Source organism: Gracilinanus agilis, chromosome 5 (genome assembly GCF_016433145.1).
Source record: "Gracilinanus agilis isolate LMUSP501 chromosome 5, AgileGrace, whole genome shotgun sequence".
Classification (NCBI taxonomy): Eukaryota; Metazoa; Chordata; class Mammalia; order Didelphimorphia; family Didelphidae; genus Gracilinanus; species Gracilinanus agilis.
In genome coordinates this window covers 218750163-218822251 of record NC_058134.1, presented here as the reverse complement: position 1 = coordinate 218822251, position 72089 = coordinate 218750163, and the positions used below count along the sequence as shown (strand labels likewise).

The 72089-nt window shown below is 43.5% G+C and overlaps 1 protein-coding gene and 1 pseudogene across 1 annotated transcript; one reads left to right on the top strand and one right to left on the bottom strand.

Moving 5' to 3' along the window:
• The first annotated feature begins 27798 nt into the window (after positions 1-27798).
• On the top strand, positions 27799-29692 carry LOC123250089 (annotated as a pseudogene).
• A 12454-nt stretch (positions 29693-42146) lies between these two features.
• Positions 42147-59974, bottom strand: TXN2 (thioredoxin 2). Its single transcript, XM_044678150.1, has 4 exons — positions 59112-59974; positions 53450-53706; positions 51556-51679; positions 42147-43292 (listed from the first exon to the last, which is right to left on the bottom strand). Exons 2-4 carry the CDS (start codon positions 53704-53706, stop codon positions 43176-43178), a joined length of 498 nt encoding a protein of 165 aa, XP_044534085.1. The 5' UTR covers positions 59112-59974; the 3' UTR covers positions 42147-43175.
• Positions 59975-72089: the final 12115 nt, after the last annotated feature.

Genomic DNA, 72089 nt, shown 5'->3' with positions numbered 1-72089 from the left:
CCAGGGCTAGCAACAGTTTGTGCCAACCACTAATGGAGTCTCTCCCAGAGCACAAGCAATTTCCTGCTCCTTCATTCCATCTTGGAATGCTCCAGCCCTTCCTGCTAGGTCCATATAACCTATATGTAACTAATACTAAATAATATTCCTCACAACACTACCTACCTATCTTCCTATTTCTTTCCCTTCCTATTTCCCTTCCTTTCTCCCATCCATCCTTCCTCCTTCTTCCCACATCACAACAACAACAACAACAACAACAACAGCTTCCTACCTTCAAGAAGCTTATACTCTCTATCTGGATGTGTTAAGCACAGATTCTTATTCATCTTCAGTTTTAGTCAGCTGAAAAAAACTTCAATGACTCCCTATGACCTTTAGAATAAAATACAGAATCCTCATCTTAGCACTTAAAACACTACCCAGAATGATTTCTAGAAACCTTTCCAGTCTTATTTCATATTATTTCCTTTCATGCATTCTCTGTCCCAGGCAATCTGGCCTGTCAGCTGTTAACTGTTCAGAACATTCCTTCTCTTACCTCCAATGGAGCCTGGGTTAATGTCCGTCTTCTCCTCCTCTCCCTCACCTTCTTTCAAAGGCAGACGTTACTGGGATAGTGCAATGGTTAGAGCATAAGGCATAGAGTCAAGAAGACCTGAGTTCAAATTCAGCCTCAGATACTTACTAGCTGTGTGACCCTGAGCAAGTCATTTAACCCTATTGGCCTCAGCTTTCTCATCAAATAGAATGAGCCAGAGAAGGAAATGGCAAATCGTTCCAGTATCTTTACCAAGAAAGTCCCAAATGGGGTCACAAAGAGTTGGACGAGACTGAACAACAACCACTTTTTGCAAGGAAAGGACTTTTCTGATCTCCCCAGTTGCTGCTACTGCCTCTTACACAGACTTCACATACCTTTGATTTGGACTTTGATTTGTACACAGGTAAAATATAAGCTCCTTGAGGGAAGGTGTTTTTTTTTTTTTTTTTTAAATCCTTCTTTCACCAATGCCAAGCCTAGCTCCTGGTACTTAGTAGATGCTTAATAAATGCTGGCAGGATTTTATTGTTCTTCTCACCCATTTATTTGTCTGTAACATCTGTCCGGTGTATAGTATATACTGTCCAGCTACATCAAATAATCTAGGCAATCAATGTATACTTTTCATTTATCTGCAGGCATATAGCAAATGCTTACTAAATGCTTGTTGACTGACTGACTTCATCATACATCAGAATTGTCAATTCAAATTGAATTCCAGAAATGGTGGCGGATCTGAAGGGGAAATGTTAAGCGGAAGGCAGAGTACAGTTTTAAATTGAACCTAGTCTATGGTTTTCTTCTCCTAAGCCCTGCCTGTCTGTTTGCCCAGTTTCACATTTCAGGAGACAGACACCCCCTCATTTCACAGGTGGGGAAACTGAGACAATGTCCTCTTTTTTCACATCTGAGCTGGGGGTGGCTTTGGAGGTTAACCATTTGGAAATAGCTGGGGTGGATTTGTCATGGCATTCTATCTCAGGACAAATAGCTGAGACTGTTGAGGGAGGGAGGGATTGGTACCTCAGAAATCATTCAGCTGGATCCCCTCCATTGCCAGAGAAGTTCACTGGCTGGCTAGTTTCCTTCATCTGCACATACCTGAGTTCTGAGTGTAATTGTTGAATGATTAAATGAATGAGTGAGTAGATAAATAAATGAAGGTAGCAGATTCTTAAGAATCAGATTGTCAGAACTGGAGGCAACCTTTGAACACAGAATGTCAGACCTGGGAGGAGCCTTAGAACTCAGAAGGGGCATGCTGGGAGAGGCCTTCAGAATGGAGAATTTCAGATCTGGGAGGAACCTCAAGAACTTCCCTTTTTAAAAGCTTGTTTAACTTTTAAAGCCCTCTATAACCTTCATTAATGACAGCATCTCCCGCCCACCAGTTCTGCTGCTAGTCCTTCAAGGCCACCTTCCTCAGAGGCAGCTGATATGAAAAAGAGGCTTGCCATTGCAGGACCCTGAGCCCAAGAGCCTTGGGAAAAACAGTGCTTCCAGCCCAGTGCCCTCAGCCATCATCTTGGAAAACAACCTCTGTGGAGATGCAGCTGGGCAACAGCTTCTGAAGATCCAGAAGAGAAAACTCTTGCTACCAAAGTCCTGGGTACTGTCCACTGTGGATGGTTCAGCATCAGAAACTAATGGGATTTTTTGCCAGTGGAAATGTCATGAAAGAAGGGGCCTGACCATTCTGTTTTGCTGCCATGCTCTGAGAACCTTCGGAACTTTTCCATCTGACTTACAGCTAAAATCTTCCAAACAATCTTTCAAATAACTTCAGTGAAATGCCTTGGCCAAGGTCACACACATAGGAAGCATCAGAGGTAGGGGCCTGAGCACAGACAACTCCAGTCAGAGCTCTTCCCACTGGCCCACACTGCCTTGATCATCTGAATAACATTTACCAGACTCTGGTGAAAAGCCTGCTGAGTGGGTGAAGGGGGGAGGGGAGGGCAACAGGGGGAGGGTGGAAGGGGAAGCAATTTAAGAAGGTAATTGGGTATGTGTTCAGTGGCCTGGAAATAACCTTTATTTATTGCACTGTTACCTGAGAGGTATGGGCAAAGTTGCCTGCAGCTTGTCCCATGGCCCAGCCTCCTGGGCCTCTGTCTGATTTGCCCTCCCGGTGGTGGTAGAGGGGCTTGACACACTATTTTGCCTAGATGCCCCACTCTTCCCAGTTTAGCCTGGGAGGAAAAGAGATAGAGAAAAGGAAACCAGTAGGCTGTCCCTTTTGTCTCTGCTCATTTGACTCATAAAGCAGGCTATGGTTGGCAGAACATGCCTCTCACTAGCCAACCAAGAGAGTCCACCTCCTGGCCTGGCTATGGGACTATGGATTGGCTGGGCCTGAACCTGAGCCTGAGCCTGGGCTGGGTGCCCCATGGGCAGCTGGATTTTGGCCAGGAAGGGAGGTACCCACCCCCCAGCTACAGGCTGAACTCACTGTGCCCTCCTTATCCCCATGATATCATTACTTGGCATTGTACCACCTTGCCAAGCAAGCCCCAGGTGGGCCTGCCCTTCCCATCAGCCTGCCTTTAGGGAGCTGACGTGGGTGGGGGAGGGCAGGCTGAGGCTCTAAGCTTCTCCCTGAACCCTATTCCCTCCTGCTCCAGGACGGGTTCACCCTGGGCCACACCTGGTCCCTGGAACAATCCTTATATAGTTTTTGCTCATAGTGGGGCATTTGCCTCAGAATCACAGAATGTCAGAGCAGGGAGGGACCTGAGAACAAGGAATATTAGGACTGGGAGGGACCTAGCATGGGATGTCAGAGCTGAGAAGGACCTTATTAGAGTATGGAATGTCAGAGCTGGGAGGGACCTTCCTTTACCACCATCACTCAGCAGCCTGCCCTCCTGTGAGGTTCTGGAGTTATCTACTGAGGCTGAGCATACTTTCCTTCCTTCCCCTTGAGCTCAGTGCCTGACTCACAGTCTTTGCACTCCAACTCCTGCCTTCAGACTGGGGAACTTCAGCTTCTTTCTTTCTTTTTTTTTTTTTTTAAACCCTTGTACTTCGGTGTATTGTCTCATAGGTGGAAGAGTGGTAAGGGTGGGCAATGGGGGTCAAGTGACTTGCCCAGGGTCACACAGCTGGGAAGTGGCTGAGGCCGGGTTTGAACCTAGAACCTCCTGTCTCTAGGCCTGACTCTCACTCCACTGCGCTACCCAGCTGCCCCCTTCAACTTATTTCTTGATGCTCTCAGAAATACCCCCAACTGCCCAACTGATTAATTTCCTCAGTTCCCAGGATCTCCTCCTCCACTGTACCTACACAGAGAGCCAGCTATGTACACAGATGATGGCCATACCCTTGGAGCTTGCCATCACCTACAAATGTTCCACTTCCCTATTCATTAGCTCCAAAATTAATTCCTTCATCTACTCATAATCTTTTATCATTTCTTCTTAGAGCCCTAACCCTATCACCCTCACTGTGACCCAGTTTCCATCTGTCTCTCCAGTTCTTTCCCAGGCTCTCACTCCTGCACAAGCTCTACCCTTTCTCCTTCTCTAACTTGCTTTCTCTCACTCTCTCTCTTTTTTAGAGCTATCTACATCTAATTTTTATTTTTAAAATATTTTTCCGTGTTTCCATGATTCATGTTCTCTCCCTCCCCTCTGTCCTCCCCACTCCCAGAGCCAACAAGCAGTTCCACTGGGTTATACGAATGTTATCACTTGATACCCCTTTCCATATTATTCATTTTTGCAATAGAGCAATCTTTTAAAGCCTAAGCCCCAAATCATACACCCATATAAACAAGTGATAAGTCATATGTTTTCTAACTTGATCTCTTAGTAAACCAGTGTAACTCTATATTACTCTCTACTCCTACGTCTTGTCCCTTGACTCTTGTCCTTTGCCTTGCCAAACTCCAACCCTGGATTATGCTCATCATTCTCCACCTTTGCTCTTATTTACATGTAGAATTAGGCTAGAAGAGATCATGACACTATGCTGACTGGGTCTAAGCTATCTAATCTTATGTGGGCCCTCACCCCGGCAAAGCAATTATTCTATTTCTGTCTTCTGGACTCAATATTCCACTCTCCATAGGGCTCTTTGAATAACTCCCATCTCTCCTCTAGCCCCAGAACACTGTCCACCCAACATCTCAGGCAAGTAGTTCCACTTAACACAGAAAAATGGAGGCCATTCCCAGAGAGTTCCCTCTTTCTCCCTCCTCTTTGTCTCACATCCCACATCTTCTCCTTTATTAATCTTCTCCCATGAAGAGACAACCCTTCTTCTTGGCAAGGCAAACTTGGCAAAACCCTCTGTGTTCACCAGCGATCCCATTCCATTCTGTCTTCTCCAGCAGATTTGCCCCCTCTATCATCTCTGCTGCCTCACTTATCCTACCTACTGGGTTCTTTCTTTCTGGATGTCTACAGACATACCAATGTCTCATCCATCCTTAAAAAACCCACAGTTGATTCTACCATGCCTGCTAGCTATTATCTATGTCTCTCCAGCTTCTTGGCTAACTTCCTTGAATAAGCTATCTCTGACTAGTGCCTCCACTTCCATATCTTGCTGTAAGCTTCCAACCCTCATCATTCAACTGAAACTACTCTCTCTAGAAAGACCAATGATCTCTCTCTGTTTTTGTGAGAGAGCATCCTGTCTTAGAATTGATGCTAAGTATTAGTTCCAAGGCAAATGAGTGGTATGAGCTGGACAATGAGGATTGAGAGATTTACCCAGAGGTCACACAGTGACACAGTGCTAAAGTATGAGGTAAAATTTAAACCCAGGACCTCCTTTCTCCATGTCTAACCAATAATCTCTTAATTGCCAAATTTAATGGCTATCTCTCAGACCTCACCCTTTGACCTCTCTGAAGCCTTTCTCCCTGATGTTCACTCTCTTCTACTTCATACCTTCTCTCTAAGTTTTTGTGATATTACTGTCTTCTGGTTCTCCTACTTGTGAGATGCTCCCACCTCCTTAGTTTTCTTGACTGGTTCTTTGTTCACTTCAAAGCCACTAATTCCACTGTGTCCTCTAAAGCTCTGTCGTGGGCCCCCTGCTATTTTTCTTCTTTATCCTCTCTCATCTGCTCCCACGGATTGAATGATTATTTTTGTGCTGATGACCAAATATCTATATATCCAGCCCTAGTCTCTCTCCTGAGGAACAGTTCAAATGCCTTCTGAACATCCAAAACTGAATGTCCCATAGGAATCTCCAGCTCAACATTCTGCCCAAAACAGATTTCATTATAAAAAGAGAATCATTCTTTCCTAAAGCAACTGCCTCTCCATGAGGACTAGAAGTATCCCTCCAATGCGAAGGATGCCCAGTTCCACCTCCCTTCTCCTCCCTTCTTTTTTCTTCCCTCTTCTCAATGTCTCCCACCTTCCACTAACCTCCAAAAGAAACCAGGAGCAAGGATAAGCCCTGTGGGAACTTGATTTCTAACAGGAATTGTTTTCTTCTCTGGGGCCTGGAAGAATGAGGAGCAAGTGCTCAGCTTTCTGTTTCCTCCTCCTTACAGATACTGGATATGGCCCTGAGCAGGGACCCGTGGCTCTGATGGCCCATGGCACTGGTTAACAAGACTGCTTAGCACCAGGCAGGTGGTTCCCTTTTCCTGTGTATATGACTTGGTACCTGTCTTTTTCTTTGATCCCCTTCCTTCCTTGGTCCCACTTGGTTCAATCAGCCCTGAAAGGCCTCATGGTGAGTTCACTGTTTTACTCAGAGGAAGGCTCAGGCAAACAAGATGAGACCAGGAATCAGGAAAAGCAGATTCTTTAAAAGCTTTGTCTCTAATAATTGTTCACATTTAAGTTCAAAGAAAATCATAGGTTCTGGAAAGGATTTTGGACATCATCTAGCCAAATACCCTTATTTTACAATTTAGGAAACTGAGGCCTTTAGAGGCGAAGTGGCCTAGTCCCCCAGACCTGGTAAATTGTCTGAGCTGGCATTTGAAGTCCAGTATGGCTCTGGACTCAGCATACCTGACCTCCTTTCTAGGCATCTTCTCATAAAGAAGTTGCTTGCCCAGTCACACTCCAAATTGGGTTCAAACCCTAGAACTTTTTTTTTAATTTACTAATTACTAATTGTGCTTGAACAAATTATTTCCACCTTCTAAGCACTTCAGTTTTCTTATCTGTAAAATGAGGGACTTAAACTAAATAGCCCCTAAGGACTCTTCCAGCAGCTTGGTAGCAAAGTGGATAGAGAGCCCTGGGCCTGGAGTCAGGAAGACCTAAGTTCAAATCTGGCTTAAGACACTAGCTGTATGACCCTGGGCAAGACACCCTGTTTGCCTCATTTTCTTATCTGTAAAATGAAGAACTTGGATTAAATGACCTCTAAGGTCCCTTCAGACCCTAAATTTATAGTCTTAAGTCTATTGGTCCTTCCACTCTGCCTCTAGCTAGAGGTAGCATTGCAAAATGCAGGCACTGGCCCTGGGGTCAGAGGACCTGGATTCGAATTCTGCTTCTGATAAATGGACAAATATTTTACTTATTAAATACTTACATTCTAAGTAAGTAAACATTCTAAGGATAAACAACACAGATGCCAGGTTTCAATTGCAAATCAGATGGAAAAGTCCCATGGCCCTTTGGGCACCATAGCAAAGCAGACAGTGAAGACTCTTCTTTTTTATTTATGTATTTTTAAACTTTCACCTTCCATCTTAAAATCAATATATTATATTGGTTCCAAGGCAAAAGAGTGATAAAGGCCAGGCAATGGGGGATAAGTGACTTGTGCCCTTGTGTTCACACAGCTAGAGAGTGTCTGAGGCTACATTGAACCCAGCACCTCCTGTCTCTAGGTCTGGCATTCAATACAGTAAGCTGCCTAGCTGTCCCCAAAGCTTCCTCTTTAATGTCATTTTCACTGGTAAAATATCATTTTCTATTGTTTAAACTGTCTGAAAGTACTAAGGACTTCAGAGGCAAGAACTTTCCTACCTGGTTTTTAGTAGTTAGGGCTGAACCAGGTGCAGGAGCAGTTGCAAGGCTGGATAACTGATGGGGCCACTGAGCTAGAAGCACTGCTGCTCCTAAGGCTGTTGGGTTCAAGGTCCATGGGTGTCTCCATCAAGGTCTGAGGGGAATGGAGGTCAAGGTTGTTGGGTTTTGATTGGTCTGGTACATGCTGCCTCCTGTCTCTCCCTCAGGACACTGCCTCTTCCCTTATCTGAAAAATGACTCAGATCCTATGATGAAGTCACTCACTCTTCCTTTCTGGGCCTGGGTAAGGTGACCTGATTAGGCTAAATAGCCTCTGGGGCAACTTCCAACCTCTAAGTCTATGAGTGGCTAGGTGGTACAGGGGATAGAACTGACTTGGAATCAGAAAGACTCATCTTTGTGAGTTCAAATCTGGCCTCAGACACTGGCTATGTGACCCCTGGCAAATCATTCCACCCTGCTTGCCTCTGTTTCCTCATCTGTAAATTGAGCTGGAGAAGGAAATGTCAAAATGCCTCAAAGATGAAAACCCCAAATAGGGTCCTGCAGAGCCAGGCAGGGCTAAAAAAATGACTGAAGAAGTCTGATCCTAGGATGTTGGCTAGGTTACTTCCCCATTCCTCCTGGGGCATCATTTTCCTCATCAGTAAGGTGACCTGGTTAGGCTAGCTGGCCTCTGGGGCACCTTCCCGTTCTAAGCCAATGATCTGATGACCCTGGTGAGGTGCCTGGCCTCTCCTCCCCTCCCCAGCCTCAGTTTCTCTTCCTTTTAGATGAAGTGGTTGGGTTTAGATGAAACCAGAGGGAACATTCCCTGCCCTGGTTACTTCCCCACAGACTTTGCTCTGGCGTTCAGGGATCCCTCTCATCTTCCTCTTTTTCCATCCATCTCTCTCCTCTCCTCCCTCCCCTAGCCTCCAGCAGCCGCCCGTGGCCTGGGAGGCAGCGGGAGAAGGTAGCCCGAGGCCGAGTGCCACCTGGGTGCCCACCCGCAGGTGTGCATGCTTGGGGCCATAGGCCAGTGCGGAATCACAGAGCGCCCTTGTGTGCCCGCGCTAATGTGTGTGTGTGCCAGTGTGCGCCCCGGGGCGTCTGCGGAATGTATGAGCTGAATTGGGCCATCGCCGGGTGGGCGGGCGTGGGCGGGGCCGAGGAATGTGGCGGGGTCTCGGGAGGCCGGAAGGGTGCCTCCTCCAAAGGGGCAGGTAATGACAGCAGCCCCATTTATGGGCCTTTGTGTCAACCATGGCCTTATAAGGGCAGAAGAGCCCCGCCGACTGGGCGGGAAGGAAGGAGGAGGAGGGGGAGGAGGAGATGGAGGCGGGGTCCCCGTGGGGCTGCCCTTCCTCCTCTGGCTACCACCTCGACATCCACCCCCACCCAACCCACGCCGCCGCCGCCGCCGCCGCTACTGCTGCTGGGAAAACTTTTCACTGCTCCCCGCCCCCCCAACCGCGGGACCCAGCTTTGGCCCGGGAGGGAAGAGCTCCAGTTCCCACCCCAACCGCACCTCCCCTCCCCCATTGCTGCCCCTGGGAGCCTCGATCTGGGCCCCTGCCCAACATCTCCTCCCCAGATCTCCCTCCCCCCCCCCCTACCCCGCGTCCGGTCCCGAGCCACTGGACCCACTAGGCAGGCAAGTATGCAGTGTGGTGCAATGGCTAGCACCGGCATGCAGATGGGGATTTGGAGTGCCTAGACGTCGGTGCGAATCCTGATTGCCACATTATGGTACCTCTCCACTAGCTCTAGGAGGTTTTTAGACCTGGGAGGCAAGTTTAAGACTCTTTCCACATTTTACAGAGTTGGAAATTGAGGTTCAGAGGCCTGGCCTGGCTTGTCCAAAGCCACATGGAGAGAAAGTGGCAAGAGCCAAGATCAGAATGTCTGGACAAATCCCTTGACCTCTTTGGAACCAGTTTCTCCCTGTAAAATGAGAGACTAGAACCTGAGACCTCTAGGGCCTAAAATCTTAGTATCCTATCCAGAATCAAAGGCCCCCCAGTGACCCAGAGGCACAAAGGACTTTGCCTCTTACTCCTCCTCTTCCTTCGGCCACCTAGAGGGCATCTAAGCATTCCATTACAGAGTAGAAGCTCCTGCCTCTATTCTCCATCTTCCCCCTCTTCCCACCTTTACTCTTAATCTGACATTCCATGGATCTATGATCTCACCCACATGGGAATTCCCCTCTTCTGGTGAGCTTGAACCCCATCCAGGCTTTCTCATCCTGTCTGGTTCTTGTTCATATGTTTCCACAATGTGTCTGGAGGCCTTCCTCTAGGTCATTCATGAGACCCCGCAGCCCCTCTAACATCTGCCCATCTGTTCTCACTACCCCCTAGATGGCCATCATTTGTCATTGACATCTTTGGCAAAGCTGAAAGAGACCTTAGGGGCCATCCCTGGTTCTGTATGGAAGGCTAGACTCTATTCCTTGTGACTCGACTCCCCAGACCAAAGGATACCCCGCTACTACCCAACATGCTCTCTCTTCCTGGTAGAATGGAAGCTCTTTGTAGACAGGGACTTCCTCATTTTTATGTTTGTGTTCCCATAGTGTAGTGCCAGTTATACTCCCACTCCTTTTCCTTTTCCTTTTTTTTTTTTTAAACAAAAGAGAAAGAAACTAAGGGAGACCCAGAACTGAAGGAGACCCAGCGAATGGTGCTATTCAGTGGAGCTCTGGAAAGATCCATGTACAAATCCAAGTCCTTCTACTTACTGACTGTACAGCCTTTAACAAGTCACTTCTCCCTCTTTGGGTTCCAGTTCCTTGTCTGTAAAATGAGGGGATTAACCTAGATGATCACTGCAGTCCTTGCCAACTCCCAAAGTCTATGATGCTAAGGGACTGTCACATGAGGAACAAATCACAGAGTGGTACAAGAACCTATGTATCTGGGATTCTTGGCCTCTACCACATCATGGCAAAGGGCAGCTAGGTGGCAAAATGAATAGAGTGCCAAGCCTAGAGTTTGAAAGACCTGAGTTCAATTATGACCTCACCTCAGTCACTTACTAGCTGTGTGACCATGGGTAAGTCACTTAACCCTGTTGCCTCAGTTTCCTCATATGTAAAATAAGCTAGAGAAAGAAATGGCAAACCCCTTCAGCATTTTTACCAAGAAACCCAAATCGGGTTACAACACAACTGAAACAATTGAACAGCCCTGACCACCACATCATATTGTGACTGTGGATAAATAATTTAATCTTCTCAGCCTCAGTTTCTTCAACTGAGAAATGAAGTGTTTGGACTGGGCAAACAGATTGATTCAGGGTAGGGAGGGCAGGAGTTTGGATCCTGGCTATGCCTTTTTCTACCTGAGTGACCTTGGACAGCTCAAGTGCCATCTCTTCTACAGGAGGCCTTTTTCAGCCCCCCCAAGTATTGATATTCGCTTTATGCTGACATTACTTTGTATATATTTGACTTATCTGCCTGTACATTTTTCCTTCCAATGGTGTCTGACATAGTAGATACTTAATAATTGCTTGCTGATTGACTGCATGAATGACTAAGAGATCACTGAAGGCAGTGTGAACTGGAGCAATGAGGAAAATCTTTCTGGAGAACTCAGAGCTTGAATGAACCCTACAGTCTACACGCAAAAGACCTCAGATCTGCAGCAGCACCTAGAGCCAGAGCCTGTTGCAGCTTTCTTTATTCTTCCCTAAAAGGATGTCATTGGTGGGTGTACCCCTGCTCTCTCCCTGCCACTGGCTATTACACGAAGAGAACTGATCCCAAGCAGGGATGGGTCCCCCAGTACAGGCTGTCCTGGGCTCTAGCTGGCCAGACTGTTAGAGGGAGAAGAGCTCATGCTAGCTGGGACTGGTTTCATAGTTTACTGTGACTGAGGTCTTTCCTGTCTGGCGGTGTTTTCTTTACAAAGAGGCAGCAGAGTGTGGAGGATTGGAATAAAGATGATGAATCTACACTTGGAAGGGACCTTAGAGGCCATGTAGTACAATACTTTCATTTTACAAAGAAAGAAACCGAGGCACAGAGCTGTTAAGTGGCTTTCCCCAGTTCACACAAGAAAATAGGTTGCAAATCTGGAATTCCAACCAAAACCCACTCACTTCAAATCCAGCACTCTTTCCACTATACCATGCTAACTGCCGGTGTCAAAGTCATTCTTTCCCCTACTCACAGTGTAATTATGAATACATCTTTTAACTAAACTCTCTGAGTCTCAGTCAAGTCAGTCAACAAACATTTATTAAGTATCTGCTGCTTAATTCTAGGCCCTGTGCCAAGCAGTAAGGATACTAAGAAAGTTAAAAAAACTGAGGCAGCAAGGTGGCTCAGTGGATAGAACACTGGTTCTGGAGTCAGCAAGATTTATCTTCCTGAGTTCAAATTGGACCTTAAACACTTACTTGCTGTGTGATGCTGGGTTAAGTCTCTTAACCCTGTTGGCCTCAGTTCCTCATCTGTAAAATGAGAAGGAAATGGCAAATCACTCTAGCATTTCTGCCAAGAAAACCCCCAAATGGGGTCCTGACTCTGACATAACTGAACATTAAAAAAAAAAAAAAGCTATCCTTCCCTGTCCTCAAGGAGCTTACATATCTTTTTTCTTTATTTTTTCTTTGTATTTTTGTTATTAAAACCCTTACCTTCTGTCTTGGAGTCAATACTGTATATTGGCTCCAAGGCAGAAGAGTGGTAAGGGTAGGCAATGGGGGTCAAGTGACTTGCCCAGGGTCACACAGCTGGGAAGGGTCTGAGGTCAGATTTGAACCCAGGACCTCCCATTTGAGCCTGGCTCTCAATCTACAGAGCTACCCAGCTGCCCCAAGGAGCATTCTAATAGAGGAAACAAACATATAAACATATAAGGCATTAGCAGCTAGGGGTAGGGAAAGAAAGGAACTAGGAAAAAGGAAAAATCCTACCTCTTCCTGAAGGTGGGTTTGAGCTGACCTGTACACCTTCAATCAGATCAAAGCCACTGTGAGAGATCCTGATTCATTCCCTAATTGGAAGGAAGGAAGAAAGGAAGAGAGGAAGAAAGGAAGGAAGGAAGGAAGGAAGGAAGGAAGGAAGGAAGGAAGGAAGTGATCCTTGAAACCCAGGAAGCTTTTCTGTGTCTTGGACAGAGGATCCACCATTTGAGAGATCAGTGAAATGACTCTTTCACCATGATGGAATTATCTTTATTGTCTTTTTTTCTGAGGAGGCCACATTACACTTGACTTGAGATTCCTTGCCTTCTATAGACATCTGAGTCAGGGTAGGGAAAGCAGTCTTGGCATATAGATTGCAGATTCAGCGCCACTCAAGCATATTTCTGCTCTGCTGTAATATTCTTTACAGGTAAAACCTCAAACCTTAATCTATTTTCAAACCCAAACCTCAATTTGTTTGTGCTAAGAAGTCAGTAATGCTGCAAGTTATAACTCTGAGGTACTTAACATTTGACCCCCACCCACAAGACTGAGAACTAACATTTCCAAGTATTGCACCCCAGTGGTGTCTGACTCAAATAGAACTGGTCGACTATGTATCTAAGGATCCCTGAAAGCCTCATATTGACTTAGTAAACCACCTATTAACATTATTGTGTTTTTATTTAATTAAAATTTTCCTATTTACATTTTAATTTGGTTTTGGTTACACTCAGTAACTGGTATTTTTTTTTTAATGCTTACCTTCCTTCTTAGAATCAATACTGTGTATTGGTTTCAAGGCAAAAGAGCAGTAAGGGCTGGGCAACGGGGATTAAGTGACTGTCACAGGGTCACAATGCTAAGAAGTGTCTGTTATCATATTTGAACCCAGGACCTCCTGACACTGGGTCTGACTCACTATCCACTGAGCCACACAGCTACCCCCAGCAACTAATATTTGACATCTCTATTGAATCCCTGTTTGGATTTTTTCCAGTAATTCTTTTTGTTTGTTTGTTTGTTTTTAAACTCTTACCTTCTGTCTTGGGGTTAATACTGAGTATTGACTCCAAGGCAGAAGAGTGGTAAGGGCTAGGCAATGGGGGTCAAGTGACTTGCCCAGAGTCACACAGTCTGAGGCCAGATTTGAACCCAGGACCTCCCATCTCTAGGCCTGGCTCTCCATCTACTGAGCCACCCAGCTACCCCATTTCCAGTAATTCTTGAATGTTGGAATGACCCTAGTAATTAATAGAGAATAACTCTTAGTGTGGATACTTCTGACTTCACTCTCCTGTATTCTTTTTTATAGTCCCCAGTTCTCTGCCTCTGATTGTTATGAAATCTATAGCAGCCTCCTCATCCATTATGATCCATTATAGTATGTTCTATTCTACATAACAGTAGTCTCTTATGACTATCAACCTCCATCAAGTGACAGAATTTTCCCCATCCATCCTTCTATTCTCACAATGCTGCTCCAAAATGTCAAGATTTACCCAATCCCCAAACTACTGGGTTCGAGCAATGCAAATTAGAAACTTGTAACAGTGCCAATCACAGTAGTCAGCAGATTTGGGCAATTATTAAACAGCTGGCACTCTCCTAGACCTAGGTCAGAACTAAGATTGTTACCATTAAAAGTGCTTAAAAAGAAAGAATTCTTAAAATATAATGTTCTAAACAATGAAAGAGGCAATCTTGTTTGGAAGTCAACCAAACTGAACAACAAAACACATTTTAAAATTTAGCACAGTATTTAAATTCCCAGAGGGAAAGAGAAAAGAAGAAAGGTATCCTGGACAAATCCCCCATTTTGGAACACCTTACTTACCATAACTAGCCTGTTTTAAGCCAATTTAGTGACTCTTAAGGCCAATTCAATTTCCTTTTCTGTGACTTTAGATAAAATTTGGAACAATTGAGATAATAAAAGCTTTGAAAATCATAAAGCACTATATAAATGATATATAAATCTACCTAATCACATATATTACACACTATAAAATGCTATATAAATCTAGATGGATTTATATATGTACATATAGAAAAATATGTCCTTATACACTACAAATACAAGTGATTATTGTTATGAAAAGTTCTGAATTCAGTAACAATTGCTGTGATCCCCAGTTAGCTGCTGTCACAAAAGGAGAGGTTGGGCTCTTACAGTTGATCTTGCCTCTTGTTAACCTGTGACCTCTTTGTGGTTGAGGCAAAATTCAGTCCATTAGAAATATTTGGGCAATGAAACAGCAGATTGTAGTACAATATCTGTATTTAAACAAATATCAGAAGGAGAAGCTGGGGAAAGAGCTGACCTTTTTAAGGGTCTTCCCTCAGTCTAGGCACCCACTTCTTGTGTCTGTGGAGCCAATGATTATTCTCAATATTTCCCTCTTTTCCCCTATTTCAGCCCTTCCTTTGCCCTTTAGATAGGATGAAAATGCCATCATTTCTCCACCCTGTCAGTGTCAGTTTCTCAGAATTTCTTCCTCTGGTTCTGACATAGCTATTTTGTATCAAGTTGAAACTACTCTCTTTCAGGATGACTTTGATTGATTCATGCCCTGTTCACATTTGGTATTGATCTCACAAAAAGGGTTTGTGCCTAGTTGAGTCACCAGAGCTCAGATGGGTTGGTTTGAATGCCAACTATCTATGGGAAGACTACAGTGAGGAGGGAGAGTATTCCAGCCAGGTCTGAAGGACAGCTAGTGAATTTGGGAGATGGAGCCCTGGGTTTGAGACCAGCTGGAGGGAGGTAAAGAGTGAGGAGAGATTGGAAATACAGGAAGGTATAAAGGACTTTCAATGACAGGATTTTCTATTTGATCCTGGAGGCAAAAGGGAATCAGTGGAACTTATTGTCAGGGCTTTCCTAAGACCTATGTCTAAGGAAAGGCATTTTGACAGCCAAGTGGAAGATGGATTGGGATGAGGAAAGACATAAATGAGGGAGAAGACCCTCTAGGGGAGAGGTGAGAAGAGCCTAAACCTAAATCTTGGCTGTGAGTGAGATGCAGAGTCAAAAAGTTAACATGGATTTGGTAACTCTGAGATGCTGGGAAGTGCTGGGAGATGAATCAGCAGTATAATATGGGAGAGAAGCTGGGAAGGTTGGGCAATAGGGTGGATTTGGGGGTGACTGAGAATGAGGAGTCAAGGATAAGACTGAGCTTTCACCCTTAGGTAAATGAGAAGATGGGGCAGCTAACTGGCATAGTAGATATAATGCCAGGCCTGAAATTAGGAAGACATCTTTACATCTTTCTGAGTTCAAATCCAACCTCAGGCACTTCCTTGGCTATGTGACCCTGGACAAATCATTTCACCTTCTTTCCCTCAGTTTCAACATCTGTAAAATGAGCTGGAGAAGGAAAGTGCAAACTATCTGTGTGACCTCAGGCAACTCATTTCACTCTGCCTCAGTTTCCTCATCTGTAAAATAAGCTGGAGAAGGAAATGGCAAACCACTCAAGTATCTGTGCCAAGAAAACTCCAAACTGAGCCATCAAGACCCTAAGCAAGGACGAAGCAACAACAAAAGCCTGGGAGGATGCTGCTGTCCTTCAGCCAGTGGGTAGGAAGAGAGAAGAAACAGTTTGGGAGGAGAGATGAACATGTTGAGTTTGAGATGCCTAGAGGATATGTAGATAAAGCTATCCAGAAGGCAGCTGGTGACACAAGCCTGGAGCTCAGAGAGTAGGGCTGGATTCTTGGAGGTGAGAATCATTTGCGTAGATACACCCTTTGAATTGGGGAGCTGATGAGATCACCAGGAGAGGGCATGGAAAATGAGGAGGAGAGAGCAAACAATTCTTGCCACTCTCCCTCTCTTCCTCCCTCCCTGGAAGGGTTTTTCACAAAGGCTCACCTTTAGCTCTTTGAAGTTTCCAAAGGCTCCCAACAATCCTGGGAGGGAGCTCCTTTAAGGAAGATGGGCACCATTTCATGGCGAATGACAATAATGAGAGCTGGCATTCATATAGCACTTGGAGATCTGCCAAATGCTAGATATAGAGGATAGAAAGCATATGAAGAAATTGGGGCTGGGACAGAGCAAGCCTGTACACTAGTGAGTGTCAGATGCAGGGTGCAAACATGGGCCTCCAGACTCTCTGCAGAGCTAGGACTCTGCTTCCCTTGCCTTCTCTCCCAACCACTCACTTTGTAGCCATATTAGCCCTGACCCCTCCTTTTCTTGCTCAATTGGGCCTCCTCATGAGGGGCAGCCAGAGCTGAGGGTCATAAAGATGGAGTATCCATCGCTTCTCCAAGGTGTGCACTTATTCCATCCATCCCTAAGGCCAGTCCCTGACGGATTTGCCAGAACAGAGCTTCCAAAGGAGAGAGTTCCCTCCACCTAGAGATTTTTCTTGTTGTTTAATGTGTCATGATACCATTGGAGGTTTTCTTGTCAAAGATACTGGAGTAGTTTGCCATTTCCTTCTCCAGTTCATTTGATAGATGAGGAAACTGAGGCAAATAGGGTGAAGTAACTTTTCCAGGATCTGATAACTAGGAAGTATCTGAGGCTGGATTTGAACCCAGGTCTTCCTGACTCCAGGATTTGTGCTCTAACTACTTCATCCCCAGGAATCCACTGACTCCCAGGAAGGTGCCTTTTAGGATCAGTGAACGGGAGCAGAAGTGTCTCTGGAAGGGCAGGGAGAATTTGGACCCCAGGGCAGCAGCAGCATGGGGTGGAGGGTGGAGAGAACAGAGCCAGATTTCATCAAACTGTTAAGTGTGTTTGGTCCTTCCCCTTGGAGTCTTCTTTCTTTACCCTCACCCCAATTCCGCCCCAGCCCGGGTGTTTCCTGGTTTCTTCTCTTAGAAAAGAATGCTTCTTCTCTCCGTTTACTATTGGGAAAAAACTCTGGCTGGCGTCTTTTCCTGTTCTTCTCTGTACATGGAAATGCTGACAGTGGTTGGTGCTTGTCAAATTCTGAATAACAACATCTTTGAGAAGTGAAGAAAGTTCCAGATGTGAAATTAGGGGACCTGGATTTGAATCCCATACCTTTTATGTGATTTTGAGCAAATCATTTCCTCTAAATGGAAATAATAAAGGAAGCAGCTAGCTAGGTGGCTCAGTGGTTTGAGAGCCAAGCCTAGAGATGGGAGATCCTGGGTTCAACTGTGACCCTAGACACTTCCTAGCTGAGTGACCCTGGGCAAGTCACCTAACCCCACTGCCTGGCCCTTATTGTTCCTCTGCCTTGGAACCAATACACAGAACTGATTCTAAGATGGAAGGTGAGGGTTTTTTGAAAAGGGGAAATGGGGATAATATTGCTTGCACTACAGACTTGAAAGAGTTATTTTATAGAAGCAAAAGTCCTATGGAAATATGCATTGTCGCTGAGATGGATCCTCCTGATCTGGACCAAACTGGGTGACTCAGTCTGGGTAGGGAGATCAGGGTCTTCTCTTCCTAAGAAGATGCCTGCCAGTTGTATACCTCAGTGTGTTCTCCAGTAGCCTGGGACATCAAGAAGTTGATGATTGGCCAATCTGGCCTCACTTTCTCCACTGCCTCCTCCCAACCTTCCCCCGGCTGATGTCAGCTGTCACCTTACTCAGCCAGGTAGCTTCTCCATACCAAATATGCTATTGGATTGAATAAGTTTTTGCTTTAAGGAGATTTTCACTTAAACAAATCAATTCAACAAACTTATTTATTAACAACTCCTGATAATGAGAGTTAAATAGCCCAGTGAATAGGGTGTGGGAACTGGAACCAGTAGGATCTGAGTTCAAATCTTGCCCAGCTGTATGACTCCTGGCATCACTTATCTTCCTTGTGCTTCAGTTATTTCATCTGTCAAATGGGAATAATTGCTCCTACCTACTAGGGTTGTTGTAAGGATAAAACATAGATAACATACATAAAGTATGTAGCAATCCTTAAAAGCACTGTTAAACCAGATATTATTATTATTATTATCTACTGCTTAGCAAGGTGGCCCAGTGGCTAGAGTATTGGACTCGACTCAGGAAGACCTGAATTCAAATTCTGCTTCAGATACCTAGCTCTGTGACTTTGGGCATCATTTTTTTTTGAAATTATTTTTTGAATATTTTCTCCTAGTTACATATTTCATGTTCTTTCCCTCTCCCCAAACCCTCCTAATCCCCCTTAGATGACGCACAATTCCACTGGGTTTTACATGTATCATTGATCAAGACCTAATTCCATATTATTGATAGTTGGACTGGAGTTATCCTTTAGTGTCTTCATCCCCAATAATATCCCCATCAGCCCATGTGTTCAAGCAGTTGTTTTTCTTCTGTGTTTCACCTCCCACAGTTCTTCCTCTGAATGTGGCTGGTTTTCTTTCTTATAAGTCCCTCAGCCTTGCTCTGGATCCTTGCATTGCTGCTAGTAGAGAAGTCCTTTATGTTCGATTGTGCCACAGTGTATCCATCTCTGTATACAACGTTCTCCTGGATCTGCTCCTTTCACTCTGCATCAGTTCCTGGAGATCATTCCAATTCACATGGAATTCCTCCAGTTCTTTATTCATTTGAGCACAATAGTATTCCATCACCTGCATATACCACAATTTGTTCAGCCATTCCTCAACTGAAGGGCATCCCCTCATTTTCCAATTTTTTGCCATCACAAAGAACGTGGCTATAAATATTTTTGTACAAGTCTTTTTCCTTATTATTTCTTTGGGGTATAATCCAAGCAGTGCTATGGCTGGATCAAAGGGCAGGCAGTCTTTTAAAGCCCTTTGAGCATAGTTCCAAATTGCCCTCCAGAATGGTTGGATCAGTTCACAACTCCACCAGCAAAACATTAGTGTCCCAATTTTGCCACATCCCCTCCAGCATTCATTACTCTCCTTTGCTGTCATTTTAGCCAATCTGCTAGGTGTGAGGTGATACCTCAGAGTTGTTTTGATTTGCATTTCTCTAATTATTAGAGATTTAGAACACTTTCTCATGTGCTTATTGATAGTTTTGATTTCTTTATCTGAGAATTGCCTATTCATGTCTCTTGTTTGGGCATCATTTAACTTCTGCTTACCTCAGTTTTCTTGTCTGTAAAATGGGGATAGTAATATCAGTACCTCACAAAGGTGATGTGAGGACAAAATAAGATTACATATAATATATGTATATATATTTTAAACCCTTACCTTCTGTCTTAGAATTAACACTGTGTATTGATTCTGAGGCAGAAAAGTGGTACAGGCTAGGCAGTGGGGGTTAAGGGACTTGCCCAGGGTCACACAGCTAGAAGGTATCTGAGAATGGATTTGAACCCAGGCCCACCTGTCTCTCGGTCTTGCTTTCTATCCACTGAGCCACCTGGCTTCTCCCTAAGATAAAATAATATTTGTAAGGTGCTTTGCAAAGTTTAAGTGTCTGTAGCAATCATCTGGGTAACAGAGGCATTGTCCTTTAGCAACTATTCGGAAAATGTGACACTGGCATTGACAATTCAGCTGTGGAAGGTCAACCGACCTTAGCCTCTTGTTATCGAGAATAACTAATAGAATGATTAAAATGCCGCTATCAAAGCATATGTTAACTAAATTAATGTAAGTACCAGTATGCAAATATCAAAATATTAAGGGTTATATTACTTGGTAAACAAATTATTAATGTGCTGATATTTATGGTTACATAAAACAAATGTGGTCATGTTAATACTGATCACATTTATGATGTAGTCATATACATGATAAACGTTCTTAATGTAATAATGATGCTGGACACTACCAGTTGGAGCTCTGGTGGGTTGGCAGACGCCCCCCCCCCCCAAGGGAACTCTTCTCTTGCCCACTTCTTCCTGCCTAACTCCTGGTTGCCTCTCAAAGTCGAGGTTTTTTATATGCTGCTTTTCTTCCCAGGAATGGTTTATGCTTCTCCTCCCAGGTACAAAGCAGAGCCAATACAAAGGAGGCAGCAAAATACAGAGGAAGGAGCCCTGATTCTAGATTCACAGAGCCTGGGTTCGAATCCTAGGTCTCTGTTCAGTCCTGGGTTCAAATCAAAGCTTCTGAGGCTTACCACCTGGAACACCTGCATAATGAATAATCTTTTGTACTTTCTTTTATGAATTTCTAATGGTTTTGGTTTTTTTTTAGAATGCCTTCTGAGATCCCTTTTAAGTCCAGATTTTGAATCTAAAGCATTGAGACAGATACTTTGGAAGGAGACAGAGTGCTGTGGAAGGATCCCCTCAAAGTGAGAGAAGTGGGAAGCAAACTTGATGGAAGAGGTGGCATTGGGACAAGGCCTTGAAGGATGAATAGAGTTTCAAGAGGCTGAAGTTCAGGGAGTATTGTTGATTTACCCTAAGTTAGGGGGGCAATGCGGACATAAAGGGAGGAGAGGGGTCAAAACCACCTCATTTTCACTGGTGCCTTGACTAGGTGAAAAACACTTTTTGCTTGAATCAAACAATCAGAACTGAATGTAGGGGCAGTTAGGTGGTACAGTGGGTAGAGCCTCAGGCCTGGAGTTAGAAAGATCTGGGTTCAAATGTGACCTCAGTTACTTTCTTGCTGTGTAACCCTGGGCAAGTCACTTAACTATTTGCCTAGCTTTTGCACTCTAGACAGAAGGTAAGGGATTAAAAAACGTAACAAGCAAAAAACCAAAACTGAATATGAACAGGACCTGTATACATCAATCAAAGCCATCTGTTAGAAACTGCCATGCCCCAAGCATAAAAGAAATATATAATCTCATAAAAGGAAGAAGCTGTCTCAGAATTGGGTGAGATGGTGGGGAAGAGATTGTGAGTACTTCAGTCTAGAGGATGAAGAAGCAGGAAAAACAAGAAAAATGGAGCTGGAAGAAAAGGGAGAAATGGAGGAGAGTCTTTAACTCTACTCTATCTTAGAATGAAGAACACCGGCTGAGAGAGGGTCAGATTCTCCTTTTCCCTCTTTCCCTCACAGACATGATAATAGAGGCTGCTGTTCCATTACCCAGATATCTCTAGTAAACTTGATTTTGTCTCAACTGCCAAGAATATGGGCTTATCTAGAGATAGATCTAAATCGAAGGTTAAGAAGAGAACTTAACTCCTCCCTGGGTCTTAGGAATTTTCCTAACTTGGGGCTCAGGGTAATCGTAACTGAACTCAGAATCTGATTTTCTAAAACCCTAGAGGAAGGAACCAAATGAACTTTAGGGGATGTTATATTGCTCCCTGGCCTTAAAATGAGCCGTTATTTTAACATAGTGTGTCAATTGGATTCCAGACTTAGTGGCCATCCCGTCAACCCCCTCATTTGACAGATGAGGAAATGGAGGCCCAGCAGATAAAATGATTTGCTTAGGGTCACATAGCTAGTTAAGTGTTAGAGATAGAGTTTGAACTCAAGTATTCCTGACCTCAAATCTAATGTTCTATACTACCTCCCTTCCTGTAATGCTTTACTAAAAGAATGATTCCCTAAAACAGGAATTTTTTTGTTAACTGCCTGGGCATCAGTTCATTTTTTTTTTCCTATTTTTTAAACCCTTACCTTCCATCTTAGAATCAATACTGTGTATTGGTTCTAAGGCAGAAGACTGGTTAGGGCTGGGCAATGGGGTCAAGTGACTTGCCCAGGGTCACACAGCTAAGAAGTGTCTGAGGTCAGATTTGAACCCAGGACCTCCTGTCTCTAGGTCTGGCTCTCAATCCACTGAGCCACCCAGCTGCCCCCCAGTTCATTTTTTTAAACCCTTACTTTCAGTCTTAAAATCAATAATGTGTATTGGTTCCAAGGCACAAGAGTGGTAAGGGTTAGGCAGTGGGGGGTTAAGTGACTTCCCCAGGTTTCCACAGCTAGAAAGTATCTGAAACCAGATTTGAACCTGGGATCTCCAATCTCTGGGCCTGGCTCTCAATTTACTGAGCCACCAAGCTGCCTCCAAAACAGTAATTCTTCACCCAGGCTCCATTACTTGTTTTTTTTTTTTTATTAATATCTTGATAAATTTATTTCAAAGTATTGTTTCTTTTGTAATGCTATATATTTTCTTTTCTGCATTTGAAAATGTTTCTGAGAAGGGGACCATGGTACAGAATAGAATCCCTGCTTTAAAGGAAGAATTTCAGGCTCCTTAAGGGAAAAGAGAGAAGGGCCAAATCTCAAGGAGGCCACCAAGTCTTTCTTTTTCCTGTAAGTTTCTCTGTGGGAGAAAATGCCACCCCACCTGGGAGGAAAGTCAGACAAAGAGCCCTTTCCTCCTCCCTTCCTTAGACCCAGATTTCTATAGAGATTGGGGAGAGAAAGGGGATGGGGCTGAGGGGGAAGAGAAGAGCTGATCTCTTGCTTATTCTGGGAAAGGCAACCCCAAGAGAGGGACCAACAGGTTAATGGGTCTTACATGGGGTGTGTCTGATTGTGAGAGAGAATGTGTGTGCCAGGGAGTGTGTAGCTTATGAAAATAAACAATCCCAGGCTTCTCGGGCTGTCCAGTGGGCCCAGCAAATACAGCTCCCTCTCCAATTCTTTGCAGCCCAGCAGGGGAGGGGGAAGTGGGTTCTGGGCGGGCTGCAGCCCCTGTCCCTCTACAATCACCCCAGGGATCTGAGGGCTATCTCTAGACTCCCCAAGGCCTGAGAGAAGGGTTAACCCTCCAATCCTAGGATGTGGAGGAAAGGGAGAATGTAAGGATTGAGAGGACCACCTGGAGGGGCCAGCTGAGGATCACTGGACAGAGAATGTGAGAGCTGAGAGGGACCTCAGAACCAGGAATGGGAGAGCTGGCCTGGGAGGGGCCTAAGAACAGGAAGGACCTCAGGCCATGGAATGTCAGGGGTGTAGGGCCTTAGACTAGAAAATCTCCAGATGGGAGGGACCTTGGAACAGGCAACAACAGAGGTGGGAAGGGTAAGCTTAAAGAGAGCTAAATCCTCCAGTCTACCTGCCTCGTCTCACTGGGGAGGAAAGCCTGCAAGGGAATGACTTTCTGAAGGGCACACACCTAGAGGCAGATCCCAGATTAGAATCTCCTAACTTCTAAGTCCTAGTTCTCTGCTTCTCCCACTTCCTTTCACTGGCTCTATTCCTCCCTTCCCCTTTCAGAAAAGTCTGGGAGGTAGATCTGGCTTTTTCTCCTGATAACTGAGTTTGGGGAGGTCTCACTGCGGTGGGTAGACAAGTGTTGAACAAACACAGGGCCTTCTGCTTGCCAGGCCATCGGATGTGCCACTCAGAAGGCTAATTGCTGTCACTTTAAGAGGGCCTTCTGGCCTGGCCAGCTCCAGTGACCCTGCCTCCCTTTCCCAGAGCCTTCAGCGAGTGAGCCAGCCAGAACTACTTGTACAGAGAAGAACCAATGGGATGTGGAGGGGCCTAGGGAGCCCATTTGACTAAGGAACAAGGGTCACCCCTCCTGGGAGAGGCCTGGTCAGTCCCCAACCACCCCCACTCCCTTCCAAAGGCAAAAAGGTTAACCAAACATCTGGAAAGTATTTCCCTAGAGCATCTGGAGGAAAGGCAACTCCCTGCTTGGCAAAGGCTGTGCTATGCTGGGAACAGAAGGCTGCCTTCTTGTCTCCCCTCCGCTGCTGCTTTGCTGGGGTCCTTAGGCAAATTCTTGCCCTCTTGGGGGGGCTTCAAAAATATGCTTAATGAATTGTCTGGCTCACAGTCTTAGGAATAGGTGGAGAGAAGGGGTCTGCCCAAGGGCTCTGAGGGTAAGATTAATGCCATGGGTGAGAGGGCAACTGGGATGGATTTTGAGGAAGCAACAAAAACTTGGGGGCTTGGAACCCTAAGAACTCATGGAATGTTAGAATAGGAAAGGGCCTTAGAACAGAGAATATCAGAGCTGGGAATGGCTTTATTTATTTTATTTTTAATTTAATTAATTAAGTAATTAATTTAGAATAGTTTTCTATGGTTACATGAATCATGTTCTTTCCCATCCCTCTTCCCTCCCCACTCTCTGAGCTAACGAGCAGTTCCACTGGGTTTTACATTTATCATTGTTCAAAACCTATTTCTATATTATTAATATTTGCAATAGAGTGATCATTTAAAGTCAAACCCCCAATCAGAGCCCCATTATACTACATGAGCAATCATATATTTTTCTTCTGCATTTCTACTCTGGGAGTGGCTTTAAAACAGGAAAAAGTCGGGGCTGGGAGTGGCCTTAGAACAAGGGATGGCAGGGCTGGGAGGGTCTCAGCATGTGGAGGGTCAGAGTTGGGAAGCACCTTGGGGATGCTCCATAGTTCAACCTCCTCATTTTACAGAGGAGGAAACTGAGACTCAGAGAAATCCATTTGCTGGAGACTACATAGCTGATCATTAAGACAGTTTGAACTACAGCCCAACCTCTCAGGCCTCTGTCTAGAACTATACCAAGCTGTCCGCCCCCCACTCCTGGGGGGACCTTAAGCTTTGGGGGTGACTAGAAAGAAGGCAGATAGATGAAGGGCTGACCTAGGGCTGCCAATAGAAAAAGATTCCTGGAACTGCTTTTTCTTCCTCCCATCCTCCTACAAAAACAAACTGGGATGTTGCTGATGGGGGAGACAGCAGGAACTTCTCCAGTTTCTGGACAGATGGGATGAAGAGCAGAGATCACTGAAGGCTACTTCTACTTCCATTCTGGGCTGGGGAGGTGAGATTCAGAAAGGCCCCTAAGAGCAGATGCTTTGGCTCCTGGAAAGCATTCAGGGGTCCTGAGTCCTCCTCCCAGCTTCTCAAGAGCTAGATACAGGTTTTTAGGTACCAGAACTTAGGACAGCCTCTGGGTTGGGCCCAGCCTCCTCATGGGTAGCTGTAGTTAGGGTGGGAAGTTGGTTGGCCTAGAGAAGGACTAATCTAGGATCTCAGACACAATTCCTAATGAACCAACATGCTTATCTGAGCTGAGTATTTTGAATGGAACTGAAGGGGTATAATAACCAGGATAACTGGCTCCCTCTACACGCCCCCCTTTTTTTTTTCTTAAACTCTTACCTTCTTTCTTAGAATGGATACTAAGTATTGGTTCCAAGGAGTGGTAAGAGCTAGATAAACAGAGTTATTTGATTTGTCCAGAGTCATATCTACGTAGTGTCTGAGGTCATATTTGAAATGAGGTCCGGCATTACCTCGCTGCCCCCTCTCTGTCTCCCTTTTCAAAAGCACTGTTCCTTTGCTCTCCCTGCCTGAGGCCTTTCCTAGTCTCTTCCTCCACCCCCAAATTACTTTGTATTTGCCCTTTCTAGATTTTGTACCCACTTCTCTAGGTATGGAATTGGTTTTCTCCAGGAGACCATAAACTTCTCCAAGTCTTTGTATCTTTATTACCAGTATGTAGGAGGTTCTCATGAAGGGCTCTGCCTTGCCTTGTTGTTGAGTAGGGTCCTTGTCTGGGAGTCAGGCCTCTAGGGTCCACTTCCAGACCCCCTTTCTAATTTGCCCACTTTGCCACATGGCTTTGCAGGAAGCCAGGCCTTTTTGATGTCTCTCATTAGCCTCTACTAGGAAAAGAGGGGAGCCTTCTCTACCCTCTCTTTTATCCCTGCAAAGAACTTGGGACCATTTTTTTAAAACTTAAAATTTAAAAATTATAAATTGAACCACCATCAACAGAAAAAGAGTCACTTGAAAATACAAAACCAGATGTAAAATCTTACCTCAAACCCTCAGTTTTCACTGAGACAGAAAACTAATTAATTAATGGATAACAAAGGAGCAAAGAAAATGCTTTTGTTCTGTGTCCCTGCCAGGCCCACCTTTACCACCCTTGGCCCTGTTTTCCTTCCTTTTCTTTTTTTGCTCTAGTTATAGTCAGCAAGTACAAAGTCCTGGTTTCACATGGTATCCCCTCTTATGGGTCTTCCATATTTCCTTGTGTGTTTTGCAATTGCCATTTTTTTATGGCACCATAACATTCCATTTTATGAATAGACCATAATCTAGCCAGTAGTCCTCTAGTTATTGGACATGTAGGTTATTTCCAGTTTTTTGCCAGTACAAATAGAGAAGTGATGAATTTTTTTTTATACAGCTAAGTTCCCTCCCCAGCCCACTTTTTTATTTTTATATTAATGTTTTGATAGAATTAATATTATTTTCTAGATCATAATTCTAGAGCTGGGAGACCTTTGAAGTCATCTGGTCCCTGCATTCCCCTACCTCCCTTTTACATAGGAGGATACTGATACAATTACTAGATCAGAATAAACGATTCATTCTTTGTAACATTGCATGTTGCCATATTATTTTCTAAAAGAGAAAAGAGGCCCTGGAATGGTGCAAAATAATGGATTTTGAGAGAGAGAGAACCAGACTTCAAACCACTCTGCCATTTTCTACCTATGTGACTTGGGTCAAGTCATTTCACCCCCATTTGTAGAGTTACACACTAAATTTATAGTTCCACGCTTGCACCAGATTGCAATCCCACTAAAAATGTATGTGTGTCTATTTCCCCATAGCCCAGTCAAGGTCAGAATTTTTTTCAGTTTTTGCCACTACATTCTAGTGGATGTAAGGTTGTATCCAGATTCATATTTGAGCCATGAGTCTAATTTGCCACAAGTCAAATTTGCTTCACTAAATGGGAATGTCTAGGTCAGCTTCCTGTTTGTTTTTTTTTAGCTTGCTTACTGACTTGCTTGATGAACTGAACTAATTAACTGTGGTTAATGAATTAATGAATGAAAAAAGTATCTACTCTATGCCAGACTTTGTACCTTAATGCTGGGCATAAAAAAGTAAGCAAGCAAGATAGGGCTTGCCCTCAAAAGGCTTCGGTTTAAATAGAGGAACACGACCCATTTAGGAGAGCTACAAGTGAAAAAAAGGGAGTTATTATGGAGTACAGACAGGTACTTCCATGGCAGCATGACTTGGGGATGACCTGGAAGTGCCAACACTGCACAGTGGGCTGGAACTGAGTGAGATGAGGTGAAAAATCACCCATCAGAGCCCACCGCATTAGGGGTAGGAGTTTGAGTTCTAATGGGAGGAGGAGAAGACCAGAGCATAGGTGACATGGCATGGCAATGATTGGGAAGTATGACATGGTGGAAAGTCACCCAGAGACAGGATGGTGGCTATTCAACTATTCACCTTCTTTCTCCACTAGGAGAAAGCTATCCTTGGTAGTAGTACCAGTAGTGGTTCTGTAGTAGTAGCAGCAGTAATAGCAGTAGCAGCAGCAGTAGTAATATAGTAGTAGTAGTAGTAGTAGTAGTAGTAGTAGTAGTAGTAGTAGTAGTAGTAGTAGTAGTAGTAGTAGTAGTAGTAGTAGTGATAACATACCTGGATAGTACCCCAGTTTGCAAAACTCTTCACATGAATTATACTGCTCCTAATCTTCCTCTTTCTCCATAAGTCATTATAGGAAGGAAGAAGATCTAAAGATCTTGGAAGTACTCTGCTGCCATCATGTCAACCTTGCTGATCTATCAGCCCCAGTATGCCAGTTGAAAGAGCTGGGACTCAAAGAATTGAAAACAAAGGAAACTTGGTATCTTTGGAGATGGGAAAAATCTTGACGGAAGGCATTGGAGAAATTCAGGAGTATGTGGATGTCTATGATTATGCTTTTGGTTTATCTCAAATGATTGGAGGGACTCCTTTTGCCTTCTGAAAGACCAGGCCATGCCTTCAGTGAACAATGGGATCTGGGTCTAGTTGGCATTACCAATGCATTCACTTTCTCAGTGGCTATGTTAGGCGGGAACAACACCATTGCTCTGATCTGTGGGAATGTTGTTGGCCTATGGAAGGGGGCACCAACAACTTCTCTCATTAGCATAGCTGTCACCAAGATGGTAGGCAAAGTTTTGGAAGACAATAATATCTACCTGGTACAATCCGTTCCATGATACATGGAGGGGCAGATATTGGCATGGCAATGGCCAAAGATGAGCGAGCAGATCTGTCTGTTGTCCTTTACAGGAAGTATCCAAGTGGGGAAATTGGTGGCAGTCATGGTACAGGAAAGGTGTGAGAGAAGTTTGTTAGAGCTTGGTGGAAACAATTGTGTAAATAGAATTAGCTCAAGCCCATTCATAGTTTAAACTCTAGCCACCAGAGATAATGTCATCTCCACTTCCCTTAGTGGGGAGGGGAGATGAGTTACCCACACATGACAATAAGTAACAAATCAAGAACAAGGGACTGCCCTTTGGGCAGTCCAAATCAGTGTAGAGGCTGCCATTTGTCCACTCGAATTAGAGGTGGATCCCCAGGAAGTGAGGAAAGATGCTATCTTTTAAATATGATGGTAACTTCCTGTTGAGGCAGTTCGCACTTTGAACTTGGTGCTGAAGGATCTCAGCTGAGACCTCAGGCAGCTTCCCCTCTGAATTGTCAGGTGGGTAAGTTAGGCTGACTTCTTTTGGCCTACCTTGGTGTTTCGAGAGTCTCTGCCTCAAGGAGGCTTCTTTGCCTCTCTAATTGCTAAGGCCTTGTGGCCAGTAGCCTAATTTAATGAATCTTTTAATTTTCACTCAGTCTGGACCTCCGCTGGTCCTGACTTGGGTCTGTTTTAATTATGGAATCAATCTAGATCCGACTGATTCCTGGTGACCACACCTTAATATATATCTATATAATATCTAATTTTTCCCTACTACACAATGCTATTATTGCTTTCAGGGATGCAGACTTGATCTAGTTATTCTTCCATCTCTTTGTAGTTGTGGGGACAGGAGGCCATCGATGTACAATTGCTAGGTGACTTTTTGCATGAAAGCATCCGCGAAGAGGTTGCGGGTAAACTTCTAAAGGTATATGCACAACTTCACGTTGGAAATCTATGGAACTTGAATATTCTCTATGGACCTCTCTACACCAAACAGGCAGTAAACATATTCCTTCAAGGAATGGAATGAGCCAAAAAGCAAGGTAGTTTAGAGGTCTGTGATGGAAAGACTATAGTTGCTAGGGAAATTGGGTAGAACTAACAATCATGACCAGTCTTGGCCATGATGCACCTATTGTGCATAAAGAGAAATTTATTTATCTCTTGTCTTAAAATTCAAGAATGAAAAATAGTTCTATATATGGAATAATGAAGTAAAACAAAATCTTTCAAGCAGTATCTTTGCAAAGGATTTGAGCAGTCTTTTGATGGCTTGGACCCAAACAAAGGATCAGACTGTGGTACTGTAAATGTCAATATTCCAATGAGTGGTGAAGAGTTTAGAGGTGTTTTCAGAGAGGAAAAGCATTCTGGTGGTGGCAGAGAATCAGTCAGCCAGGCATGGAAGCACTATATGAGACTATCCATATGACCGATGAGCTGCAGTAAGGACCTTCCTTTAGCTCAGGGAATCAAGTTTCAGTGTTTTAGGTTGATATGACCCCTGCAATTGGGGGCATTTTAAAATGGGCAACAATAACTATTCTCTTTTACTTCCTTGAGTTTTGAATAAATTGTGGGACCTTTTTTGGGTCAAGGGTTGGAAGAAGAGCACAATGACATTTATTTAGTGAAAGATGGATTGAATCACTTCTCATCTCCATTTTCTTTTTTAAGTCAACTCTTGAAATTAGTTCATCTGTTTGCTCAAGAAAAGTAGAAATTGACCATCCAATCTTTTTTTAAGGTCCTTACTTCTGTGTTAGAATCAATAGTGTGTTATATATTGGTTCTAAGGCAGAAGAGTGATAAGGGCTAGGCAGTGGGAGTTAAGTGACTTGCCCAGAGTCACATAGCTAGGAAGTGTCTGAGACTGGATCTGAACCCAGGACTTCCCATCTCTCAATCCACTCTTTAAATGGACAACAAGGGTTAATGAATTTGAACTCTGCCTGCCAGAGTATGGAAAATATTCACTGCAAGATGAACCTAGCTTTATATAAAACTAGTTTTAAAAACTGTCTAATCCTATGCTCATCCCTATCATTTCAAAGGAAAACATGACTTAAGTTTAATTGATGGTGAAAGAAAATCTCCTAGACTGTACTGATCACTGGTAAGCTAGAGTAGCTTTTTTTTTTTTTTTAAACCTTTCCCTTCTGTTTTAGAATTGATACTTTAGTATTGGTTCCAAGGGCTAGGCATTTGGAGTTAAGTGACTTGCCCAGGGTCATACAGCTAGGAAGTATGGACTGCTTTTTCCTCCTCCTCTTTTTAGTTTATTTTATAAAGGTCAAGTAGAAGATGAGAAAAGGACATACCTAGAAATGAAAGTGATATAAAAAATATAGTAGTACATTTTTTTTAAACCCTTAACTTCTATGTATTGGCTCCTAGGTGGAAGAGTGGTAAGGGTGGGCAATGGGGGTCATGTGACTTGTCCAGAGTCACACAGTTGGGAAGTGTCAGAGGCCAAATTTGAATCTAGGACCTCCTGTCTCTAGGCCTGACTCTCAATCCACTGGGCTACCCAGCTGCCCCTAGTAGTACATTTTAAATGACTTAAATTCAAGAAGACTTAGGTTGGAAAGTCATCACAGGGGCAGCTAGGTGGCTCAATGGATAGAGAACCAGGCCTAGAGATGGGAGGTTCTGGGTTCAAATATGACCCTAGGTATTTCCTAGTTGTGTGATCCTGGGCAAGTCACTTAACCCCAATTGCCTAGCATTGACCACTCTTCTGCCTTGGAGTCAATACTTTGGATTGATTCTATGACAGAAGGTAAGGGTTTTTTGTTTTTGTTTTTTTAAAGAGAAATCCATCATAGAGACTTATAAATTGTATGACCCTGAGCAAGTCATTTAATCTCATTGCCTCAGTTTCCCCATTTATAAAACAGAAATAATCAGACTCTACTAAGAATCAAAAATGATCCTGTCTTTAAAGAGCTGGGTGATAGGACCCCTATTAAGTATATGACTTCTTGTAAGTCTTTCCATCTCTGGGTGGGGTAGGGTTTTTTTCATCTGTAAAATGTGAACTATTATTATTAGGAATAACATTACTATGACCAGTTCTCGCATTCCTGTTGCTCCATCTGAGGCCACTGAACTTGGATCCCCTCTTTCCCTTTCCTCAGGGCTGGTCCTCTTGTCTTTTCTCTTCTCCCTCCATGACCTTCCCTCTCCCATGGGAGGTTTGAATGCTTTTTATCTTTCAACACAACTGAGATTCTTCCTTTTATTCGTTGTTTTTCTCTTTAAATTAATTAAAACTTAATTTATTATCAATTTGGCAAACATCAACACATAAATCTTTCCACATATAAAGAAGAGGGGGGCCAAGGATTATATGTAAAGCTATCATTCTTCTCTTTCCTCTCATCCCAAAGTATGTCCTGTGACACTGGTCTCTTTACTGTTCCTTCCCCAAGACTTGCCATCTCCTCACTCTCTACCTTATGCCCCCTTCCTGGAATTCTCTTCCTCCTCATTCTTGCTTCCTGGCTTCTCTGACTTCCTTCAAGTCCTAGCCAAAAATCTACAAGGAGTCTTTTCCTAATCCTCTTTAATTTTAGTTGGTTCTGTCCAGTTTATCCTGTCTATATTTTGCTTCTTCATGGTTGTTTGCATGTTGTCTTCTCCATTAGATTGGGAGCTCCTTGAGGGCAAGCACTGTCTTTTGCCTTTCTTTGCATCCCCACCCTCTAACACAGGGCCTGGCAGGAGAAGGTAGATACTTCATCCATGCTTGCTAACTGGCTGACTGATAGCACCGACATTGCCCTTCTTGTCTTCGTCCCCAAATGAACTTTCTTCTGCTCTTTTCATTGTACTTTTTAAATGTTTCATTCGTGTATTTCTCATTCTTTCCTGGACATCTCTATCACTGTGTCCTCCTTCCTTCTCATAACTCCCCAAAGCCCTCCCTTGTAATTAATTAAGAAAAGGAAATCTACATGTTGGCCTTGTCTGAGAATATGGCTCATCCCACCCTCCTAGCCCTCCACCTCTCTGCCAAGAGGAAGGAAGCCCATTTGGTCACCTGAAGTTGTGCAATCAATCGCTGCATTGGTCAAGGTTCTGAAGTCTTTTCTCCTTTTGGTTTCTCAACAGTGAGTGATGTCTTAGGGTTGGGGGAGGTCTTGCTTTCTTATTTCTTCCAGGATTTGTTCGGATTCTCTGAGTCCATCATCACTCCATGTGGTAGAAGAGGTTTCAATGAGTTCCCAAGATCCCACAATGCATCGCTTAGTGGCCAGCTTCTAGGGAGGAGCTTCTCTGCCCTGTTCCAGGTAGATTCATAATGAAAGACAGATCTGACCCATTCTCAGAGCCCCTCCAGCTTGATAGGAAGGCCAACCTGAACTTGTGTTCCCCTGAGGAGCCTTCAAGAATCCCATCACCAAGGGACATCCCATGTTACTGTGAGGCATCAGAGGAATATGGCCATTGAGGGCTAAGGATTACATTTCAGTCTAATTAAGAATTGGATTCTGAGCAAAGCAGACTTTTCTGTCCCCTTCCAGCCTCCAAATCTCAAGGTGGGCCTTAGATCCATGAAGGTTCACCCTATCTTATCCAGACACAATCCCACCATGATACTAGCTGTTTTCATGACACGAGTAACCTTCACCCCTACGGCAATTCTCTTTCTGACTCAACTCTGAGAATAGCAGTCAAGCCAACACCACTATTCTTGGAAAGGACATGTCAGTCACTTGCCCTGTGACTCCTTTTGCCATCTGCTCTGACTTCATTTTCTAAAATACTAGTCTTCCCCAGCCACTACTCCCCTCTGTGTGTTTTCTTCCCCTGTCAGAACATAAGCTTCTTGAAGGTAGGGACTGTCGGGCTTGTTTGTATTTTTATTCTCACCATTTAGCACAGGGCCTGACCTGTGATAAATGGTTTTTCATTCATTTCTTCATAGAGGCTTCTATGATTGCTATGGATTGAGTCAAATTTGCATTCCTTAAAATGGAGGGCCCTGAGTGAAAGCACTAATCACCCTCCTCATTTCATCTGACTCTAAACACACATCATGCTTCCAGAATTATCCTCATCAGATCCCTGAGGAACAGCAGCAGCAGTCTGCTAACAAGCAGTACAATATGATAGAGCTAGCTTGAGTCTTATGGGGCAGCTAGGTGGCTTCAGTGGATAGGGTACCAGGCCTGGAGATAGGAGATCCTCGGTTCAAACCTGGCCTCAGACACTTCCTAGATGTGTGACTCTAGGCAAGATACTTAACCCAATTGCCTAGTTCTTGCCCTTCTGTTTTAGAGATGTTACTAGAAAAGAAGATAAAGGTTTTTTTTTAAAAAAAGGTTCATGACCTATTTTTTACACATACTAGCTGTGTGACCTTGGGCAGGTCACCTAATCTTTTCAGTGCCCCAACCCCAATCAATTCTCTATGACTAGCACTGTTGATCTGCATTTGGAAAGGGAGTTTCCATACCAAATGTTCTAAACACTTATGAAATCAAAAGTCTGGAACAGAAATAGATTGACTCCATCATCTTGGAGCAGAGAATGGGCAACTCAAACCCAACTCCAAGTTATCTTTAAGAAGCATAGGAAAGAAGGGGCCCTTCAGTGGCTGTGTTGCTTTGCCACGCTATGTTCCTGGGGAGGGGGTTATGTGTGGTTGAAGGAGTATGACCTCTGATCCAGGCTGTAGCATTCCTGCTCCTCAGAGGGTCCTCACCCTGGGGAGATACCGACAGGCTCTTGACTTCAGCTTTCCTCCATACTCCTGAAAGAATGCCTCACTGACACCTGGCTGCTTTCTGAGCCACGATTTCCTGAGTGGAGGGACAGCAAGGCACTGAAGAAGCCTTCCATGCCTGAGAAGCAGGACTTAAGGTTGTTTGTATTTATTATAAACTTGGTAACCATCAGTAACAAATATCCAAACACACAGATGAGAATAAAACAAGTTATTGTGTATCGAAACCCTAAACTTCCCTAACTTGTTTACAGTTTTTCAAATGTGTATATTCAGAGAATGTAGAGAGCCAGGAGAACAAGATATACAATGCCTCTGATGATGATGGAAATGGAAACAAGCCTGTGAGCCTGCTGGCCTCAGATTTATTGCAGGGACCAACATGATTTCTAGAGGACAGACAATGCAATAGAATGAATTCCCTCTGCTCAGTAGAGACGTGGGGGATCTCCAGGGCCAGATGGAGTCAGAGAGTCTGGATGTGAATCCTGATTCTGCCACTTACTGCTCTGGGGTTTCATATCATAGGCAGATAGGTGGAAGAATAAATGGGGTGCTGGACTTTGACTCAGGAAGATCTGAGTTCAGATTCTTCCTTAGATACTTACTCCATTGGTAGTTCTGGGCAAAGACCTTAACCTCTCAATCTCAATTTTCTCATCTGTGAAATGGGGATAATTGCACCTACTTCCTAGTGTTGTTGTGAAGATCAAATGAGATAACCTATGTAACTTTAAAGTGACATATAAATACTATTATAATTACAACAATATTTAAATGATACACATTATTACTATATAGAAAACAAGGGGATTGGACTAGGTGTTCCTTCAGTTTCCTTCCAGCTCTGATTCATTCTTTATATTAACTTCCTGAAAAATGATACCAAGTCATGAGGCAGCTAAGTGGCTCAGTCGATAGAGAGCCAGGCCTAGAAATGGGAGGTCCAGGGTTCAAATCTGACCTGAGGAAGGTACTTTTCACCCAAAGAAGAGAATTTTAGGGGGAGATGCAGTATCGAAAAGGGAATTCATTCTGGACTGAGTGAGTTTGAAGTGAGGCACTTCAGACTCTGCATGGCAGGCTGTCATTAAAGACTTGGTAGAATGAGTGAATGAATGATTTGCTTGGGCGACTCCTAGCCTGGGGATCTGATAGTGAAGATAACCAAAAGTGGACTGGTCAGGCCAGTCCAAGACAGACTGGTGAATTCCAATAGGAATTCCCCTACAGTGAGATCATTCCCAACGACTCCCAAGGAACAGAGGCCACTGGTTCCCTAGAACTAGGTTGGGCTCCAGAACCAAGGACTGAAGGCTGAGAGAAGTTATGACTTCTGGGAATTGGAACCAGAATTTGGACAAATAAGTAGACAGGGACACCTTCCTTGTCTCAATCAAGGAACCTGGTATTTCCTAATTAGGGAGAGGTTTGGGATAGGAGAAAAGCTTGACTATGTGAATGGGGCCCACTAACCCATCATCATACTCTTGGTGCCAAGGATATAACATAGTAGGTGCTACATAAATGCTTGTTGATCAATTATTTAATTAATGGAAGGCCCAGGAGATTGGAAGGAGATGAATACATTAAAATGCCCACCCAAATAAAAGAAGGAAACAGCTCCCATACCTCATTCCTTGGACGCAGGCTTGAGCCCCTAATGTTTCTCCTTTCTACTCCACCTTCTTTTCCCATATTTTTGATCAGTCAAGGCCAGCACCTCTGGCTGGAGAGCTCAATGCTCTGCTCTATTTCATCAATGCATAAGGCACAGTGACCTCCCCCTCCTCCCTACAGATCATGCCACTATGACTAGTTGTGGACCCCCAGGCTCCCATGGTAGCTAGGACGATGATGCTTCTGAAGCAGGGGGCTGGGACAGGATGGGCCAGGGGGATTGACTGGGTTTCCTGTGTGACTGGAGAGATCACAGCCATTTTTCAGAGTTTGGGGTTCCAATAAACAGAAAGGAACCAGTCAAAACACTGCCTGGAATCCCTGCTGGTCTAGCAGCATCCGGTCATGCCAGCAACACCAGCAGATGGACCAAAACAATATTCTTTGGGTCAGATCCAGCCCAATCTATTCACATCAGGAGCTTCCTGTTGCTTGATGATCATGGAGGACTTTGAAGGTTCATTGGGAAGCTATGGGGTAGGCATTGGGCCTCCCTCTTTAGCAGAAGAGTTTGCAGGGGAGTCCCCCTTTCCCCAAGGAAGAGAAAGATTGGAGAGAGGGAGAAAGCAAGAGGTAATGAGAAAGTGAAAGAGACAGAGGGAGAGAGAGATGCACACTGAATGAGGCAGAGACACACACATAGAGAGATTTGCAGGATGGGTGTGCTTAGATCATTTACAACAGGTCCTGAGCCTCGCCTCTGCCACCTTCAGAGACGAGTGAAAGAGTCTCTTAATAACTAGGATTCACATTTCTTAGGTGCTTTAAGATTTACAAAGTACTTTCCTCATAGCTTCCCTGAGAAGGAAGTAGTGCAAGGATGATTGTATCCATTTTACAAAGGAAGAAACTAAGAGTTGGAGAGGTTTCATATTTGAACAGCTAGTACAAACTTAGGTCTCTGTATTCCCATGTCTGAGCTCTTCCTATCTGAAAGCTCTTCCCTTCCAGTAAGTGGGCATACCTTTGGCTAAAGCCTGACAAGAGAGGGAAGACAGAGCATAAGTCTTGAATTTAGGAATCACTTGAGACTCTCTCAGGAAGGGACTCTGCCTTAGTGTCCCTGAAAATGCATGTTTCCAGCTTCCTTTAAGACTCAGCTCAAGAGTTACTTTGGCTCCACAGCCTTTCCTGACTCCCTGGGCTATCTCTGTTCAGGCACTCCTACTCTAGGATGGAGATGTTCCCATTAGTCCCCATCCAGGAACCCTGGGTACCACATATAGAAGATATTCCTTGAGTATTTTGTCCTTTCATCAAACATTCCCCCAACCTTCCTGCTTGGCTGAACAGCCCATTTCCTTTTTTTTTTTTTTTAAACCCTCACCTTCTGTCTTAGAATCAATACTATGCATTGGTTCCAAGGCAGAAGAGTGGTAAGGGCTAAGCAATGAGGGTTAAGTGACTTACCCAGGGTCACACAGCTATGGAGTGTCTGAGGTCACATTTGAACCCAAGACCTCCCCAACTCTAAGCTTGGCTCTTAATTCACTGAGCTGCTTAACTGCTCCCCAAACAGTCCTCTCTGAATGAGATTTGGAATTCAATGCACCAAAATAGGCTCAGTTCCTTATGGGACCCTGGACCAGTCATTTCCCATCTCTGGGCATTTCCTTTTCTAGCAAATGAAGAGGTTGGACTAATTGCCCTTTGAGGTCCTTTCCTGTTTTAAATCTTATGTTCTCTTCCCCTGTGGCCACAGACATCCTCACATTCAAAGACTAAAACTCAGTAACTTTTGGAAATGGTTTGATGGTGGCTGGTCATTCAAAACCTGAGGTCTTGCCAGAGTAAACAGATCGTAGATTTAGAACTGGAAGGAATCTGGTCCACCCCCTCCATCAAAACAACCTCATTAGCTTCTTTTCACCAGAACAATTTAAAAGCCAAATAACTGCCTTTTGTCCCCACAGAGGCAGGGGCTGAACAGAGAAAACAAATGTCTCCTCTAGGGTGTCCTCCCATCTGGACTCTAAAATGAGCCATAAAGGGACAGCTGGTTTCCATGATATCTTTAGGCATCATTCAGTCTAAGCCTCTCCACATGCCAGGACAGGGGCAGCTTTAGGGTGACCCAGCTCCAAATAGCTTGTCCTCTAGATGCATAGTCCTTACTGACCAGCATCTGTGACTCTACTGTGCCCACAGCATTGATCTGTGACTATGGGAATCATTAACTGCCCTTGACCTTGAGTTTCCAATCTAGATGGAAGGGAGGCTGTTTTCTTGGTCGTTGTCTAATTGATAAAACTCTTTTTATTCCTTTACTCTGATTCAATGTGTGCCCAAAGGGAGGTTACTTACTTACTTACCAGGAACAGTAAAGTGTGGAGGAAAGAGTATTGGGTATGGGTAGGGCAGGAGACCTGGATTTGAATGCTGGGGATGCAGTTTACTAGCTGTGTGGCCCTAGGCCAGTCTCTTGGAGCCTCAGTTTCCTCATCTGTTAGGAAGGACTAACCCTTGCACTATCCAAATTGTAGGATGTCTCTTGAGTTGTCACAGAGAAAAAGGGAGTTGTTTTATAATAAAATTTGTTTGTTGTTGTTACCAAGGGGTCCCACTCCCTGAGTCAGGCTCAGACTATGTAGATTGCACATCTGGGGACTGACCCCAACCCTCTTCTCCTTTTCCTCTCCTGGGTAGACACAGCATCCTAATAAGCTGAGCATAACATCATAATCTAGTGCAATTCTGGCAGCCAATGCATAGGTGAGGTGGACAGAATAGGATGGTCTGAACAGAACCCTGGGGTTCTCTATTTCATGAGAAACTTAACAGCCAGAGACTCTCCTTTCTGCACCCTTTTATTACACAGGTGGTAGTTTGGACCATGGGAGTCAGTTGTCAGCAACACTCTGTTCTACATTCCCTCTGCCCTCTTTTTACCCCCTCCCTTATTTTTCTTTCTTTCTTTCTTTTTTTTTCTAAACTCTTTACTTTTTGTCTTAGAATCAATACTGTAAATTGGTTCCAAGGCAGAAAACTGCTAAGGGCTAGGCAGTGGGGGGGAAAGTGACTTGCCCAGGTTCACACAGTCAGGAATGGTCTGAGGTCACATTTGAACCCAGGATCTCCCATCTCCAGATCTGCCTGGATCTCAATCCACTGCCCCTCTCTTCTCTAATTTCTCAGGCCTACCTTAGCAACTCTTTAACCTCACCTATGGTCCTAAAGGTCAAAAGGTTTTCTGACCCCATCCCAGTCCATTCCCTCCTGAATCTCTATTTTTCCTAATTTTTTTCAATCAGCAAAAAATCTGTCTTCTCTCCACTCTCCAACCCCCTCTGAGAAAGAAGGAAAAACAAAATCCCTGTTAACAAACATGTGTAGTCTAGCAAAATGAATTCTGCCCTATGTCCAAATAAAATGTCTCAATCTGCAATCTCAGTCCCTGTCCTCTGTATGTAGAGATGGGGAGCCGCTTCCATCAGCAGACCTCTGGAGCCGAGGTTGGTTATTGGACTGGTCAGAGATCCTAAGTCTTGCAAAGTTGTTGTTACAAGGTTGTCATCATTGTATATATTGTTCTCCTGCTTCTGCTCACTTCACTCCCCATTACTTCCTCAAAGGATTCCCAGGTTTCTTTGAAACTAGCCTGTTGTCATTTCTTATAGCACAATAGCATTCCATCACAATCTTATACGACAACCTGTTTAGTAATTCCCCAATTTGGGGGCACCCTCGTTTTTAATTCTTTGCCAGTGAAGAGCTGCTATTAATGTTTGCATGTCATTTGTTTTGCTTAGGACTAACCTTCTCTTTATCTCCCCTCTCTGTTGAGTGAAATGTATTTCTGTACCCCACTGTGAATATTCTTCCCTCCTCTGACCAGTTCAGATGAGAATGAGGTTCAGGCGTCTCCTATAGCTCACACTCCTTCCTTTTTGAATAATTTCCTCTATCCTTTCCCCAGTGGATTCCTCTTCTCCTTTTCCATTTTCACTGAGATGGCTAGGTGGCACTGTGTATAGAAAGCTGGGCCTGGGCCTGGAGTCTGGAAGGTCCAAACTCAAATTCTGCCCCAAACACTTCCTGGGCAAATCACTTCACCTGGGTCTCAGTTTCCTCACAACTCTGAAATGAGGAATAAGAGCCCCTTCCTCTCAGGGTTGTTGTGAGGACTGAATGGTATTTGTAAAGTACTTAGCACAATGCCTGACTCGTTACCTTCCCTTTCATTTAAGATCAAGACAACGACAACACTGTCAAATCTTATAGCTAGTCTTCCATTTCCACGTGTGTGAAAGTTCTGAGGGGATAAATGTATCATCTCTGTTTAATGTATCCTTTTTCAATACTGATTGTTCAATCATGTTTTTTATGTTTCTCTTGATTGCAGGGGCTCTTTTCCACCTCATCCCATCATGCTACCTGTTCCCCTGCCAGATTATGCTGTTTTGCTAGTTCTGCTTGCAAACCTATATTCTTCCACTTCTAGAATATCACATTCAAAGCTCATTGCTCCTTCACAGTGCTGTTTGCTAAACAGTAATCCTAACTGTAGGTTCTCAGGACTCTCAATTCTGTCTAGTTGCTTGCAGTATTTTTCTCTGACCTGGAAATTCTGGATTTTGGCTATAATGTTTTTAGTTCTTTCATGAAATGTCTAGTGGATTCTGTATCTATTTTACCCTATGATTCTAACAGATCTGGGCAGTTTTCTTTCATGAATGGTTTCTTGGCTTTTTTAAAAAAATCATAATTTTTAATAATCTCTCCTCAATAGTTTCCAAGTCAGTGTTTCTGCCACAAGATATCTTGTTTTCTTCTATTTTCCCCCCTCAGATTTTGGACTGATATTTGTTACTTTATGCAGACTTTAGCTATTTGGTCCATTCTAATTTTCGAGGAATTTGTTACTTGGGCAAGGTTTTGCACCTCTTATGCCAAGCTGTTAATTCTTTTTCTAACTCTTTCTTCCATAACTCTTCCCTGCCTTCCCCCAATACTCTCATTTCATATAGAAAAACTTAAAAAACTTATTTGATTCTTATCTTCAAAGAATTCTAATTGAACTTAGGCCCAAGCTATTTTGGTGTCATTCTCTTCTTAGTCTGTTTCTTGAGCACCTCTGGTCACCAAAAATAAAGCTTTTTATGCAGATTTTTTCGGTGTGCTCATTCTTTTAGCCTATTTCCTGACTTGACCTCTGGAATGAGGGTCTGACTTGACCTTCTGCTTTCTTGGAATCCTAAATGTTCCACGTCAGGATCTAAGGGACAGCCAAGTTTTTAGATGTATAAGCTTTCAGTAATCTCAAAGTAGTTTGACTTCTGCCCTCTTGGTCTGAGCACTACAAGTTCCTGATCTGGGTTTAGGTCTGACCAATATACCTATGGACTTGGCCCATGTGGAGTTTCAGTCGTCTACTGTTGGACTCAGCCACCTGGAAAGCTCTGCTGGTTCAGAGGGACAGAACTACGGGCTCCTTTTTGAACTGGGATCAGTTGTGCCTCATGCTGATTACTCTATAGACTTCAGACTAGATGCTAGAGCAGAGATCCGGCCCCTCCTTCATTATCTGTATAATACAGTTCCTGCTGGCTTCTCTACTTGCCAAACTTTCCACACTGTAGTTCTCTAGCAGGTCCTGACTGCCCTAGAACCTTAGAGCTAAGATTTTGCAAGCAATTTAGGGCAGCCCTCCCTGTTCTAAGGTGTCCCTAACTTAGGCATATATTAGATCTGAGTGCACAATTTAGTTGTATTTGTGGCACTGCAGATAAAAGAAGTTTATAGGATCACAGATCTAGATCAGAGAAGGACCTTAGAGATTGAGGCCAATCCCCTCACTTTGCAGATGAGGAAACTGAGGCAGGCAGAGGTTAAGTGGCCTACAGGTAGCATCTAAGGCAGGATTCAAACTCCTTCAAAGTCCAATACCTTACCTACTATGAACTGCTGTAGACCCCACCATAGGCCACTAAAATAAAAACCACATGTAAATCAACCGAGGGTCAACATTACCTAGGCTGATGGTGGTGAACCTATGGCACATGAGCCAGAGTGGACACTCAGAGCCATCGGCCCAGCACAGTTTGCTGGAGTTCCTTACTAGAAAGTCAGGGGGAGTCGGAGTGGGGCATTTCTCACATCACCTGCCCCTCTAAAAGGTTCGACATCACTGAGATAGGCAGTGGGAAGCACCTAGCCCTAGGAATATCACTCACTACTTGGATGACCTTGGGCAAGTCAGTGATTCTGAAATGAAAGGGTGGCTCCTTTGCTTTGTAAATAAGCACTCATATTTCCATTAATTATTAGAAGCTAGCAGCACAAGAGGGCACTGGAGCCACCAGCCAATGGATACACAGCTCAGGGTCCCAGCCCTGGGAGAGAAGTCTCTAAACAACCTTGGGGGAAGCCTTTCTGAGAGCAAAAGCAGGACTTTCAGAGACGAGGATCTGAAAAAGTCCATTCTTCCTGGAAGAACTAGGTGGGGTTCCTAATGAATCTCACTGGAAGGGTGGATGGGGCTCATTTGAGAACTTCCCAAGGTGGGGTGGGGAGAAGGGATGGCAATCAACAAACTGAGAGGCCATCAGTAAGTCTACTTTAATGTCCAGCTTTAATGCGAAGACTGGGGTAGGGAAGGCAGAAAGAAGAGGTGGGTGTGTGCACTTGTTTGTAAACACAGTAAGGAACCAACCTGATAAGGAAATGAGACTAGAGGCCAGCCCAAGAGAGAATTAGTGACTGTCTCTGGAAAGATGGAAGGTATCTCTGCTGCTTGGCCCTGGGGTTTTATTTGTTTGATTTGTCCACAGTTAAACCTCCTGCTCATAAAACAGGAGGACTCCCATGCTAAGGTAAGGCAGGGCTTCAGGGCTCTTCCATTTAAAGAGTTTTCCAGAATTCCTCCCTTTCTCCCCAGGGCCAGTTCCTGCTCTCATATCCTTGAGATTGGAAAGAAAAGGAGGAGGAGGAGGGAAGTCTTTTGTAAATGGGGACTGTTACTGCAAGGGAATTTCAGGGTGCACCATGGGGTCTGTTCTTCAGAGTAGGAGGTAGAAGTGATTGGTAAAGTTCTCTTTATTACAGACCTACAAAAAATGAGAGAACCACATATATATGTCTATATATTACTTGCTCTCTCTTTTCTTTTACAAAACAGCATCAGAGGAGAAAAATGTGGCAAGTAGGTCAGGCACAGGGTCACAGAACCTTTGTGGTAAAGTAAAGGGGCCAGAGGACAAGGACAAAGCTTTCACAGTCAAAACTGGGTGAGCCCACAGGTCTCTCTCCAAACTCCTCACAGTTGGGGGCTTAGATTAGGCTGGGCTTGAAGATGATGATGGGAAGAGAGGGGGGAGGGATCAAGCATGTGAAGAAGAAAAGCACTCCAGCCCCTCTTACCCCCAGCAGCAGCTCCACTTCCCTAGGTACCAGTCCTCTGTAGTCAAGACAACTGGGAAATGCTTCAGGTTCTCAAGTTTGGAGATGAAGAACCTTTCCCCAGAAAGACACAGGCTGGGCCAATGTGGGCTAGATGAGGGATGAGGAAGTATGGAAAGGACTAGAGTTCTTCTAGGAGGAGGGCCCGAGGGGAAATAAAGGCAGGTGTAGCTCAGCAACCAATTAGCTTCTTGAGGAAAGCCTCCAGCTGGTCTTCATCCTTGATGCCCACAAACTTGTCCACCACGTCCCCATTCTTGATGGCCAGCACAGTTGGCACAGCAGAAACCTGGAAGGGGGAGGGGCAAGGGGGATAAGGGAGATGATATTATTTCTAAGCCAGAGAATGTCTGCTGATTCCTATTCTGGGGGACAGGGAGTTCTATGGGGCATTGAGTCTGGGGTTCTCTAAGACAAAGATGTTCATGGGCACCACTTCAAAAGTTGGAGCAAAGTAAGGTCCCTTCCTTTAACTCTTTTTGAGGTGGCAAAGAATTGGAAACTAAAGGCATGCCCCTCAACCAGGGAATGGCTGAAGAAACTGTGGCCTATGATGGTGATGGAATATGTTAATTGGAATTTGGGAAATGCCATCTAAAAGTATATATATATTTTCTATGGACACGTGGGGACCTTAAAAACTACATTTGCCGTGGTCCAAAAGGTTTCCTGTTTTGGATTACATATTCAAGGTGAGGGACTGTTTTAAATAGGGGGAAGTGACTTTGAACTTCCTCTTTGGCTAGCAGGCGTGGGAAGAGACGTGAGGTAACAATAATGGCTGGGGTAGCAGTTTTGAATTCTTACAAGTGCGTGGTCTAATGATTTTATCTCTATCAGCATGGCTTTAATTAAAATACTAATTTCTATATTTATATATCAGTCTTTATTATTTTTAATCGTAACAAATACTATTATCCTTATAAAGGAATGATGAATAGGAGGATTTCAGAAAGAGTGGAAAGACCTCCATGAACTGAGGCAGAGTGAAACAAGCAGAACCAGGAGAACATCATACACAGTAACTGCAATACTGTGAGATGATCAATTGTGATGGACTTTTGCTACTTTCAGCAATACAACGATCCAGGACAATCTGAGGGTCTTATGAAAAAGAATGCTATCTATCTCCAGAGAAAGAACTGTGGGAGTAGAAATGCAAATAAAAACATATGATTTATCATTTGTTTATTGGGGTACATGTTTTGGGGTCTTGGTTTTTATAAGATTATTCACTTACAAAAATGAATAATATGGAAATACATTTTGCACGATAATGCCCCAGAATGAATTGTTTGTCAGCTCCGAAGGGGAGAAGGGAGATAATATGGATCATATGACTTTGGAAAACTTATGTGGAAATCTATTAAAATTTAAAAATTTTAAAAAGGACCACTGGGGTAAGAACATCCCAGAGTCCTAGGGTTCCCCCAATGGAAAAATACTTTTCATTCAAGCTCCCAGTATTTACCCTTCCTCCAGAAAAACCACTTACTGACTCATCACTCAGTGGTTTGGCTGGAGTAATAGAAGAGATTAAAATAGCCACAGGAAGAAGGGAATAAAACGAGAGAATGCAGACAGGGGGCTGAAGGACCTTGGTACAGTGCTTGACTGAGTTTTCTTGTTGTTCTAGAGGCAGAAAGAGAAAAAGGCAATATGATGTGGGGTCAGATTTACAAGCACGTTCAGCTCATCACTGTGAACTAAAATAGAGACACCAAAATTTGAAGTTGATTGAGGAATCCGTGTAAAAGTCTTCCTCACTTCTGAGTGTTATAGGATAGAGGAAAAGGAAGGTTCAGTCATGCTCCTTTGGAATGGGGAGGAAAGACAATATATAGATTATTTGGAAAAAGAGGCCCAGATTGCATTGGCAAGGTTTTAATGAAGATGATCCCCTTTATGACATACAGCAGCCTCTGTGGTATTGTGATCCAAAGCACTCCAACAAAAGGATGGAACCCAAGTCTGCAGACTGACTTGGCCACTCCCTGCTCCATGACCCTGTGTAAGTCCCTGCACTTTTCTGAAACTCAGTTGAATCATCTGTAAAATGAGGATAATTTTATCATTCCTTACCACACAAGGTGGTTATGAAGATCCAGTGAAATAATGCCTATAAAGCTCGTTGTTAACAGTGAAGTGATATACATTCATAAGTTATTATTATTCACGGAGCCATAAACTAGTCATGAGAGAGATAAACACTGCCTTCTGAGAGCCTGTATGCTAATGGCACCAAAGGCACAACATAAACACCAATTTTTACCCCATATAGTGGGTTCAAAGTAAGCCACTTAGTTTGGTCTTTTCACAGAAACTTCTTGGAAGTTCTACATTCAATGGAACACTGACCTTTGAAAACCAGCTGCCAGACCAATGTGCCCCTTGGGTAATCAGGCTGGCAAAGAAGCCCATGGACTCTGGTTTTCAGTCCTGGTCTTAGGTAGAGTACAAAGGAAAGCAGTGATTACGAACTCCAGTTATCAAAATCTTTTAAAAACAGGTCATGACCAATCTCTGAGCTGCTTGAGGACAGGGACTTGTGGATTTTATCTTTTTTTTTTTAAAAAACCCCATTTTCCATCTCAGAATCAACACTGTATATTGGTTCTAAGGCATAAGAATGGTAAGGGCTAGTCAATAGGAATTAAATGACTTGCTCAGAACCACATAGCTAGGAAATGTCTGAGGCTAGATTTGAACCCAAGACTTCTCTCTCTGTCTCTAGGCCTGGATCTCAATCCACTGAGCCATCCAGCTGTCTCCTGGATTTTATCTTTGTATACTCAGAGTCTGGCCTTTCATACAGCAGGCATTTTAACATTTGCTGAATGAATGAAAAACAGTCAACTGTGGAGAGGCTCCGTGATCACTTCATTAAGGCTGCCATAACTCAAGAGCTCCTGAACTCCTCCATGGCAGTTAAAATCAAAATCAGTCTCATTTCAGTCACCTCTCTTTTCTGAGCCAACCCTGCAACTATCCAGGTAGAGTCCCATTTTCCCTACCAAACCTGGCTCTGTGTCTATGTGGTAACTCTTTAAGAATCAAATCTACCCCAAAGGAAGAGAGCAGAACCCACTCGCGGGACTCCAAAGAACGCATTCCAGGCTTCAAAGGCATGTTCCTTACAGAGGGGCCTTAGAAATGATCTTGGCCAGCCAGAGGAGTCCCCAAACTATACTGAGCAATGGTAACTCTGCTGGGATAGGGGAAAAGACTTATTTCTATGCCTAAATTCTGGCACTTGTATTCAATGACATCATCCCAATATCTTTATGATTTCTCCAGTTTTATCAAAAATCACAAGTTATGTTTAGGGTGCAATGCTTTCAGACTACTCAGGCTCACTGAAGGCCACCAAAGCTCTAAGATATGTCTGTGAGGTCCCTGAATGGCAGGCTATGGCCTGACTGCTAGGGTAGAAAGACTTCTTGAGAAGTGATTCCCCCTCCCTGGCTAATCCCTTAAAACATGGCTAACTCTAATGCTCTCACTGGGACTGAAAGCAGCTAAGCCTGGCCCAGTCTCACCCAAGGGAGGAGCTATGGGGGAGCACAAAGGACACCAGAGACCTCAGCAACAAGAAAGCGAAGGCTGGCCTAGGCTATCCTCGGCTGCCTGGCTGCCCCCTGCGGCCCCCCACCCCCCCACCCCTTCCTTGTTTCCATTCTAGGCTTCTGGTAACTCTCCCAGGCACATGACTGAGTGGGTGGGCACTGGGAGCGCCAAGAGGCCCGCACGTGCCCCGCCCCCCTTTACTGCACAACCAATGACCAAAAAAGGCTGCCGAGGCCGGCCTAGGGAGGTGCAGGGATGTGTGCCCCAGGCTGGGGGATCAATGGGCCGGCTCCCTCGGCTGCTCTTTGGCGCCCTCCAGTGGCAGTCACAGACAGGATGGAGGAGAGCCTGGTCCAACTAGGTTATTGGGTGATTTACAAGCAAACCCAGGAGGATGCCAGCCACCTCCAGGTTATCCAGAAGGCTGCTGCCTGCTCTGGAGAGGGCAGGGTTAGGAGACAGGACCGGGTGCTGGTCCTACCACTGGTGTCTTCTAGGACTCGCTTTGCCTCTTTCTGGGCTTTGGGTGAGCAGGTGCTAAGACTATGGATGGCTAGAAGGGAGCTTGGAGACTCCTTAGGACCACCTCCTGTTGTACAGCTAGTAACTAGCAGAGGTGGGATTCGAATTGTGCTCCTCCAGCCTCCAAGTGGGAGATTCTTTCTACCTCTGGTACTCTACGCTCTAAGAGCGTGTGATGGGAGTCCAGAGCCCGAGTAGGTCATTTCCCGCTCACTGGGACCTACAGGAAAAATGGACTAGCCCCAAATCAAACATTTTGTCCTGGCACTTGGGTGGGAAAGCTATGGAGAGAAGGCCACATTGGGAGGATCTGCAGGTCCCCTTCCACCCAATGAGGGCAGAAGAGAGGAAGCCGAGGGAGGAGACATGAGTTGGAGCTCACGCCTTCTTTTCGCTTAGAGAGACCCTGGCCCAGTTAATCTGCCTGAGACTCGGTTTCCTTATCCAAACAATCAGGACCATTCTTAGACTGTCTAATCAGAGCTGATGGTGTATTTGCTCTGTAAACTACAAAGGGATGACACTCCAGTCGAGATTCCCATCCATTTAGCCCTTATTGAGGCTCTCCTCCCTCTGGGTTCACAAGGATGGACTGAGCCCTCCAGCCAAACCACCAGGAACCCAGTATGGAGAGCTCCATTTTCAGTCCTGGCCCCCAGAGCCTCCTGCCCTTGCACAGGCCCAAGCCAGAGCGGAAGAAGCACAAAGACATAGAGGGATGGCCCTGGCAGTCTGAGGTCAAGCTAGAATCCTTGCTGAACAAAGAAGAGTGGGAGCTGGAACGCCAAGAAATCTCACTTCTTCAGATGAAGTCAACACCAACAGTTCTTGGGAACTATGGCAACTGAGAAAAGGCTGAGCTAGGGTTCTAGTCCCCTGAACTCACACCTCCATTCACTTCTGTCCTAGTGACAATTCTAGGATAGAAGGGCTAGGCAAACAGGGTTAAGTAACTTGCTCAGGCTCACCCAGCTAAGAAGTGTCTGAGGTCATATTTGAACCCAGATCCTCACAACTCCAGGCCTGACTCTTTATCCACTGGGAAGGGAAGACCTGGTGACTGGTAATATCTCTCCAAGAGTCTTTCTACCTTTTTTTTTTTTTTTTTTAAACCCTTACCTTCCTTCTTAGAGTCAATACTGTGTATTGGCTCCAAGGCAGAAGAGTGGTAAGGGTAGGCAATGGGGGTCAAGTGACTTGTCCAGGGTCACACAGCTGGGAAGTGTCTGAGGCTGGATTTGAACCTGGGACCTCCCATCTCTAGGCCTAGCTCTCAATCCACTGAGCTATCCAGCTGCCCCCTTTCTACTTCTTTTTTTAGGTTTTTTTATTTATTTAATTAAATTAGAATATTTTTCCATGGTTACATGATTCACATTCTTTCCCTCTTCTTCCATAGTCAATGAGCAATTCCACCGGGTTTTACGTGTGTCACTGATGAAGACCTATTTCCATATTGTTGATATTTGTATTGGGGTGATCGTTTAGAGCAGGGGTCAGCAACTTTTTTGGCCATGAGAGCCATAAACGCCACATTTTTTAAAATGTAATTTTGTGAGAGCCGTACAGTGCTCACAGTGTGTATTCCTGTAACAGCGCCTGAAAAAAAAAAAGGACTTTATGGCTCCTGCAGAAAGAGCCATACGTTGCCAACCCCTGGTTTAGAGGCTACATCCCCGATCATATCCCCATCATTTCTTTCTCTGGATGTGGATAGCATTCTTTCTCATAAGTCTCCGGGGTCTTTTTAAAAGGCCTTTCAGGAGGCAGCAAGTTAACTCAATGAATAGTCAGGCACAGAGAAATCTAGGTTCAAATCTGGCCTCAACCACTTCCTAGCTGTGTGACCCTGGACAAGTCTCTTAACCCCCATTGCCTAGCCCTTCTATCTTGGAACCAATGCACAGTATTGAGCCTAAGATAGAAGGTAGGGGGTTTAAGGAAGGAAAAAAAGGCCTTTGAAAGAGAAGCTCCAGCTACATGACAACCCCCTGCCTAGGATTTCCCCAGGCCTGCCAATGCAGCTTCCTCAGGGAGCACACTGTGACCTGTAGGCTTGGGCTCTGCTATGGGCAAGAGGCAGCCCAGGGAGCCCCCTTCAACACCTGCAAATCAGGCTCATGATAGCTCACATTCCACAGGAGATGGAGGGACCAGAGAAAGAGAGGTATCATGGTTTAATGGAAAAAGTAATGGGCTCAGAGGAGTGAGGGAAACCTGGCACTGGAGCTTTGTCCTTTGTCTCCTTAATCTCAAGTTTCTTCTTCTGCAAAACGGGGCTAACCCTTGTGCTATCGACATCCCAAGACTGTGAAAACTGATCTGTTTGTGACTCTTAAGAGGCTTGGGAAGAGTAAAATTCAGCTATATCTGTCTTCACCAGGGAGGAAGACCTGAGGATATCTCCAATAACAATACAAAGTTTGGAAAAAGTTGTGACAATAGGGGCGAACAGGGTAATCTGGCCTAGTGAGGAGAGGGTTAGGAAGGCCTAGCTCAACCAACTGGCTGGGGGGCCAGGGCGGCCCCCAAATACTCAGAGACAAGCTGCTGACACACTGCATGGGGGGGGGGGGAAGAGGAGGGGAACACGACCTATGTACACTGAGGCGGGCTCCCTAATCTGACAGCACAAGTTCTAAATACACACATAATGGGGATCTACATTGAGAAAATAGGTCTGGGGTCTGGAGCAACCTTTCAAAGCTTCTCCTAAGCAGCTAATCTATATCAAGTAAGAACAGCTCAAAGTTCTTTAAACTTTTAGCAAGGAGAAGATTGGGGAAAGATCGAGAACCTAATTCCACCCCCTACCCCCTGCTCTCTCTGCCCCCATTTCAACTGGCCAGCAGCCACAAAAAAGTCCTGGTGGGTTGGGAAAGGTAATTTCACTAACTCCAAAACCCAAGTAGGTGGGGCAAAGGGCAAAAGGCAGGACAAAAGAATAAAGAAAAATTGTTGCTTTATCCACAGAAAACCTGAGAAAGGAACTGGTTCTGGAAGTAAGAAACACTTGAGGGATGTGGGCTTTGTATAGTCAGGACAGCCTGGAGCCTGGGGGGCATGCCGAGACACAAGGCAAAGAATGTACACACATTCCAAAGCTCTGAGGGGGTCTCTCTCCCCCCTACTACTCCCAGGGGAATCTGCTGAGGATTGTGAAATCTGACATTGGGCAGCTGGCCAGGCGTACATCAATTGTGGGGCTTGAAGGGGAGTGGGCTCTGGCCACAGACAACAAATGAATGTGTCTGAGGTGGGAGGCTTCCCCTGAGGATAAGGGGTAGGAGGTTTGTAGGAGAGTTTGAAGAAATGCACTTAAATCCCAGAAGTTGTAGAACTCTGTTTAACATGCTAATCATGCATCTGGAATCAGAATGGTTCAGCTTGGCTTCAGAGGGCAAAAGTAGGCAAAATGGGCAGTTAGGAGAGGCAAATGACAACTCCATTGAAAGAAATCTCCTCTTGATCAAAGCTGAACTAGAGGCTAAGAGACTTCTGTGGATGGGAGTGAGTTCCCCTCCATAAGAGTATGAAGAAGCTGGGGTGATTAGCCATCAGAGATGGTGCAATGGATTGAGGCCTTTTTGGAGCCAGGAAGACCTCGGGCAAGCTGCTTATCCTCTAAATTCCAATGCTCTCTAAAACTGTCAGTCTCAGAGAAGGGGCCAGCCTCTACGGGGAGGGGATATTTCCCGATCCAAGGGTGGTTCTCTATCTCAGTCAATCACAGGCCCAGTTTCTATCCTGAGTCCTTTTAATGCCAAACTTATCTGATTTTATAAAACTTTGGGTTTACAAAGGAAGTCCGGGGCAGGGGGGATGGTGGTAGGTGGGTGAAGATCAAGATACCTTCTGACAGTCATATGACCTCAGCACCTTAGTCATCCACCTGGTTGAGGCTTGGTGACTCATCTTCGGGCCTCCCCTCAGGCCCACAGACTATCACAGTGTAGCTCCCCCAGGACTCTGGCTTCTATCCCCAGACCAGAGGGGATTGGTGGACTCTCTGACAGAATAGGGACATCCCAATCCTTCCAAGGAATCCTTGAAACATCTCAGAAGAGGAGGACGACCTCCGAAGCAAAGACCATAAGAGCAGGACACATCACAACACCCCAGATTTAGGGCTTTTGGAGATCCCAGGGGCCATTTCATCCACTCCCTTCATTCTCCTAAAGGGTTATAGCATGGGAAAGTCTGGCACAGGTCAAGAGTCCTGCTACCAGTGAGTGCCAGGAGGTGGCCTTGATGCCAAAAGCAAGAACACCTGGAATATCAAAGACTCCAACTAGTGTTTCTGTGCATGAAGCCTTCTGCCTACAGCAAGGATGTGTGAGGAGAAGGATGAAGATATCAACTACCCAACCCCGCAATGTGCTTCAGGGAAAAGGAGGGTCCCAGGGTCCCAGGGCTCTGTATGTCTGGGTTCTAGGGCCACTGCCAACATCCCTGTTCCATACCTCATACTCAATGGCGAGGTCTGTGTTGTCATCAATGTCCACCTTGGCCATCAGCACCTTCCCCTCCTGCTTTGCCACCATTTTCTCTAACCGGGGGCCCAAGATCTTGCAGGGGCCACACCACCTCAAGAAGGGGAGGAAAGGAAGCATCTCTGTCAGACAGGGCTTGTCTCATTCCTCTGCACCCTGCTGCTAAAAACAAGGGAGGGTTCTGCAGGGAACAGGGGCAGGCAAGCTCATTAAGATATAATGGGGATGAATAATTAAAAATTATCCATAAAACTTTTAAAAAAGAGGCATCAAAAATGAGATAAGAAAAATTTAGCAGCTCAATTCTCAGCTTTGAAGAATTCTCAGTGCATCTCCATTTAAATACATCTTTCTCATAAGGGAATGATTGTCCTCTTGGGAAGCACCATCAAAGCTGTAAGCCCTGGCTGAATATTACCAGGAAAGGTACCTTGGCTGACTGTCAAGGGAACAACACAGCCTCTGAGCACCGATAGTGAACAGCAGGGCTCATAAAGAGGTGGCTTCCCCTTCCTGTTTACCTCAAATGATTTTTCAGAGTCTGGTTTCTGTCAGTGATCCCTAAGGCAGCACAGGATGCATAAAAAGGAAGAGATGATGTTGTCTTTAGTGGGCAGCCAGGTGGCACAGTGGAGAAAGTACCAGGCCTGGAGTCAGGAAGACCCATTTTCCTGAGTTCAAATCCAACCTCAGACACGTACTAGTTGTGTGACTCTGGGCAAGTCATTTAACACTGTTTTTCTCAGTTTCCTCATCTGTAAAATGAACTAGAGAAGGAAATGGCAAATCATTCAATATCTCTGCCAAGAAAACCCCAAAAGGGGCTACCAAGAGTAAGCACAACAAAAGCTGTTGTCCTAGAGCTTTAAACTCCTCATCCCTGGGAAGTATCTCCAGGCAGCAGAGGAGGAAGGCTGAGGGCAAAGTCCTATTATCCTCTCTGCTTTAGAGGGATTGTTTATCTACAGCTCCAGGTGGAACCCCAGCCAATATATTTGTGCAAACCCCTGCCCCAATCACCAGGCAGTCATCAAATCCCTCTTATTCAAATAACCCTCCCCACCCAACACAGGAAATATGATCTCCATTAACAAATGAGGAAAATGAGGCAAGAGGACAGATGACTTGCTTAAGGCCACAGAGTCAGAGAACAAAACAAAATGAGAACAACTCAAGTGTTTATCAGAGATGAAGAACTCAAGAGCCCTCTCAGGTTCTAAATTGAATGTCTCACACCTTGCCTTACTTAGAGGGGTTTAATGAATTCTCTCTAGTTGACTGTAGTCAGGCCAATTAACATGGGCCCCAAAACCCAGAAAGATGCTTTAACTTAAAAAATAAGAAACAAACCGTGACCAACATCTTGTCATGGGCATTTCCATTTAGGGTCAAACCACCAGGAAAGTTTGATAAATTTTCATAGGTCTTCTCCAGTTTGGAAGAGTGACAACTTAAAGACACAAAGGGCTTATAGGTAAGGTTATTAAACTGGTCAGAAAACCAGGAGAGGCCAAATACCGCCCTCTAATGGTACATTAGACACCCCTTTTTTTAACCACATTTATTCACAATATAATTTTAAATACTCCAGAGGTGGGGGCCCTGGAAACATGGGAAAATTCTTTGGAAACCGAATATAGCTCTTCCAAGAACTCTTTTTGGGGCCTGTGTTCATTTTATGTTTTCATTTCACTGGGTCTTCTGAATTTGAACCTTGATCTATATTTCTAAAGTAGCTATCTATGGTTAGGTTCTATTTCATTTATTCATTTTTCAATTTTTAGCGGCTTATTTGTTAACTTAAGAAAAAAAGTGACCCAGGACTTAAAAAAAACCCTACCCTCTGCCTATGTCCAATACTCACTGTGCGTGGAAATCCACAACGACTGGTGTCTGACTGTTGACAACTCTGTCCTGAAAGTCAGGCCCATCCTGGACATTAAATGTAACCTTACAGACCCTGGTGGTAAAAAATGTCCGGGCCAAACTAGGTACAGGAGCTGGTCTGCCAGGGTTACCCTGGACTAGAACCTCAGGAGAAAGAGGCGCCCACTGACATTGAGGGAACTTTCTGGAGAAGAAAGAGGCCGCGAATCTCCTGAGGACCATACGCTGAGCCATCTATAAGGAAAAAAAAAGAGAGGATGAGGATATGTGAACGTGGTCAATAAAGACAAAAACAAGGCTGCCAAGACCAATAAAGCTAACAAGGAGGATTTCTTGTTTTCTTGTTTCTTGTGAAATCTCTGGATTTCAAGAAAGGAGATGACCAAAGAGGAAAAAGGGGATGTGGGACCAGAGAGAAAGGAATTAAAGAATAGCAGAAAGAAGGAAAAACAAGACTCTCAGTGGAGCTGATGGATAATGGGAAGAGTGAAATCAGAAGGCAAAAGAAATAGAAGATAGGTCTCACATCTAAAATATATAGAGAACTCTGTCAAATATATAAGAATTTGAGCCATTCTCTAATTGGCAAATGGTTGAAAGATATGAACAGACTGTTTTTGGATGAAGAAATCAAAGTTTTATGTAACAACATGAAAAAATTATCTAAATCGTTATTGATTAGAGAAATGCAAATCAAAACAAATTTGAGATACCATTTCACACAGATCAGATTGGCTAAAATGATAAATGCTGTCAGGGATGTGGAAAAATGGGGATACTAATACCCTGTTGGTGGAACTTTGAACTGATACAACCATTCTGGGGAGTAATTTGGAAGGAATTATACCTAAAGAGTTGCAAAACTGTGTATACCTTTTAAAAATTTTATTTAGGGGGCAGCTGGGTAGCTCAGTGGAGTGAGAGTCAGGCCTAGAGACAGGAGGTCCTGGGTTCAAACCCGGCCTCAGCCACTTCCCAGCTGTGTGACCCTGGGCAAGTCACCTGACCCCCATTGCCCACCCTTACCAATCTTCCACCTATGAGACAATACACCGAAGTACAAGGGTTTAAAAAATTTTTTATTTAATTTTTTTCTAGTTACACGTAGAAACAATTTTTTTTAAAACCTTTAACTTCTGTGTATTGGCTCATAGGTGGAAGAGTGGTAAGGGTGGGCATTGGGGGTCAAGTGACTTGCCCAGGGTCACACAGCTGAGGCCGGATTTGAACCTAGGACCTCCTGCCTCTAGGCCTGACTCTCAATCCACTGAGCTACTCAGCTGCCCCTTAGAAACAATTTTTGACAACTGTTTTTTGACATTCTAGGATTCAGCTTTTCTTCCTATTTCCTTGATGTGGTAAATAGTCTAACATAGGTTATACCAGTGCTTTTATACAATAGATATTTCTACATTGCTTATCATGATAGAAGACACATCTCATACATACATTAAAAACTCATGAAGGAAATAAGTGGAAGATGGCATGCTTTGATCTGCCCTCAGATGCCAACAGTTCCTTCTTTGGCTGTGGATAACATTTTTCATTGCGTATGCCTTTTGATCCAGGAATACCATTATTGAGTTTATTTCCTAAGATGATCAAGGATAATGGAAAAGAAACTATAAGTTCTAAAAAAATTTTAGTGGATGTTTTTGTGGTGACAACTAGAAATTGAGGGGATGCCTATCAAATAAAGAATGGCTAAACAAGTTGAGGTATTGTGATGGAATACTACCGAGTTGAGGGAATGATGAACAAGTTAATTTTGGAAAAACATGAAAAGATTTGCATGAAATAATGAAGAATGAAATGAGCAGAACCAAGAGAACATAATATAAAGTACCAAAAATATTACTTGAAGAATGACATGTGTATGTCCACCTCCAGAGAAAGAACTGATAATCAGTGAGACATAGTTAAAAAAAATTTTTTTAAGACAGAGTTTTATATATGAGTATATCTTTTTGTCAAATGAAGGCCTTCTCTAATGAGGAGAAAGGAGTGAGGGAGGGTGGACTAATTGGGATTTAAGTGTAACAAATAAATAAATTTTAAAAAGAGAAAAAAAGACAAAAGAAAACAGTGTGTGGAGGCATGAAGAACCAGGAGGGAGGTGTTGTCTGGGAGTCAAGGGTCTGACCTAAAGTTCTAGCTTTGGCATTCCCTTGTTGTGTGACCTCAGGTAAAACTCTCCTCAACTGTAATATGAGTAAAATTTCTAAGGTCTCTCCCAGCTCTGAAGTTTATTATCCTGTGCCTGGATCCCAGCCAGGCATGAAAAGGACATCTCAACTCCTCAAATTCAGATTCAGTTTAGGTGGCTACTATGTGTCAGCTCCACAGGGCCCTAGATACAAAAAAGAGCCAGCAGCTTCCTTTGAGGGACTTAATCCAGCAGGATGATGCAAGAGTAAATAATTCGAGAAAAGGCAGATACCCTGTTTGGACAAAAATGAAATCCAAACAGAGAGCTCTAGAACAATGTGAGGAGACCCTGGAATGCCAGGGCTGAAGGGGGCCTGGAGAGGTCATGTGGTCTAGCCTCCTTTTTTTTACAGCCAAGGAAAGTGAAGGCCAGATGGGTAAATATTCTAACCAAGGTCGGATAATCAGTTATGAATAAGAATTTATTAAGCATTTTCTATGTGCTAGACCCTACTAAGAAATAAGGGTAGGCTCCAGGAATTGATGCAGAGCAAAAGGAGCAGAACCAGAAGAACATTGTACACAGAGACAGATACACTGGGGCACAATTGGATATAATGGACTTCTCTGCTAGCAGCAATGCAATGACCCAGGACAATCCAGAGGAACTTATGAGAAAGAGCGCTATCCACATCCAGAGAAAGAACCGTGGGAGCAGAAATGCAGAAGAAAAGCAACTGCCTGAACACATGGGCTGATACGGACATGATTGGGGATGTAGACTCTAAGTGATCACTCTATTGCAAATATTAAAAATATGGAAATAGATCTTGATCAATGATACATAAAACCCAGTGGAATTACTTGTTGGCTCTGGGAGGGAGAGAGGGAGAGAAAGAATATGAAACATGTAATCATGGAAAAATCCTCTGAAATAATTAATTAAATACATACATTTTTTAAAAAAAGGAATAAGGGTAGGAAAAACTATAGGGAATTTACATTCTAAAGAGGGATACAAATAACAGAGGAACACACAGTGGACATGTAAAGTTTATAAACACACATGTATACAAAGTAGTTAAATTTGAAGTAGCTTGGGAAGGAGGGCTCTTGTAGCTGGTGGAAGCAAGAAAGTCTTCATGCCTGACAGTGAGCTCTTGAGGTGGGAAGTGGAGGAGGGAGGGTATTCCAGGCAGATCTATATAGAGGAATGGAGGGACGAGATGGTGCCATCTCACTTGTGACAGGTAGAGAAGAGACCAGTCTGGCTTCTATGCTTATAATACTTTATGGTTTACAGAGCATTTTATATCTGTTACCTCATTTGATCATCACAACAATCCTGGGAGGAAGATACTATTATCATCCCCATTCTACTGTTGAGGAAACTGAGGCAAACGGAGGTCAGTGATTTGCCCAGGGTCACACACAGTTAGTGTTTTCCTAACTCCAAGTCCAACATTGGCACCTGCAACAAATGAAGCTGGAAAGATAGGACCCAGGTATAATGTATTTATTTTTAATTTACTTTTTTTTAAACCCCTACCTTCTGTCTTGGAATCAATACCATACATAGGCAGAAGACTGGTAAAGGCTAGGCAATGGGGGGGTTAAGTGACTTGCCCAGGGTCACCCAGCTAGGAAGTGTCTGAGGCCAGATTTGAATCCAAGACCTTCAGTCTCTAGGCACAGCTCTCAATCCACTGAGCCACCAGCTGTCCCCTTCCCAGGTACAATTTGAAAGCTAAAGGGTTTATGTTTTATCTTAGAGGCAATAATAAATCACTAGAGTGGCTAAGTAGAGAGGTCATAGTCAGATTTATGCCTAAGACAAATGACTTTGGTATCAGCATGTAGGAGAAGTAAGCCTCAAGGAAGGGAGACAGTTCAGAGGCTATTGCAATAATGTGGGCCAGAGGTGAAGGAGACTAATCTCCTAAAACAGTAGTTGTGTGAGGGGGGGAGAAGGGGTCCAATGGGAGGGAGGTTTTGGAGGTTAAAATGGAGAGATCTGGCATGCAGTCATCCAGGCTGTAGGAGATTCAAATCCAGAGCTTCTGATTCCAACACTTTCCCCTATATCTCACTGTCAAGTAAGAGCTGAAGAATCTGGCATAAGGAAAAGAGAACTTGATGGAGACAGAGGTCAGAATACTGACTCTTCCTCCTGGGACAAATCAAAAAAGCTGAGGGTTTATTCCATCAGATTATCTCTTAGGTCCCTCACCTGTGCATCTACAAAGGTATCCCTACATAGCAGGTGTTCATTTTCATAACTATTTCAATTTAACTGTTTTCCTTTGTAATCCTATGTAATTAAAAAAAAAAATCCTTACCTTCTGTCTTAGAATCCATACTGTGTACTGGTTCTAAGGCAGAAGAGCAGTAAGGAATAGGCAATGAAGGGTTAAGTGGCTTCCCTAGGGTCACACAACTCGGAAATGTAGGAGGCCAAATTTAAACCTAGAACCTCTATCTCCTAGGTCTAGCTCTGTATCCAGCAAGCCACCTAGCTGCCCCTCAATCCTATGCTTTAAAAAAAAAAAAAAACCAACACCACACAATTTTGAGAAGAGGTATAAAGGCTTGGCCAGACTGACTACCCAAAGAGTCCAGGACAAAAAGAGTTAAGAACCCCTGTTGAGGATCAAATGAGATAAGTAAGGGTCTCTGCAAACCTTAAAAGTATTATATAAATGCAAGTTATTATTATAGGATGTTAAATTGGAAGACATTTTAGAAACCATCTAATCCAACTCTTTCCTTTTACAGACGTGGAGACTGAAGTCCAAAGAGACATGACCTGGCCGAGAGCACATCGGGAATCATTTAGAATTATATACTACTAGAAAAGCTCCGTACTAGGCTCTGGGGATACAAACCTGAAAGATGAGACAGTCTCTACCGTCAAGAAGTTTACATTTTGCCAGGGAGAGAAGAGGCAGGAAATTTGAAGAGGGAGAGAACTCTGTGGTGATGAAGGCTAGGAAAGACTTCTCTAAGAAGAGGGTATCTGATCTGGGAACGGAAGGAAGTCAAAGATTCTAAAAGGCAGAGGTGAGGGAGGTGGGAGACTAGCAGTTTGGTTGCAATCGTAAGGCGAAAAAGGAGATATTCCCTTAAATCCAGAAGCTCCTGGACGGCAGGGACTGTTTTGTAAATATAAATGTTCCTGGATTGATCAATAGATCTCCCACCCCCAGCTTCCAGCGGAGCGCGCGGCACGTGCAGGGGTCAGAATCAATGCTTGTTGCTAACTGGGGAATGCAAGCCTGGGCTAGACCAGGCAAGGCCTTGAATGCCGAGCTTAGGAATTTGCCTTTAAACCTAGAGGAATGAGAAGCCTCGGTAGACACATGAGGCGGGGAGTGACCAGCCGGAGGGGCCGGGGGTGGGGGTGGGGAAGGGACCCGCTAGGGCGGACAGACCCGAGAGGAAGCTGGACGCCGCCCTCTGCCCGCCCCGAGGATTCCCCACGCGCCTCCTACCTCCTGCGGCGCGAGCGCGGCCACGAGACCGAGCGAGCGAGCGGCAAGCGGCTAGCAGCGAGCGGAGAGCAGAGGCACCTAGGCCTCCCTGCCCTCTTCTCTCCCGCAGCCTCCGCCCCCTCCGGCCCGGCACGGCTTGGCCCAGCCCGCCCGTCAAGGGCACGGCTGGCGTCACTTCCGCTTCAGGGGCTGGATCACGTCATTTCCGGCAGCCGCCTGTGAGCTTTGCTTTTATCTTTCCCCAGAGACGGAAGAGAACGGGAGGAGAGAGGAGGAGAAGGGCGGAGAAAGGGCGACGCGAGCGGAGCGGGAGGGGTCCGTCGATGCATGCGCACGCTCCAGGAAGTCGTGCTCACCGTTAGGGCCGGAAGTGGGCGGAGCAGGCGGACGCGGGTACGTTAACGCCCACTGGCTCCTCCCTGTTGCCCCGAGGTCATTCTGAGTGACCTGTTGCATATTTGCCTAGGCCCCAGTCTCTCCATTTGTAACATTAAAGGTAGAACTGGGAGAGAGTCCTGGACCTCTGGGCTCCGTCCCCCGGAGCAGGCTGGACAGCCTTGAGGAGTTGCGCCTCCCCAACCTCAGTATCCCTATTTGCAAAATAGGGAGGTTGGCGTCTAGCAGCCCAGAAACTTGTCCGTCACTGCCTTAAGAATCCGGAGAGAACCTAAGTCCCTGTCCGTTAGTACCCTTGGAAATGATAAACCTATGTCTTTACCAAGAAAACCCCAAGATTGAACAACAACAGAATCTCTGAGCTTCCGTCCAGGCTGCCTCTCCTGTCTGGAATGCTCTCTGCTTAGAATCCCTGGCCTCCTTCCGGACTCGCCTCAGATCCCACCTTCTGCAGGAGGACTTTCTGGATATCTTCAGATGGCCGGTGCAGGCTTTTCATTCTGGGGGCTGTGACCTCATTATTTGTTTATTTATTTATTGGTAAATATTTTAAATACAATTAATTACAATTCTAGGCATTTTATCCTTTTGGAACTATTATTCTGAGAAGGGGTCTGTAGGCTTCATCAAATTGTCAAAGGGGTCCCCGATATAAGAAAGGAGGAAGAAAACAAACATTTATTGAGTGCCTACTATGTGCTGGACACTTATGAATATTATATCTTGTGATCCTCACAACTTTGAAGTAGGGGCTACCATGATCTACTTGTACAGTTGAAGAAATTGGGACAGAAATTAAATGAATTGTCCAGGGTCTCACCGCTACTAAGTGTCTAAGGTCATATTTGAATTCAGATACCTAACACACTATCCAGTGAGCACCTAGCTGCCTCATAAAACTTCACCAAAAAAATAGATTAATTAACCCCTGTGCTAGTTCCTATAGCTAACTAACTTGTATCCACTTCATGTTATTTAGTGCCTTGTATCAACTTTATATATTATTTCTTATTTATATAAGATTTTTCTTATATATATATATGATAAGATATTTCTTATCTATACTTACATATTTCCCCTGTTACTCTAGCTCTTTGATGGTAGAGATACTTTTATCTTTGTATTCCCACGTCCGGCCCTCAGTGTTTAATAAATGCTTGATGTAAAGGATTATTTGAGTCTTAGGTTCATATTCCCTGTCTGTGAATTCATAATAGCTGATGAAAAATATTCCAAGGCATGTATTTGCAGAAGAAATCAGCTCCAGGGCTCCTCAGTAGTCATAAAGACCCTGAATACAGATCTTGCACCAATTTTTATACATTAAAACAATAAATAGGATACAAAACAGGATATAGGATTGGGTAATCTTATTGGGTATTTCTTATTGGAAGAAAGATAAAGGATGTTCTATGTTGGGAGAGTGAGAGTGAGTGAAATTCTCTGAAACTAGGTGATATATGGGAAACCAAGAAAATGGAAGTTCATAAAATGGAGTCAGTGTTCACAAGATTGGAGTCAGTTTGGCTCTCACATCATCTTTGTATTCCTCTTCTGTAAAGTGGAGATAAAGATACTAGTAGTACCTACCTCACAGGGGGGTAGTGAGGACCAAGGGTGATAAGAAAGATGAGGGTGGAATTTTCTCTGACTCTCAAAACTATTATCTGTTCTAGCATTTGAAGGGTTGTCACTGTCACAAAGGAAGTGGTTCCTATGTCCCTTAGCATCGTAGATTTAGGGTTAGAGGAGAGTTTCTAGATCTTCCTAGGGTCTCAGATTTACAGTTGGTAGTGATATGAGAGGTCATCTAGTGCAATTCCTTCATTTTACAAATCTGGTGTCTGAGGTCCACATTGGGAAAGTGATTTACCCAAGGTCAAACTGCTGTTTAAACAGCAGCAGAGTTTGCATTTAAACACAGGCCCTCTGACTACCCAAATCTAGTGTTTTCGAATATTTGAAGGGCTGTCATGAGTGAGAAGAATTAGGATTTCTACTTGATGCTTATGTGTGTACATGTTATTTCCCCAGATAAGACTATAAGCTCCTTGAAGACAGACACTGTAGGGCAGAGACTGTCTAATCTTTGTCTTTTTATTTCATACTACTTATTAATTGAATGACCTCTGAGGGTAGGTCTAGGAGTTATGGGAGTTGGGGAGGTAAAATAGAAGGAGAAAGACTGGTTTTGGATATGCAAATTGAGTCCCTAAGCCCATTGGTATGGGACTCTAAGGAGAGTCTAGAATGAGGTCCAGAATTACATTTGGATGAAAGAAAAATGCTACCTAACATGTAGATTTGTCCAGAAGTAGAACAGGCTGCCTTGGGATATAATGAGTTCTCCCAAAAGTAAGAGCAAAAAGCTGGATGAGTATAAATTAAAGATATCTTTTAGAGAGCAAATAGGTGGCTCAGTGGATTGAGAGCCAGACCCAGAGATGGGAGGTCCTGGGTTCAAATTTGACCTCAGACATTTCCTAGCTATTTGACCCTGGGCAAGTCACTTAGCTTCCATTGTCTAGCCCTCTCCACTCTTTTGCCTTGAAACCAATACATAGCAGTGATTCTAAGACAAAGTTTTTATTTTGTTTAAAAAATGTTTCCGTGGTTACATGTCATAAGACAGAAGGTTTTTTAAAAAAGAGCTGAATAACCATTTTTAGGGTCATCGGAATGGGGAATTCCTGTTCAAAGTTAGACTAAATCACCCAAAGGTTCTGTGACCTGCTATGTAAATAGGAGCTTTTGTTATTATTATTATTATTTTTAAAAACCCTTACCTTCCATCTTAGAGTCAATACTGTGTATTGGCTCCTAGGCAGAAGAGTGGTAAGGGCTAGGCAATGGGGGTTAAGTGACTTGCCCAGGGTCACCCAGCTAGGAAGTGTCTGAGGCCAAATTTGAACCTAGGACTTCCCGTCTCTAGATCTGGCTCTCCACTAAGCTACCCAGCTGCTGCCTTTTGTTATTATTTGTGATCTTAGACAAGTCTCTTTGCCCCTTTCTGAATCTTAGTAAATGAAGGCTTTGGACTAAGAAGCAATATAATACAAAGTAGAAGGAACGTATAGAGTCTTGGATACTTGGGTTCATATCTCCTCTCTACCTTTCACTATCTCTGTGCCATTTGCAAGCCTCTGATTGAGTGAAAGTTGTAAAATATAAAGAAGGCATAATACCTTCAGATCCTTTGACTTATTCTGATTTTGGCCACCTCACATTCTTTGTTCTCAGATATGGCCATCTTTGGTTAGCTCTGCTACTCCCAATTCTCTGCCACTCCCAAGCCAATTGCCCAACTCCTTTGAAATCCCAGCAGCAATGCTGCAGCTGCCTAAAAATCCTCAGGATGGGGTGAGGGGAATGCTTGGAACAAATCCACATTCACCAGGCAGCTTGTGCTCCATGCCAAGTGTTCAGCACAATGAGCTTCCTTGTCAAAGGCAGGATGAAGAGGGGGGTGGATGCTGGTGAGTGAGGATTATACTCTATCCCTTCTGCAGTCCTGGTTTCCCCAACTGACCTCCCATTTCAGCATTTGATTCCTCTTTGTGCCAAAGTCAACCTATGCTTTACAGTGGTCATCAAGGGGCCAGGAACTCCAGGGGTGCACCAGCCCAGGACTGCTTCTGATGAACATATCCTGCAGTGCAGCTGTGGCTGCAAAGAGCTGACGCTGTCTAATAGGGGTGCTCAAATCCCACCTGCTTTCATTTCTGCTCTTTTGTTTTCATCAAAGTTCTCTTCAAGAACTGCATATTAGTCTTATTCAGCATTTGTGAAGAATTTTGCAGAGCCAAATTACATTTCATCCTTAGAATGTCAAAGTTGTGCCAGGCTTGGTATCCCCATTTTACAGCTAAGGGGATAGAGAGGGACACATGTCAAGACAAGGACACATAGTCATGCCATTGAGACTTCTGGTCCAATATTGACCCACTAACATTTAGTTTCCATATTTAGGATTAGTTTAAGAATTTAGTAAAAGGGGGCAGCTAAGTGGTATAGTAGATAGAGAGCCAGGCTTAGAGTTGGGAGAACCTGGGTTCAAGTCTGACCTCAGATACTTCCTAGCTTGGTGACCTTGAGCAAGTCACTTAACCCCACTTTGCCTAGCCCTTGCTCTTTTATTTTGGAGTTGTGTTACTAAGATAGAAAGTAAGGGTTTGAAAAACTTTTTTTTTTTTTTAAAGAATTAGGAGGTCTGCCCCCCTGGCTTTTAGATTTAATCCTCTTATCTCTATCCTCAATTTATTTTACTGTCCTGGGACAAACCAGGCAAGCTTTGTACCTAGAACCATCCCTGTGGGGAACAATTCACAAGCTCTAATTGGGTGTTCTGTTCCCATTATGTTAGAGTGACAATGAGGCTGCATGCAATAATTTTTATTACAAGAAGGTGCCAGGATTGGTTAAGGGGGACGTGCATATGTCTCTTGAAAAAGCCTCATGTGCAAGTTACCTACTCAAAGTCTGGAACTACTCTCAATTTCTTTACCTTTAAAGTGATGAGGTTGGTTAGAGGATCTATAAGGGGCAGATGGTCTATATTTTCCAGCTTTAAATACCATCCATGCCAAAGTAGTTAAGCTCCCTTTCTATGCGGGGCATTGTGCTAGCTCCTGGGAAGCAGTTCCCCCAAATGGGCACTTACACTCATTGGCTGGGTCCCTAAGAGACTAATGACAACCACCACCCTCTGGATTCTAGGGGTGATCTTAAGGGGCTTCTTTCTGAAGCTGTTATTCATGAGCCCTTATCAGTGTGCTCTCTACTGTTTATCAACCATATTAAATTAGCTTTTATAAAGGAAAGTTTTACTTGGTTGGTATGCAAGGATAGTTATTACAAAAACATCTCCCAACCAGGGGCAGAGTTTCTCCTTAAGCAGTTCAAACTTGGCACATTGAGCAAATAATAAATACACAGTTCTTAATCCTTAGAGGTCCTTTTCTCCCTCACTGCAGATTTCATAAATTTCCATTTGGGTATTCCTCTCTGGCTGGCTTCAATATATCTTTCTGTACTTGGTATAGATCCTATTAAACATTGTTGCTTGAATGACCCTGCTACAGATAAGAACTCCAGATCTTACTATCTTTAGTTCACAAGGTTCATGAGTCGGAAGGGGAGAAAAACTTGATCTTCCATCTCGTCCCGAAACATTTCTCTTTTATTAGTCCTTCACTGCTGTTTCCGTCCATTCCTTGACTTTCTGTGTTAAACATGAACTTTGGTTAAAATGGGTATATGATTTAAATATTGAATGATACCATAAATAAATTGGGGAAAAATAGAATAGTTTACCTGGTAGATCTATGGAGAAGGGAAGAATTTATGACCAAACAAGAGATAGAGAACATTATGAGATATAATATGAATAATTTTGACTATATTAAGTTTAAAAGGTTTAGTACAAACTAAACCAAAACAGCCAAGATTAGAAGGGAAACAACAAACCAGAAAAAAATTCTTATAATAAATTTCTCTGATAAAGGTCTCATTTTTTAAATATATAGAGAATTAAATCAAATTTATAAGAATACAAGCCATTCCCCAGTTGACAAATGGAAAAAAGGATATGGATAAGCAGTTTTCAGATGAAGAAATCAAAGCTAACAATAATCATGAAAAAATGTTCTAAATCACTTTTTTTAATTTTATTTTTATTGTCATGCAAAACACACTTCCATATTGGTCATTGTTTTAAGAGTACACTCATACATAACCAAAATCCCAAATAAAACCATAAATACACTGATGTGAAAGACGACTCCAACAGTTCTTTCTCTGGAGGTGAATAGCATTCCTTGTCATAAGTGCCTCAGAATTGTTCCAGATCAATGCATTGCTGAGAGTAGCCATGTTTTCACAGATAATCATCATCCAATATTGCTGTTATTGTGTACAGTGTTTCCCCAGTTCTGTTTGTTTCACTCTGCACAGGTTCCTGTAGATCAGTGGTTCCCAAACTTTTTTGGCCTACTACCCCCTTTCCAGAAAAAATATTACTTAGTGCCCCTGGAAATTAATTTTTTAAAATTTTGATAGCAATTAATAGGAAAGATAAATGCACCTGTGGCCATCACCGCTTCCTTGGATTGCTACAGCATCCACCAGGAGGCAGTGGCGCCCACTTTGGGAATCACTGCTATAGATCTTTCCAGTTTTTTTCTGAAATCACCCTGCTTATCATTTCTTAAAGCACAATGGTATTCCATCTCCAACATGTACCCCAATTTGTTCAGCCATTCCCCAATTAAGGGACATCCCCTTGTTTTTCAATTCTTTGCCATCAGAAAAAGAGATGCTATCTGAACTGAGAATTGGATATGAGAAAAATAGAATCAACTACCATTATTTTCCCTCTAAGAAAACATTAGTTAAATGAATAATGAATGGTACAGGAGTATTGGGGTGGGAAAGAACATTGATTTGGAGCCAGAGTTTCCAGATTAAAATCGTGGCAGCCACTTACTGCTTGCATCACTTTGGGAACATCACCTAACCCCTACGGACTTATTTCCATTTTTCAAATTGAAAAATGAAGGGATTAGACCTTAGATGACCTCTAAGGTCCTTTCCAGTTTTAAATCATTGAGTATATGAATAAATGTGCCTGTATTTGTGGGTCTCTGTGTATATTCCAATAGCATCATAGTAGCCTTAACAAATAACAATAAAACAATGGGGCTTTGGTCTGGAAGAAATGGGGAACATACCACTTGGTTATGTTTATAAGATTTTTGTAGTATGCTGGCTCAAAAATGCCCTGCAGCAGATTTTTTGGCAAGAGGCAATCTCAAGTTGGTTTGATCCAATCTATTAAAATAGGGAAGGAAGATCTTTTTGCTTTATTCTTGGCTCTACTATAATTCCTAATACCCTTATTCCTTCATCTGTAAATGGGAAGGGATCACATTTTCCTCTTGCTCTCTTTGGGAATCCCCAGAGGCAGCTAGACAGATGTGAAAGGAAAGATAAGGGCAAAGCCACGTTTTATGTTGGGAACTTGTATATTTCTTGTTTTTTAGAGGGGCAGCTAGGTGTCCAAGTGGATAGAGTACTGGACCTGGAGTCAGTAAAACCTAAGTTCAAATCTGTCCTTGGACATTAATTGTGTGACCCTAGGCAAGTCCCTTAGCCCTGTTTATCTCAGTTTCCTCATCTGAACAACAAATGGCTCTCTAGACACTTTCTTCCATTAGCAGTGTTGCCTTTGGGATAGTTCCATCTGACTTAGAGGAAAGGTTGTGGATTTGAACTTTTGAATATTTTATGTGTGCCCTGAGAATATGTTATTAATTCAACTGCCACTTGCTGAGGTGTGATATAGTATAAATGAGCTCATTTTGGAGTCAAGGACCAGGGTTCAAATGATACAGGCACATAATAAAGATATGTTGAATGAATGAATGCTACTCACTGCTGGTATGAGCTCGCTAAGTCTCTAGATTCCTTTGTCAGTTTCCTCATCTCAAAAATAAGGAGTCTGTACAAAATGAGAAACAGCATGGTGATTGTGAATAGAGAGCTGCACTTAGTCAGGGACACCTGGGTTCAAGTTCTGCCTCTGATACATACTGACTGTGACTCATCAAGCCACACAAGTCACACACACTGGCTATGTGACTCTGGATTGCAGAGTAAATACTGACCTATTTTGGTGAAGGGAGTTTCCTCTCTTAGGAATTCTGTATATGAGAGCCTAAGTCTAGTTCCTATAAGCCTTGAACAGGATGACCTCTAAGGTCCCTTTCAGTTTGGAATCTTTGGAACATGAGCTCCCAATTGTGATCTAGTCCTACTTAAATGATGCCAACAGCAGCTGCTCCTGCTTGGAAATAGACTCTGCTCCTGGGATACCTTTCTTCCTTAGGGAAATGATCAAGGGTTAAAGGGAGAAAGAGGGAGATGCAACAAGGTCAACTGTCCATAGCATCTTGGGTTGGGAACTTGTTAGGCTCCTTTTTTTGGAGGGATCTTTAGAATCTCCATGAAAAAGGACAGTTTCCTGAAATTTATAAATAATTTATGAACAGAAAAAGGGGTTTATTTTGCCACTACTAAAATTTCTTATCAGTGGGTGTAGTTGCCACTCTCCCTCAGTTACAAGCCATATGTGAGCAAAATACCAAGATAACAAGCAACATTTGCCAAAACGGGTCTAGCATCCTGTCCTGCCGTCTCTGGAGGGCAGTCCCATGGCTGATTTAATGTTTTCTAACTCTGTTCTTGGGTTGGTTAGGCATAGGACCCTGGGGCCATAGGTGAGATGCCTTTCTCTATAAACTTTGAAATTTCTGCACTGTCATTGTCTGGAATGTTCACTGAGTTACAGGGATCTGTACACCTGAGTTCTAAACGCAGTTTTTCTGTTGAGTAGGACATTACCTTGACAAAGTCATTTCCTTTATCTTGGCTTCTTAAATCTATAAGGTGATTGGGATAACATTTTGCTTTACCTACCTCACAGAGTTGTTAGGAAGACCACCTTTATTTAATTTTGTTTGACAAATATGTGTTGTACATAGTGAGAACTTAAATGTTTATTGAATGGAATGGAATCCATATTATATGCAAGGCTCAGAGACAGATGTATATGTGTGTGATGGAGGATAGGGGAAGGGAATACATTACAAATGGGAGGAAGGAGCACTTCCATTATTCATGAAGCTTATCATCTATGAAAGTATATAACATATACACAGATCACTATATCACAGAGCATAGTATGACCATGTATAAGAGATGTATAAAGTACAATGAGGGTTTGGAGAAAGGAAAGCTTGATCAGGGACTGCTCTATAGGGGAGGTGGCATTTGAAGCTTGGCCTCAGTGAGTAGGTAGGAATTGGATGGGTGCAGCTGTGGAATTGGAGAGGGCCTCTCAGGCAGAAGTAATAGAGTGATCAAAGACATGGAAGTGAGAAATCATGGGGTATATGGTCTTTGAAATAGCAAATTTGGCAGGAGTTGGTGAAGGGGAATAGGCAGTATGTAACATGAGAAAGGTAGGTTGAAGCCAAATAGTGGAAAGTCTTGAATGCCAAGATTAAAAAGGGTAATGTTCATGGAAAAGGTATTTATTGTTTGTTGAAAAGAATGAAGATTTGGCTTCAAAGGATAACTCTATTGCAAATATTAATAATATGGAAATAGACTTTAAACAATGATACATATATAACCCAGTGGAAATGCTTGTCAGCTCCAGGAAGGGGAGAGAAAAGGGGACAGAAAGAACATGAATCATGTAACCTTGGAAAAATATTCTAAATACATAAATAAACTTTTAAAAAGAATAAATAAAAAGAAAAGAATGAAGAATTCTATAAAGATAAGGTATCGTGTGGTTAGTCCATTTGAACTTCATCTTAACTACATATATGTGGGAATTGTACTGAGACAGTCCACAAGAAAGAATCATTAGGCTCTGATTTGCCTGGAAAGTCTCCCTTCTAGATAATAACTTCCATTTAAAATGTGAGAGAAAACTTTTGCATCAAGAATAATCTTTAAAAAAAAATACTAATCTTCCATCTTAGAATTAACACGAAGTATTGGTTCCAAGGCAGAAGAGTGGCAAATGGGATTAAGTGACTTGCCCAGGGTCACATATTTACAAAGTATCTGAGGCCAGATTTAAATTCAGGACCTCCCAACTCCAGGCCTGGCTCTCAATCCACTGAGCCACCTTGCTGCAAATGTCTTAGACTTTGCTACTAACAGCAATACAATGATCCAGTACAATTCTGAGGGACTTATGAAATAGAATGCTACCCACCTCCAGAGAAAGAACTGTGGGAGTAGAAATGCCGATGAATGCAGATGATTTTTCAAGTGTTTATTTGGGCATATGATTTGAGGTTTTGGTTTTATAAGATTATTTATTTACAAAAATGAATAATATGGAAATGTTTTACATGATAATTCATATATAACTCAGATTGAAATGCTTGCCATCTCTGGGAGGGGGGAGGGAAGAAGGGAGGGAGACAATTTGTATCATATAATATCAGAAAACTCATATGGAAATTTATTATTAAAATAAAAAACTTTTAAAAGAATAATCTTGCTGCAGACAGAATACACATTCAGGAACAGTCTAAAAAATGTAGCATCTCCACCCCCACCCCCCATTGACTGTCATAACCCAAATGATTTTGAAATTAAGAAAACATCTATTCATTCAATGACTGAATAAATGCATATTGAAATGAGACAAGTATAGGAAGAGATGGAGTCATATGAGTCCAATTTTCTGTCATATAACTGTATTTTGTTGTAGAGATATAGAAAAAATAACGTTGTTTTTTTTTGCTTTAAATAAAAGGTAGTATATGTTTATGTAGGCACAGCTGGGTAGAGAGGGTATACACACATACATGCACATATACACACATATACACACATGTATGTAAATATGTGTATATGTAGATATATATACACATTTCTACATTAATATATGTATATATCTACCTAGTCCCTGTGGTTTATATGGAACATAAACGGTGTTAAAGGGAGGGAAAGAGGTTGTAAGCAAATCCCACACCATCGCTTCACTCTGCTTTGTAGTTTAGCTAAGTAGATTCCTAGAGAATGATTTGATTGGACTGAAGATGTGTTAAGAATGAAAAGAAATCTTGTGGTGATCGGAACAGCTGAGGAATCAATTGGGTACTACATTACAAATCAGTTAGATAGACCCTGAAGCTATGAGATACTAAGGCGCCAGACCCTGGGTGGGAGAAGAAGCTGCATGCAGATAAAAACCAGCAGAAGGAAGGAAAGAGCATTAGCAGCAACAGCAGAGAAACCTGAGAGTGACAGTGCAGTTCAGAGAACAGAGCAGCAGAGGTCGCCAGCTCATCAAGCTGTGAAGTTTATGACTTCTCTAGAGGAACAGCAATTCTGCAGTAAAGATGTGGGTTGCCCGAGCCACATGGATTCTCTGGTCATGTGTATTCCCTATATGTTTGCACCTTACTATGTAGACCCTGTATGTGATCTCTCCATGACTGGTGATGTGGGAGAGAATAACCCTTTGTGTATGAAGTAAATCTTTCTGTTCGCTTATCATAATACGTTGTTTAATTAAATGTCTTGTTTTGAACTAATGTGTCTTCAGGTTGACTGGAAAAAAGAAACACATTGGTGGGGGCTCACAAGCTAAGAGCTTGAATAGATATTGTCTACACTTAACAATATGTCTTGAACTTGGAGTAGTGTTTATGTATGAAGGGACTCTATTTTCAATACCTTTATTAGTTTTGTTTAAAATTTAGTCACTAAGCAGAAATTTACTGAAACCAGTTATATGCAAGAACTTTGGTTGGAGTCTGTTGGGGATACAAAAATGAATAAAATAATTGCAACCCTATAGAAATTCACATCCTAATAAAGAGGAAATATGAATGTACACAATTATCATTGTCTATTTAGAAATTACAAAGAGACTCATTCAGGTTTAACATCAAGAAAACTTTGTAACAAGAGCTGCCTGAAAGTGGAACAGGCTGCCTCTGGAGGCAATGGGCTTCCTCTCTTCTCTCCTTTTCAAGGGGAAGTTAGACAAACACTTTTTGGTTATGCTCTGGTGGACATACATTCCTTTGATGTGTGGGTTGGACCAGATGGCCACTAGGATCTATTCCAAATTCTGAAATCCAGTGAAGTAGCCACAATACTGTATGAGGCAGTAAGTGATCAGAGGCATAGGTTTCCTACCTGGATTGGATAAAATGCAGTAAGTATTCTGAGTAGGGAGAAGTCACATCCAATTAGGGAAGGCAGGAAAGGCTTCTAGGTGGGTTTTGACTCTTGTGTTGAAGGATGGATAGGATTTTTTTTAAAACCCTTACCTTCCTTCTTGGAGTCAATACTGCGTATTGGCTCCAAGGCAGAAGAGTGGTAAGGGTAGGCAATGGGGGTTAAGTGACTTGCCCAGGGTCACACAGCTAGGAAGTGTCTGAGGCCAGATTTATGTCCTCCTGTCTCTAGGTCTGGCTCTCAATCCAGTGAGCCACCCAGCTGCCTCCTGGATAGGATTTTAATAGGTGAAAATGGCAGGGATGAGAATGCCTGATCATTCGATTATTACATTAGACAATAAATGCCAAAGTCAATGTAGCAAGAAATAGATTGTGGGAAAGTATCTGATCATTTCCATCCTATCTACATCTCAGCTTCACATACAAAGGCTTTTACCACTTCTGTCTTACCTCCCACAAATTACCCAGTTATTGAAATGGAAAGCCTCTTATTCCTAGGAGTGTGGCAAAGTGTCTTCTTTGTGTTTAGAAAACATTATTTAAAAATATAGGTTTTGGTTGTTGTTCATTCAAAATGAACGGGTGCATTTTACTCACTCGGCTGAGAAACCAGTGTTGCTTGAATAAAGACATTTCATCAGCATGGCATGAATTATGCCAAGATCTAGGTGAAATGCAATGATTAAAAAGGCCATTTGGGTGTTGCCACATGCACTGAGAAGGCTGCCTCAGAATGGAGAATGATGGGTAGGTAAGAGGTGCAGGGAGCTAGATCTCCATTTTACAAATTAGGATGGATATGGAA

Bases quoted from the DNA above. Each gene is read 5' to 3' on its own strand.
- TXN2 (XM_044678150.1), bottom strand. From the start codon at position 53,706: ATGGCTCAGCGTATGGTCCTCAGGAGATTCGCGGCCTCTTTCTTCTCC. The intron at 51,680-53,449 runs GTGAGTATTGGA...CCCCTTCTTGAG, and splicing joins GTTGTGGATTTCCACGCACA to GTGGTGTGGCCCCTGCAAGA. The intron at 43,293-51,555 runs GTATGGAACAGG...TCCCCCTTCCAG, and splicing joins ACCTCGCCATTGAGTATGAG to GTTTCTGCTGTGCCAACTGT.